The sequence below is a fragment of the Equus caballus genome, chromosome X (assembly GCF_041296265.1).
Source record: "Equus caballus isolate H_3958 breed thoroughbred chromosome X, TB-T2T, whole genome shotgun sequence".
NCBI classification, from domain to species: Eukaryota; Metazoa; Chordata; class Mammalia; order Perissodactyla; family Equidae; genus Equus; species Equus caballus.
Window position 1 is genome coordinate 5198394 of NC_091715.1, and position 72089 is coordinate 5270482.

General features: G+C 38.9%; 1 long non-coding RNA gene across 1 annotated transcript; it reads left to right on the forward strand.

The window, feature by feature from the left end:
• The first annotated feature begins 12018 nt into the window (after nt 1-12018).
• On the forward strand, nt 12019-33402 carry LOC138921951 (uncharacterized). Its single transcript, XR_011434996.1, has 4 exons — nt 12019-12134; nt 20640-20852; nt 22031-22121; nt 32283-33402. It is a non-coding gene; the product is annotated as an uncharacterized lncRNA (long non-coding RNA).
• The last annotated feature ends 38687 nt before the right edge of the window (nt 33403-72089 follow it).

Consider the following 72089-nt stretch of genomic DNA (forward strand, 5'->3'; position numbering starts at 1 on the left):
TCTCCTTGGTGGGTGAGCTCTCTGAGCACAGAGACCTTTCTGTTCTAATGCTGTACCTCTCACAGTCGCTGGGAATAGTCGTCATTCAGCACAACTTGTTTTGTGAAAATCGAGGAGAAGGTGGTCCTGCGGTGCCCCATGGTGAGACCTAATTTACTTTTGTGGACTATAAAACTAGCATGTAGTTTATGATTTTTGGAAAGATGTGCCATTTTTCAAAGACAAGAACCTTTCCACAGGGGGAAAAATATCGTAGTGTGAAACTCTGAGGAATAAATTTGATAGTTATGGAAATGCATTAGGATGTAAGGAGGCAGATTATCTGTCTTTTGAATGCATAAGGATTTAAATAAGGGATATAATTCTTGAAAAACTAGCACAATAATTGAAAATAAAGACATTTAACCAAATTAAAATGAAGGGAGTCTTCAGTGGCAGCAAAACTGTGGCTCCCTCAGGAACTGCGGGGGGTCACTCTCAAACCAAACTTTGGTTTTGCTCGGTAAGATATACAAGCTGAACATGAGAATGAAAATGTGGGTGAATGATGAGGAGTTTTGAGAAGCTATGTTTAAGCAGAAGGCAATCTGGACAAAGGTCACCCCAGGCGTTGAGGTCAACAGGGTGGTCAGTATTGAGATGTCGAAAGAGGGAATTTCCACGTGCTGTAACCCTCTTTGTCTCCCCAGGAAGCCTCTATGCTGTCGGATTTGTCTCAGAGAATCCTGTGAAGGGAAGAGTTTATCTTAAAGGAGCTCTTTGAGGAAATTCTAGCATTTGACTTCCATTTGGGAAAAGACTTTTTAAAATACTTTTTTCTTAAAGGGTGGGCCTTTGTATAGTGCAATGAAAGGGATTTTGGAAATGTTATCCATCGAATTCCAGACAAGAGACCACATCAGTAATTTGAAGAGGGGAAAAGTAAACAAAGAATTATTAATGATTAGTGATGATTAGCAGCTAGAAGAGAACTCTAAAGAATACTGAAGGCAGGAGGGAATAAACTGGGGGGCGGGGGGGGGGGGCTCCTCTCCACAGATGAGATTCAGATCTCATTGGAGAGGATGTGGTTGCAGCCCACGGGATGGTAGATAAGTTTGCTGGGTTGTCCCAGGAGAGAGCTGGTCCAAGTGAGCAGCGGAAGCCAGTGGGCAGAGATCCATGGACTGGGACTGACCAACAGAGATTGATGGAAGGGGACCACCATTGAGTGTCCCATGCAGATCCCCTGGAAACCACATCATAAGAGCAAACAGAGAGGAGACTGACAAGAACTTTCCCCCTGCAGTCTCCCTCCAGCACTGTCTACTAACAAAGCTTGACATTGTGCCTGCTGCCAAAGGAGGAATGTTTAAAGGGTCCACCTCCGAGTTGCACTAGGTAGAGTAAAGAAGGGTGCATTTGGAGCTCACAGGCAATAACTTGATCGTTGACACAGAGAGCAACCTTCTGCACCCAGGCACAGGCCCTGTCAGTACCAGGAAGACCTCATGCCACAGAGGGCTGCCCAAAACAGTCTGTCCTCCTGGCTTAAGATAGTTGGGGGTCATGGCTAAAATATAAATATTATGTTTAGCTTTGTAGTGTAAGTCATAGCTTCCTTACAGTTAGCACTTTGTGTTTTAGTGTGATTGGTGATTCCATACCTCATATTATTATTTTAAAGGATTGCTGAGATGTGACCATTTCCAGATTTCCTGATGATCTCAAAAATGAGTATTGAGACAATGGTGGTTGTATAAATTCTTAGGCATAAGTTATGGGATACACACTGCTATGCAGGTTATGAAATAAAGGCTGTTCCCCATGCTACAGTTACTTTCCCAGCAAGCTCAATTCCAGATTCCCTTTGGTGCTTTTTGTCACAATTAGCCTTTAGGTTGAAACTACTGGCATACTTTTACCCCAGAATCAGGAACTATGGATTATAAAACAGTGTCCATGTATTTATATACATAAGCTCCATAAAATTATTTGCCAGAACTATAAATGTTTTTATGATCCAAATTTTTAAATCTGAGAAGGACTCAATGCTTGAGATGAAATAAACGTAAGTCAAATATTGGCCCATTAAATAAATTTTTTAATGAAATATTTATTCCTGGAAAGGATGAGTGATACATAGTTCTCTGTTGATCTTGTTATATTTATAGCTGTCACAATAGATAGCTAGATAGAACTATTATGTATATATAGCTATAGCTGATAGAGTGTATTTTCATATAGTTTTTGTAGATGCTAAATTAATCTTTAGTTTTTACCCATAAAATCTAATTTGGAAACAGTATGTTCAGGCCAAAACAGCCCCGTTTATTTTAGTTTTAAACATTGCCATAACTTGTGTGTATTTTATTTCAAACCATATAAAGCATCAGATTTGCAGATGAATATTTATTTAGTGCAGCCAAATTAATACTAATGCAAAATAACCATCTGTCTTTCAGGATAGGCTCTAAACTTTTGGACTTCAGACTTAGAAGGGAAAAAACTAATGAAAAGGAAGGAGGGAAGAGGAGAGAAAACCTTTTAAATTCTAGGTGCACAGGAAATGGTATCATTAAAAACACTTCAGAGGTTTTTAATTTATTAGCATGAATAACTTCTTTCTGCTTCTCAAGGGTCAAAAAGCATCCACTTTGGCAAAAATAACAGCTTCACCAGTCTTGTCGGCCCTGTAAGCAGGGAAATGAATACATTTCCTTCCTTCCTCTCCAGTTTCATAAAGGATTTGTTAATAGCTGTTCTTATGATCTCCATTCTCACATGTAACATTTTCTAATTCAAAGATTATGGTAGATTTTTTTCTCTTTAACTGCCTGTTCTAGAAGAAATTCTTTGCTTTCAGAATCAAAACACTGCACCTCTACACCTCACTTTTAAAAACATAATTCTATAGGAAGGAAGGAGGATTTGTTCTTTCTCAGGTCGTCTCTAACATAATCCATACTCAGGGCTGTCTTCTCAGATGAGAATTCTCTTAAATTGGCTCTTTGAGCCATTTCGAAAGGATAGCTAATGAAAACAACCTGGTAATTTTCAGAACGAAAGAAGAAAGCGAATGAATACCCAGTCACTTTCTAATTGAATGGTTCCAACTGTTCCTGTGTCTCTAGGCCTCTTGACCTTCATCAGCTGGACCTATTTCTATTTTTTTTTCCTTAAAGAGCTTTAATTCCCTCCACACACAAGGATCCCTTGCTGTCTGCCGGTGGGTGTGTCCCCACAGTAGTGACCTTTGATGTGGAAAGGACTGGAAAAGCAAACATCTACCAAAGGTGACTTCACCTTGACTGACCTCCCAGTGCTGTAGAATAGGAATGACCACCTTTGGTTATGAATGAAACTCAGAAGGAAAACTGGCTGTTGCCTCCTGTTCTCACAAACTTGGGGGTTTTGTGTGAGAATGGATGTTCCTTTCGGTTGACTCCTAAGCGCAGTGACGCACAGCTCTGAATGTATGCATTATTCGTTGTCCCTCTTTGCATACTCAAAAGAAGATTGACTAGCATAAATAGCATTATTCTCTGTTTCAAGGCCAATTTGGGACTGAGTTTGCAGTTTTATGAATCCCCTGCTATCGGGACCCATAATCCATTTCACCCAATGAGCACCGAACTATGAAAAGCCAAAATTTTTCCTTTTGTGAATTTGCTGGTATGTCAAAGAAACAAATTAATGTAACTGAAGACATCATTAGATATCCAGGCTGGTTGGATTCAGGTCTCAGTTTGTTTGAAGAAAGATTAGACAGATATTAGTGATTGTCATTCTCAGCAAACATTTAAAAATGCCTACCATTTTGTGCTTTTGGTGTTCTTTGGGAATGTAATCATGGTTTAAGTCAAGAGTGAGCAACTAATGAGATTGAGCCTGTAGTTCTTTTTTCTCCAAACTCCAGAATATTTGCAATGAGTTAATCTTCCCAAAAGGAAACCAAGAGTTTAATGATTCCCCACAGATAAATCAGTGTGGGGCAAGAATGAAAAGGTGAGTTGAAATGGTGGATTCCCAAGAAACAAGCCGCAGGTGAGGCATGCCACGCACCCCGAGTTCCCAGGATTGGTAAAGTTAGCCAATTAATTTATTTCTGGATCTATTTTTGTAGCAGGAGCCCGCCATACTCAGTGTGAATTCTACCTCTAAAATATAATTACCAGGATGTGAAAAATGATGGAATTCATTGAAATGATAAAATAGCATCTGTTGAGACAACTTTTGGCAAGGTTCCCAGCTTTTCATTACTTAAGAAAAATAATGATGTGTTAGTCACTGTGAAAAAAGAAAACTCGGAGAAAATGTTAATAATGACTGAAGTGTAAAGCCATCATATACATCTGAGAATATCCCATGACTAATTCCTTTGGCCTTTACAGCTAGCTCTTGTCCCTCTGAGGTACAATTTTTACAGTGAATAAAACTTCTTTAAGTACGAAGTTCACTATTTGCCAGTAAATTCCCTTTATGGCTAATTCTTTATCATGTGAGGATACAACTCAGTGAAGGAGTAAATAGAAAGAAAGAAAACCTGACAAAATTATATGTTTTAAGGTAGCATATACATAACAGACGCAGTGTAGAATGAAAGTGTGGGGCTAAGAACGGGTAGTGTAACTTTCAGGATGGTGTCACTCTGTGGCGGTCTGCCTACACACCAGCTCGCGATACTTTGTTTCCAGTATCCCTGGGAAATGCCATAGCTCTGTCATCCGGTTCTTCTAACGCATTTAGGATTGCCAGATAAAATTCAGAACCCCCAGTTAAATCTCAATTTCAGGTGAACAAGTTTTTAATTTAACGTGGGAGATAGATATTAAGCAATCACGCACTGTTTACTGAATCTTAAATTTTATGTGATGTCCTGTATTTTTATTTGCTAAATCTGGCAACCCTAGAAGCATTGCCTATTTTTACTAGATGAAATTATTTGGTCAATAAAACAAAGGAAGTTGATTTGATACCACACCAATCAACCTCTCAACATGGAGAAACACAGTACAAAATAATGTTTGCGCGGGAAGGTCATATATGTTTGGGAAATAGTGCATACTGGAATTCATCCTGGAAGATGCAGCATTCACATCAGTACATTAATGTCTCTGAGAACTTTAGACTGGGAAAACTTTAAAAAATTATCTCTGGCCCAGAATTGCATAGTCTTATTTTACCAGAGAACCAGGTTTGTTGCCCTCATTTGGGGGAGGGAGTAGGGAGTAATTCCTCTATGTGTGTGTACGTGTGTATGCATGTGTGTACGCATGTGTGCACCCATGCATGTGCACACACACATGCTTGCAAAACATGCTTTAGGAAATAGGAATGAATATGAATTCTAAGATTATAATTTCTGCAGTTTATTCCAACACAACACTGACAAATGTCTGCTGCCTTTAATTTCCATTTCACAGGTGTCTCCTGAGATCTTGGCATTAGGTGTTGTTGAAAGGGGAGAGAATTGCCTCATGGGCATTTTGAGTCATTCTTGGGTTCATCTAAAATAGGACCTCACTTTAGAGAAGCTTTCTGGTAAATATTGAACCTTTCCTCAAGATTATGTACAATATCTGCAGTGGGAATCTCTATTCATGAGAACATGCTGAGGGTTGAAAGTGCTTCAGAATAACAAAAAAGCATCCACTTTGAGAAGACTCAGCTCAGCCTTGTAATTTTACCCAACCTTACACTTCTCTGTGTGATCATCCACACCTGTATATATGGCACGTAATTCCAAGGTGTTGAGAATACCTCTGTTGAAAAAACTTTCTCTCTTTCTTTCCTGGAGTTTGAAATTCAACAATTCTGAGTGCCTTCCATTGCTTTTCATTTTCATTACTGTAGTAGTTATGGAGTTAGACTCAGACCTAAGTTCAAAGTTTGGTTTGGCCACTAATTTGCTTTGTGACCTTGAGCAACACATGAAGCTGCTCTAACCAGTTAGCTCACCTGTGAACTGTGTATAAAACTACTTCCTTCAGAGGCTTCCGTAGGGATGAAATGAACTAATACACAGAAAGCACTCACACTTAATTAAAGCACAGTAGCATTAGTGCTGTGTTGCAAATTGTTGTTTTATCCCTTTTGTGTTGTTGCCTCTATAATTGGAATTGTCAAAATTCAAAACCCTTGTGGAAGTAACGTGTTGGAAACTGAGGCATTTCTTTCCAAGCATGACCCCAAGAATTAAATGAGATGATACAACCCAAGACTGTCCTGTGCTGTGCACATGAAAGGTGGTGTTATGCCCGAGAATGCGTGCGCCCTCTCGCCAGTACAGGTTTTGGTTGACATGGAGGGTTTAAAGGAAGGAGGATGGAGGAGAATGCCACCAAAGATAAGGAAAGAGATGTTTGCACAACAGAGGACAAACATTTCCTATATGACCATTTTGCCAAGGGACAATCTGGTCTCCATAGAAGCTTTCATTTCATGAAGTCTTATGAAGAGGCGGCATCAAGAATTTCAGTCAGGGTTCTTCAGAGAAACAAAACCAGAAACAGAACAGATAAATCCATATCTATATCCATCTGTATCTAGAGCTACGTGCCTGAGGAGGCTGAGTCCCAGGATCTGCCATCAGCATGCTGGAGACCTAGGAGAGCCGGTGGCGTAAGGGCCAGTCCCAGTAAGAAGGACTGAGAACCAGGAGGGCCGACGGTAAGCTCTTTTTCACAATTGGAAGTCATGTTCTTTAAAAGGTTTTCCAAAGAGCTCCCACGAGGCTTGCCTTTCACTGTTTTTCCTCTGGGTGCCTTTTCTTTACTCCTTTCCAAATGTAGGAGTGTTATTAAGAATTCTCCAGAAGTTACTGACTCAAGTAGGTTCTTGGAGAGATGGGAGTGGACAAATAATTAGAAGTCAGTCCTGTTCTCTTCCAAATGAACTAGTTTTTTTTTTCCCCTCTTGTCTAGCACTTTTTGAGTGTTTGTAGTGTAGCTCTTGGTAAATTTGGGAGGTGGTCAGTGTTCACTTTTTTCAGCATACATCATTAGAATTTGAATAGGGTAATTTGGTAATATGACTTCATTCTACTCTCTTTCCCTGGAAGGAAGGGATGGATATTTCAAAGGTGTAAGCAATAGTTTACGGATTTCATGCAATTCTGATTAAACTCAACATGGCCCAAACTGTATCCATTATCTCCCCCATCTTTTATCTACTCTTTTTCTCCTCCTGATCTCAGTTGGGGGACCAACTCTATCCTCGTCATCTAAGACAGAGTCCTGAGAATGAGATGATATTCATAAAGGCACTGGTGTATGGTAAGATTTTTGCACAAAATGATATATTTGGAAAATGGATTGCTTGTGGAAACATAAATTTGTTAAATGGTGGAATTTTTCCTTTTTTTCTGAAATATAGTATTAAAAATCATGATGAAATAACTTCATACTTACAGTAGCAATTGGGCATATTTTTAAATAATCCATGTACATATGTATACATTTGCCAAAAAAAATAAGCTTATACTTATGGTACAATTTAGGTGTATAGTTAAACAATCAATGTATATGTTGGCCAAAGATTGTATTTCAGCAATTTATGGACAATAACCTCCAAACAGGAGAATTTTTTAATTATGTGAGCACTTTACTGTCAACCTGTGGAGAATGAAGTTCACTGTTTTATGGCCTTGCCTTTCACCTGATGTTTGGGTTGTGAAATAGATCAAATAGCCTTGAGAGAGACACAGAATCTAATCAGCAGCCACTTAGATGATCTTAGAATCTGACTGATGGTTCCTCTAACAGAAAGAATCTGTAAAGAACTGAGAATAAAATTTAACACTAAATACGTAAATTGAATTATTCTGGTGAAGCAACCGGAATGGAGTGTTGTAATCTCCGATCAGAGTAAGAGATTAGGTAATCTGTCACTTGGATAAAGGATGCAGATTGTGAGACCATAAAACATGGAGAACATGCACTCTGTCTCCAACCACAAGAGAGATTAAAAAGAACTCTTGGAGAACAACAGCTCTATAATCTGTGCTCCAGGTGTCACCTTAAACATCTGCTTGCTGAGAAGACACCCTAACGTGCTTGGAAAGAGAAGTAAATCGCCTGAGTTAGCATGCTAAGTCCCACTTATCATGAGTGTCCCTTAGCTGGGAAAGCTGAACACCAAGTATGTAGATACATTGTAAGAACCCAGAGTATCCAGACCCATTTTATGCTAATTTTGAGAGTTAATCAGGACAACATTTAAGAAAATAGTGCCCTATAACAAGCTGATCATATTAACTCTGTAATTTCAATGTAAAATATACAGCTGAGCAATGGACTTAAAATGAGAAGTATAAAAGTAAGTTCATAAAAAATATTGGAATGATTGCAAACCTGAGATTTCTTAGCTTTATAATTTTAATTTATTTGATTTACAAAAATTATTTAACTCCTTAGAGATGTTTCTTGTTAGATTATCAAAGTCATTTGAATGATTCAAATATTAATTTTGTAAATGTTGAAAATACTGCTTTGTTTTGTTTTTTTTGTATAGAGAAATCTAACTGCTAAGACATCATATTCACATCAGCAGTCCCCATTCAGACCCTATTTTTTTTCTCCAAGGTTATCAAAGGTCACTATCTAGCTGTACCAAAACCAGAACAGGAAGACCCATTCTTGCTTGATTCTTTCTTCCCCCTCACCAACCCCCACCCCAACATACACCCATCAATTATCCTTCATTGTCCCACAGCGATTTCTCAGGATCTGTTTTTCCTTGTCTCCATCCCCTTTCCCGTTCCCTGGGATATGGTTACAGCCTGATAACTACTGGGGCCCCAGACTTGTTCTCTTCCAACCTGCTGTGCAAGCAGAGCCCAGCAACAGTTTGTGGCATACAGCATACGCCAGGTTATAGCACCTCCAGTCGGAGAGCCCTCGGTGGCTCCTCCTGAAGAACTTCACCCCCCAAATGCCAGCCTGGTGCTTCTGCAGGGGCAGCTTGGGTTTGCAACCTTTGTCTGTCTTTCCCCTCCCTGTAAACTGTATGCCTTTTGAGGGGAGGTGTCTTGTTCACTGTTACATCGTCGGCACTTAGTGCAGTACCTGGAACATGAAATATGCTCAGTAATTGTTGAACAAACTTGTGAATTACTAATTAATTATCTAACGGATAGACTTCCAACTTTGATATTCCTATTGGTTGTTTATTAATGTAGACCAATGGTCCTCAACTGGTTGCAGTTTTGCCCTCCAAGAGACATTTGGCAATGTCTGCAGACATTTTCGCTAGTCACAACTGAAGGAGGGTAGTGATTGTGGCGTTGAGTGAGCAGAGGCCGGGGATGCTGCTAAACATCCTACAATACACAGGGCAGTTCCTCACGACAAAGAATTATTTGATGCATAATATCAATACTGCCGATCCTGAGAAACCCCAATATACACTAATTGTAAAATGAAATCTTATATAGTATTTAGTGGATTATGTTTAATTGTTATCCAACAACAAAATAGTTCCTTTTATTCCTACTTAACTGTGACTTCTCCAAACTTTATAGATGATTATTTAGTAGAACTTTCGATGTGTAATCTATTTTTTATGCCCAGTGGTAAGTGTGGAGAATTAATGTAAGTATTATATCAGTGTCCCAATTAGCTCCCCTTTAAAAACTGAAATGCACCACAACTTGTGTTCTCTATTTATTCTTTAGATTTACAAGCAAAATAGATTCTGATTCTTTTTCATTTGTGAAGTACTTTAAGATTAAACCTATATAGAAATAGTTGTCATCCTACAGTTTTACTCTTTGGGGAACTTTCTGGATGTGTTGAGGGTTGTGAATTAGTTTACAAAAGCTGAGGGGGCTCAGCCATGTGCAACAGCACCCTAGGACAAGTAAGAATGTGGTTGCCATACCCTTGAACTTCAGTGCTCAGTCGAAGTCCCTACACGTTAATTCAGGATAGTTGGTTTGCTTACAGCAGTGGAGTTCCACAGTGCTGGCCTCTTTATTGGGTGTGAGTGATTGAGAATAAGCTGGTGTGGAGCCACACATACCAGAAGCTGAATGGAGAATCAGTTGGTGTCAACAGTGTGTAGATGACTTATCGCCAATTGATCCAAGTTGTGTATCTGTACAAACCAGGGACACCTAACAATTAAACAGCTCTGCTGTAAACAGGAGGTCTTACAAGAGTCACCCATTCAAATACATGGGCCTAAATGAGTTGAGATTTATTTCCTATGAGAGCCAAACAAAACACAACTGCATTACGGTTTGTAGATTCCCAGTACTGATCCAGGCAGGGACCCAGCTTGTGCTGAGAGCAGTGATAGGAGATTGTCAGGAGTACTCAAGTATTGCTTGTGAATAGAGGACTTAATCCATCATTTATTTATTTAGGCCTCCATTGCATTGGTGTAAATTCACCCTCCTGGACTTCTCATGGCTTCTTCTCCTTGATTGCTAAACCTCCACCAAGTTGATACAGCAGTTTCAGCCATTAGCCAATCTTCTGGATAATACAGACACTCAGAACATGGGTAATTAAAAAATGGAAACCTTTTCATGCTGCTGAGTCATGATTGATGAGAAGATAACTAGTTAACTCAGTGAAACACTTTATATGCAGCAATGTGGAATTCTGTAGATATAGGCATGTGTAGGTATGCAGATAAATATTTATAAAAGAGTTGGCTTTACATTTCTTTTCTGTTGCTGGTTGTTGTGAACTGCCCTGAAGTTGATTAATGCTTTCCCCATGTACCATGTATAGAGAGGAGCAGCATTAACGTGATCCACTAACAAAAGAAAATAAAACAGTGCACTGCCCATGTTGTGGCTACTTACTGCAGTCATCGTTCTTCTCGATATATCATACTTTAAAAATAAAAACCTGGGCACCGGTCCTCCTGTTCCTATGTTCACTACTTTGAGCAAAAAAGATAGATGATCACCAATGGACAACATAGATCAATGTGGGGTGACTGTGGGTGGTGTGGTAATTAAAACTCACGAATGCTGCACCATTTGGGAAGTCATTAGACAAAACAGTATGTGGATGAGATTTTCTCATGCCTAATTGCTGCAGCTGCTTTGATTTAAATAAGAAAACTCTCTTCCACCTTTATGGAAAAGGCAAAAAGAATTAAGTCTCTGAAAGTGTCATGGTCTGGTTTATGCTCACCTTATAGAAGGGAGATAAATCCTACTACTTCTCAAATGGAGCAAGAACAGTATAGGCAGACCTGAAAATATGGCAGCAGGTTATCTGAAAAGAGCTGGGTCCACACCAGTTTTTTGATATGACCATACAGTTTGAATTTCTTGTGAGTGTGAGAGAAAGTTTTGGGAGAAAAGCAACTGCTAGCTAAGAATTAAGTAATGAATCCACATGGAAGCCTCCATCCAATTACCACCATCCTGAATGACCCAAAGGGTGTGCATCCTTTAGACACATGGCTTAGATTTCAAACCAGCCACAGTTAGGAGTTGGGAGACTGCTGTGAATAAAGGAAAGAGAAAAGGGGGCAGTCACATAAGTAGCAGTAGGGGGTCAGATAGTTAAAACTCAGCAAACATTTATCCAGTAGGCATTTAAATTAGTATTTGGAACACCAAAGTTTTGAAGCTTCTCGCTCTTAGTTAACAGAAATTTACCTTCACCATGTAATTTCAGGTGCCAAAACAGCTGTTGAAAAAGAACAGAAGCTATTTTTATACCCTGTAGTAGTTTGGAGAAATAAAATTGAGCCAAATATGTTAATGATATTGAAAGGCATTAAACATTTGGTACATAGACAGGACCTAGTAGGTTCATTTCCACATAATTGGTAATGTGCTCTGTACACTTGGGTATCTAGCTAGTTGGTGGAGCTAATTTCCTGGTCTCTATGTCATTCTGTTTCCCTTGGTTGGGCCAGTTAATCCTGTGTGTTAAGTTTAATCTCCTATCTGTAGAACCATTGTGGTACCTAGCATCAAATCCCTATCTACTAGTCTAACCCTGGTTTTATGTGAGTGATATAATAACCAGATTCCATTTTGTCCCTCTCTTGTGACATGCCACCTGCCTTTTCTGGTTCTGGAGACAAGATCCCATGATCTATGACCATGCTAACCTGCCTGGAACCCTAAACTCCCAGAACGTGGAAATCTCCCAGAACTTGCCTTGAGAGTGAGCAACCTAGTAAGCATCTTTCAATGTCTGTATCCGTAGTAGGGCTTGGGAGTGGTTGGAAAGGAAAGAGCAGTGGGCGCCTCTGAAAGGTGCATTTGCATAGCTTGCAGACCTTTGGTTTTGAATTTGTTTCCTTGGAATAATCTTAGAGGGAACCCTTGGTAATGGTGCTGGTGCCTGTGGGGATTCCAAGTCTAATGCTTTGAGGCATTGCTGTCTGCTTACAGAGTTGTGTGATGCCTCTTTCCTGTCCCCTGTCTTGGTACATCTCCTCCTCCTCTGGTTTGCACTGGTATATTGATCCATGAGACTGGGTGCATCTCCATCAAGTAAAATTACTTGATGCAACAATATGAGTCCCTGTGGTACATCAGACACTTATCGCATCTTGTTTCCTTAGCCTCTTCAGCAACTTTATCAGATTTAAAGTATTATTCTCATTTTAAGTAAGAAGAAACTCAGAGTCAAAAGTTTAAAAACCTGGCATAGATTGCATAGCTATTAAGTGGCAGAGTCTAAATGTGTCCTCATGATTGACCCATTCCAAGCCTATGCTTTAACCCTGATGCTGTTCCACTGTCCTTCTACATACCTTCTGTTGACTTTTTTTGTGCACCTGGCTGGCTGTGTCTTATCCATGGATCCATTTTCTCTTTGTTGGATTGAGCTTCTAAGTGTCTGGGGATTTGAGCAGCTCACCTTCTCCAAATGGGCAGGTTTAGTTTCCAGTCATCTGCCGATCTGATATCACCTATCCCACCATCGATAATCACAGCACACCTGGCTGAGTGCTGAGATATAACGTAATCATCTCTATTTCAATACCCAGAGATTCAATACCCGGAAAGGAGCGGGATTTCAAAGTACATTTTGACCTACGCTTTCACTTAAATAGGTCCTTTTGGCCCCTTAAAGATAGTGCATGTCTTTGTCATTTTCCAGTTCTACAATATTCCTGTCACATATGTGGAAGAACCTAGTAAGTGACTTTTCTTATTTCCTGTAAATAACTCCTTAAGATTCAAACACGTTAGGCAAACTTTCCCAGTTTCACAAGGGTTTCATCCAAGAGAATCATACTCCTAATCTTAATACCACATGGCTATGCAAGTTATATTATTACTGAAGGTAAAATTTCATAGGACAATAAAAGGCACCCCAAATATTAGGCAGCATTGTATGTTGTCATGAGAATGTGTTTATTGCGTATGGAAAATTCCAACAGTCCATTTGTAACTCATTGTTTGGAACTCAGTATACATATAAATTACGTTATAAATCCTAGAAAAATTCCCAGGATAGCAAATAAAAAACTACTAAATCCATATGTGACTGTGCTAATGGTATAGGAAGAGTTCATTTCATCCAGTTCCATTAGGCAAACCATGAGTTCTAAATTTGAACATTATTTTGAGCAAATGATGCCTAAGTGAAAATTATTATTATATTTTAAACCACTTCGGATATGATACTCTCCTTGGGAGTTTTTATTGCATTTACTAAATTAATGTCCCTCCCACCCAAAAAGCTTATGTTACTTTTAAGAACATTTAAATTACACTGCCATTAGTCATGTCAAGTTTGTATTCCAACATGGTCAGGCCAGGTGACTATTCAAATGATTTGCATTGCATTTCGTCTCCCATCTTTGCATCAGGCAGTGCCTTGAGGTAGATCTTTTCCACAAAAATCATCTTGCAGTTACCATGAGCACTACTATGGGGTTGGTACTGTGATCAGTAGCCAAGAAGCCTTATTCATTATTTCTACAGCTGTTAGTTTTATTATTATTTTTTTTAATATCAGCATCTTTTTTGCCTGTGCTGAAATAGTAACTATGTAAAAGATTCAGTAGGACAAAAAAATGCTTCAGAAGAGTTCTTGGGCAGGGGATTTGCTGTGGTCAAACTCAGTAATACTATTGTATAAAGAACACTACTTTGTCAAAATGTCTGAATTTCCTCAATGGAAAAATAACACACACACACACACACACACACACAGAGGTTGACTGCATCTGCAGTTATATGAATACAGCCAACTCACCCCTAGTTTTTGAGTGCAGTGAATATATAATGTTAGGTGTATAGATATATACAACAAAATCTTCCAAGTAAACAGGTCAGTGTTAACATTTGTCTGAATATGCAAATTAAATGTTTTAATTTTTCTCTTGAAATACTAGGTATATATAATTGTAGAGTCTTGATTTAATATTTATTTTATTAAACTGTGTATTTTGAATTTTTATTTGAGAAATATTATCTTTAATGTGATTTTTGGATCAAGAAGTTTACCTAATCAAAATGAAGACAGATAACAAACAGAGACAACAGTGACCCTTCTGTGAAGTGTTGATCAAGTCAGATCAGCAACTCTTGATGAGTGAATTTCCCCACCTTAAAAAATGGACTTCACTTGACATATCTTTCACTGCTGGGATGGTAGAAGGATGAAATGATATAGCATATGCAATGCATTTTGAAAATAAAAGCTGAAAAAATAAGTTAAAAATATTTTATAGTTATGTCTATATTTTGTGGGCCTGCTGCAAAATAAAGATCATAATTTTAAGTGCACACGTGGAAAAGTCATAATAAATGATGTCAAAAATTACTCATTGAGTGTGACGTCAGTATCATGGCAGAGTGAGCTCTTCCCTTGGACTCTCCCCCCTAAGATGCAATGGAAGGGACATTCGTATACCAACAGAGGACATTCACACAACACAAAAGATGTCTGAGAGAACCACACAGCCAAATGTCTGGAGGAAGAGGTGCTGAACCCCCTAGAGGAAGTTGAAGGAGGTAAGGGGATCTCCTTTCCTTCCCCCAATGGCAGCAACCCAGGGCACAGGACCACCCATGGCTCTGAGAGGTGAGGGGGAGGGGAGGCCCTCTGAGGGAACAACTTCACTCTCCAAGTTCCCTCACAGCCCGTCGGAAAGCCCCACACAGAGGTGACTAAGCTACTGTGGGAATGTCTTCATCACGCCAGCACACCAGGAGAGCAGATAGCAAGGGCAGAGTGAGAATGCCCCTGGGATCAAGCAGGTGAAAGAAAGCACCCCTTCCCCCACCCAGTGCTCCACCTCAGCAGGTCAGCCACAGCACCCGCACATATGATACAGAAGCAACAGCTGGGAGTGAGCGAGCCAGGGTCACAGCGGGCTCAGAATACACAGCTCTTGACCCCCACCCAGTGGCAGCAGGTGGAATCTGTGACCAGATACTATCACTATGCAGAAGCACAAATCCACGCCATATAACAGTATCAAAAAACCATATTAATACTCCAGACCAGAAGGAAAATGACAAGCACCTAGAAATCAATCATGAAGGCAAAGAAATTTATAATCTAAATGACAGAGAATTGAAAATAGCTATAATTTAAAAAACTCAAGTTCCAAGAAAATACAGATAGACAGTTCAATGAGATGAGAAACTTCTTCACAAAGGAGATTGAAACTATAAACAAAAAGCAATCAGAAATGTTGTAGATGAAAAACACAACAGATGAGATAAAAAAAAAATCTGGATTTCCTGAATAACACACCTAATATTATGTAAGAGAGAATTAGCAGTCTGGAGGACAGAAATATAGAAATATTTCAGATGGAGGAGGACAGAGAACCAAGACTAAAAAGAAATGAAGAAATTCTCCGAGAACTATCTGACTCAATTGGAAAATGCAGCATAAGGATTATAGGTATTCAAGAGGGAGAAAAGAAGGAGAATGGAGCAGAAACCTAGTTCAAAGAAATAATAAAGTGGAGACCTTCCCAAACCTGGGGAAGGAGCTGGAAATACAAGTGAAATAAGCCAATATAACTCCTAATTATATCAATGTAAAAAGACCTTCTCCAAGGCATATAGTAATAAAGCTGGCAAAAGTTGATGACAAAGAAAAATTATTAAGGGCAGCAAGGCAGAAGAAAATAACTTACAAAGGAACCCCTATCAGGCTTTCAGTGGATTTCTCAGCAGAAACCTTACAGACTAGGAGACAGTGGAATGATATATTCAAAATTCTGAAAGACAAAAACTTTCAGCCAAGAATACTCTATCCAGCAAAAGTATCCTTCAGATATGATGGAGAAATTAAAACTTTCCCAGAAAAATAAGAGCTAAGGGAGTTCCTCACCACAAGACCCCCCCCCCCCCCCCACAACAAGTGCTCAAGAAGGCCCTCATACCTGAAAAAAAGAGAAAGCCTTTACAAAACCTTGAGCAAGGAGATAAACAGGTAGAAAAAATCAGAAAATTGCAGCTCTCTATCAGAACAGGTTAGCAAACACTTAATTATAACATTAAAGATAAAGGGAAGGAAAACATCAGAAGTAAATATAATCTCATCATTTTAACTACAATCTCACAATACAAGATGGAATAAGTTGTGACAATAATAACTTTGAAGGAGGAGAGGAAAGGGATGGAATTGGCTTAGTCTAAGGAAATAAGAGGCTATCAGAAAATGGACTATCTCATCTATGAGATTTTTTAATACAAACCTCATGGTAACCACTAAACAAATAATCAGAACAGAGACACAAATGATAAATAAAGAGAAAACTAAGAAAACCGTCATAGAGAACTACCAAACTGAATTGGTAGTCCAAAATACATGGGACGAGAAACAAGGGAAATGCAGAAAAACTGGAAAATGAGTGATAAAATGGCAGCACTAAGCCCTCATGTCTCAATTATGACTCCAACTATAAACATGTGGAATTCTCCAGTCAAAAGACACAGAGTGGCGAGATGGATTAAAGAACAAGACCCAAAAATACACTGCCTCCAGGAAACACAGCTTTAAAGACAAACACAGGCTCAGAGTGAAGGGATGGAAAAAGATACTCCAAGCTAATGGCAAACAAAAGAAAGCAGGAGTTGCCATACTTAGACAGAGTAGACCTAAGATGAAAAAGGCAATAAGAGGGGCCGGCCCCATGGCAGAGTGGTTAAGTTCACATGCTCTGCTGTGGTGGCCCAGGATTTCACCAGTTCGGATCCTGGGCACAGACATGGCACCACTCATCAAGCCACGCTGAGGTGGCATCCCACATGCTACAACTAGAAGGACCCACATCTAAAAAATATACAGCTATGTACCAGGGGGCTTTGGGGAGAAAAAGGAAAAATAAAATCTTTAAAAAAAAAAGGCAATGAGAGACAAAGAGGGGCAGTATGTAATGATAAAAGGGAGACTCCACCAAGAGGACATAACACTTATAAATATATATGCACCTAACACAGGAGCACCCAAGTACATAAAGCAAATTTTAACAAACCTAAAAGGAGATATGAACACCACCACAATAATAGTAGGGGACCTTAACACCACACTTACATCAATGGGTAGATCATCCAGACAGAACCTCAACAAGGAAATAGTGGATTTAAGTGAAAACTAGACCAGATGGACTTAATAGATGTATACAGAACACTCCATCCAAAAACAGCAGAATACACATTCTTCTCAAGTGCACATGAAACATTCTCAGGGATAGACCATATGTTGGAAAATAAGACAAGCCTCAATGAATTTAAGAAGATTGAAATCATATCAAGCATCTTTTCTGACCATAATGCTATGAAAGTAAAAATCAACTAAAAGAAAAAAGCTGGGAAAGAGACTAGTATGTGGAGATTAAACAATATGTTATTGAACAATCAATGGATTATTGAAGAAATTAAAGTAAAAATAAAAAAATATTTGGAGACAAATGAAAATGAAAATGCACCATACCAACTCATGTGTGATGCAGCAAAATTGGTCCTAAGAGGGAAATTCATAACAATACAGGCCCACCTTAACAAACAAGAGAAATCTCAAATAGGCAATCATTTTTTTTAATTTAATTTTTATTGAGTTAATGATAGGTTACATTCATGTGAAATTTCAGTTGTACATTATTGTTTGTCAGTCGTGTTGTAGGTGCACCCCTTCACCCTTTGTGCCCACCCCCCACCCCACCTTTCCCCTGGTAGCCACTAATCTGTTCTCTTTGTCTACATTTTTAAATTCCTCATATGAGTGGAGTCATACAGAGATTATCCTTCTCTATCTGGCTTATTTCACTTAACATAATTCCCTCAAGGTCCATCCATGTTGTTGCAAATGGGACGATTTTCTTCTTTTTTTACGGCTGAGTAGTATTCCATTGTATATATATACCACATCTTCTTTATCCATTCATCTGTTGATGGGCACTTACGTTGCTTCCATGTCTTGGCTATTGTAAATAATGCTGCAATGAACATTGGGATGCACGGGACTTTTGGAATTGCTGACTTCAAGCTCTTTGGATAGATACCCAGTAGTGGGATAGCTGGATTGTATGGTAGTTCTATTTTTAATTTTTTGAGGAATCTCCACACTGTTTTCCATAGTGGCTGCACCAGTTTGCATTCCCACCAGCAGTGTATGAGGGTTCCTTTTTCTCCACAACCTCTCCAACATTTGCTACTGTTAGTTTTAGATGCTTTTGTCATTCTAACGGGTGTAAGGTGATATCTTAGTGTAGTTTTGATTTGCATTTCCCTGATGATCAGCGATAATGAACATCTTTTCATGTACCTATTGACCATCTGTATATCTTCTTTGGAGAAATGTCTGTTCATGTCTCCTGCCCATTTTTTGATTGAGTTGTTTGATTTTTTGTTGCTGAGTTGTGTGAGTTCTTTATATATCATTTATTGAAGAGATTTTCCTTTCTCCATTGTAAGTTCTTAGCACCTTTGTTGAAGATTAGCTGTCCGTAGATGTGTGGTTTTATATCTTGGCTTTCTACTCTGTTCCACTGATCTGTGTGTCTGTTTTTGTACCACTACCAGGCCATTTTGATTACTATAGATTTGTAGTATATTTTTGAAGTCAGGGGTTATGATGCCTCCAACTTTGTTCTGTTTTCTCAGGATTTCTTTGGCTATTCAGGGTCTTTTGTTGCCTCATATGAATTTTAGGATTCTTTGTTCTATTTCCGTGAAGAATGTCATTGGGATTCTGATTGGGATTGCATTGAATCTGGGGATTGCATTGAATCTGTTGATTGCTTTAGGCAGCATGGACATTTTAACTATATTTATTCTTCCAATGCATGTGCGTGGAATCTCTTTCTATTTCCTTATGTCATCACCGATTTCTTCCAATAATGTCTTATACTTTTCATTGTATAGGTCTCTCACATCCTTGTTTAAATTTATTCCTAGATATTTTATTCTTTTTGTTGTGATTGTAAATGGGATTGTATTCTTGAGTTCTCTTTCTATTAGTTCATTATTAGAGTATAGAAATGCAATGGATTTTTGTAGGTTTATTTTGTACCCTGCAACTTTGCTGTAATTTTTCAGTACTTCTAATAGTTTTCCAATGGATTCTTTAGGGTTTTCTATATATAAAATCATGTCACCTGCAAACAGCAAGAATTTCATTTCTTCATTTCCTATTTCAATTTCTTTTATTTCTTTTTCTTGCCTAATTGCTCTGGCCAAAACCTCCAGTACTATGTTGAATAAGAGTGGTGAGAGTGAGCACCCTTGTCTTCTTCCTGCTCTCAGAGGGCTGGCTTTCAGTTTTTGCCCATTGAGTATGATGTTGGCTGTGGGTTTGTCATATATGGCCTTTATCATGTTGAGGTACTTTCCTTCTATACCCATTTTATTGAGAGTTTTATCATAAGTGGCTGTTGGGTCTTGTCAAATGCTTTCTCTGTGTCTATTGAGATGATCATGTGGTTTTTATTCCTCATTTTGTTAATGTGGTGTCCTTGGTATAAATCCCACTTGATCATGGTGTATGATCTTTTTAATGTAGTGCTGTATTCAGTTTGCCAATATTTTGTTCAGGACTTTTGCATCTATGTTCATCAGATATATTGGCCTGTAATTTTCCTTCTTTGTGTTGTTCTTGTCTGCCTTTTGGATCAGGGTGTTGTCGGCCTCGTAGAATGAGTTAGAAACTGTTCCGTCTTTTCAATTTTTTGGAATAGTTTGAGAAGGATAGGTATTAAATCTTCTTTGAATGTTTGGTAGAATTCTCCAGAGAAGCCATCTGGTCCTGGACTTTTATTTTTTGGGAGGTTTTTGATTACTATTTCAAACTCTTTGCTTGTGATTGGTCTATTCATATTCTCTATTTCTTCTTGATTCAGTTTTGGGAGATTGTATGAGTCTAAGAATTTATCCATTTCTCCTAGATTGTCCAATTTGTTGGCATATAGTTTTTCATTGTATTCTCTTATAATCCTTTGTATTCTGTGGTATCTGTTGTAATTTCTCCTCTTGCATTTCTAATTTTATTTATTTGAGCCTTCTCTCATTTGTTCTTAGTGAGTCTGGCTAAAGCTTGTCAATTTTGTTTATCTTTTCAAAGAATGAGCTCTTCGTTTCATTCATCCTTTCTACCATTTTTGTTTGTTTGTTTCAATTTCATTTATTTCTGCTTTAATTTTTATTATTTCCCTCCTTATGCTGACTTGGGCTTTGTTTGTTTGTCTTTTTCTAATTCTGTTAGGTGTAGTTTAAGATTGCTTATTTGAGGAGTGACGTCAGTGACATGATGGAGTGAGCTCACCTGGGACTTTCTCCCCTCCAAATTACAACCAAAAGGAGTAACTGCCTTCCAACCAAAAAAAAAATCCTAATAACAGAAATCGTCAGAGACCCACAGCAGCCAAATGACAGAGGATGGAGAGGCTGGAGCCGTCCTTGGAGGAGCTGGAACATGGTAAGAGAGAACTTCGCTCCCTCCCCTAGAGACTGGGATCACTGCTGTGGGTGAGGGAAGGCACAGGGGAGGGGCCGTGCACCCATGGGATCGTCCAGGACTCCCACAGACCCGTGCAGCACAAATCCTCTAACGGGGGAAAGCTTTCGTGTGGGGGGACCCCATCAAGCTAGGGCCCCAGTAAACCAGAGAGCGAGAGCTGATCGGAATCCAGGTCTGCACGCGAGAGAAAGTGCCCCTTCTCCCCCAACCCATGCTGTGTGCCGCCATCATAGCTGAAAGAAGAGGGCTCAGAACACACTGCTCTTGACTCCCATCTAGTAGCGACAGGCTGTAACTGCAACTGAATAATAGCATTATGCACCAAAACCACTCCTCTACCATCCAGCAATTTATAAAAGCTCCAGACCAAAAGGAAAACAATGAAAACACAGAATTATGTCCTGAAGACTTGGAAGTAGGTAAACTAAGTGACAATGAATTCAGAGTAGCTATCATCAAAAAACTCAATGAGGTAAAGGGAAATATAGAGAAACAAGTCAATGAGTTCTGGAGTTACTTCACAAAAGAGATTGAAACTATAAAGAAGAATCAATCAGAAATACTATTAAAATTCTAAAGAAATACTAAATTTGCCTTGCAAAAAATGCTATCATATCTTTATCCTCCAAGATTGCTTGTTACAGAAAAGAAAATACTCTGAAAGTTTAACTGTTCATTGACACCAAATTATTCTTTGAATTTCTCTTCAACTTGACTTCAACGGAGATGTTGAAAGAAAATTAACTTACATTTTTTTGTATGCTTTCACCATGCAAAATATAGGCATAATCCAAATGAGAAAAATAAGCATATATTTGCATTGTATCGAGTTAATTTTCACACGCTATACTATACGTTAAAACACTTAGGAAAGCGTGTATAATTTCCTTTTAAAGTCTGATGCTTTAAGCTTTGAAGTGACAATGTTTCAACATCTAAACAACTACAGGAGTATCAAAATCATTTTTCACTTTCTTACATTCACATTATCATATTGGGTCCTTCATATATTCCAGGGGTCAGCAAATGGCAGTCGTTTGCCAAATTCAGTCCACTGCTCATTTTTTTAAATAAAGTTTTATTGGAACACCTCCAAGCTCAGTCATTTACATATTGTCTATACCTGCTTTTTGCAGCAATGGCAGAGTTGAATAGCTGCCCATGTGGCCTGCAAAGACAAACATATTTACTATATCACCATTTGCTGAAAATGTTTGCAGATGCCTGGTATGTATCGATTTATATCATTTTTCTAGGAACTTTAACACACACAGGAAATGTATAAGAGAAGTACAGCTGATTTATTAAGGTGAAGACTTTACTAATGGTGGTACTGTAACTTTGTTTTGAGTTCTGCTAAAGAAAGTTCAAAAAGTATATTCATGGTTGGCTGTGAGAAAACTAAACTTAAACCATTTTTACACAATATGTATCAGTGTCCCTTTCACAATGATTTGATTTTAGATGCTAACAGTGCTCTAGTGTATAATGCTAAAGCTGTTTTTAAAAAATCATTTCACTGCAATTAAAATTTTATTATACTTAGTATGAAGATGTGCCAGCCAAAAAACTATTGTATTAAAAATAGAGTTTTAAAGATACAATGGATCTGAGACACAACCTGATCCTTTTTTTCAAGAGAGGAAAACATGCTAGAGAAATTAAATTTTTTTCTCACAATCATACTGTGATTAAATAACAGAACTGAATTTAAATCTTGTGTCAACTACTATTTCCATTTCTTTGCCTCTGAACCCACCTGAACATATTCCTGGAAAAAATATGAAAATAGTTCACTATTGTTCCAACTGTCACTGAAACCAGTTTGAGGGTCTACGGACAAGTTTTTGGTATTTGGCTGATTTTCAGCCATGTTGTTTCTTATTATCTTTTTGTCTTCGTTTTGATGATAGTCTAAAGATTAATGAAGTATGTCCTGCATCCTCAAGATGGGTAATTTTATGTAAGACTCATTATGAAGTCTCAATACCTTTGTCTGTGTTTACAGTTGCCTTGACACCAAGTAGTACCCTTTGCTTATGTCAAGTAATGAGAAAAGAAGAGAGATGGGCTAGGTATATAAATGATGTGTTTATCCCAGTGAATACCAAATGACCTCAACATAGGTTGTGTGGGTGAACTTTGTTCTTCCAAAAAGAGAGAAGCATGCACGTGTGGTGAGTATGGGGGCATTGCAGTTGAGTGTGTCACTCTGCAGTTGGGTATGCCAAATGCAACATACTTGCACATGGCTGCCTGTTCCACCGTTATGTTCTAAGCAACCAATTAGTTTCAGCAATGCAGCAGCTTCTATCACATTAAATTAACAGTAATTTGGATTTTATTGGTTTTGTTGCTTTTGATTTGTAAATTTGGTTTGTTTTATTGTTGTATAATGCTAAAGATGAAGGAGTTTATAATCAGTTTATGTTTGCATATTTTTACATAACATAAAGATGATGTTGATGATATCTTGATGAAGATGATAAATTAAGTCAATGCTGGAAATCAAGGAGAACTTTATTTTTTTTTCATCGTTATTATTTTGTTAAGACTATTTTTTTAGAGCAGTTTTAGGTTCACAGAAAAATTGAGGAGAAGGTACAGAGATTTCCCATATACCCACTGCCTCCACACATACACAGCATCCCCCAATATCAACATCCCTACCAGAGTGAGACATGTTACAATTGATGAACCTACATTGGCATGCCAGAATCACCCAAAGTCAATAGTTTACATTACAGTTCACTCTTGGTGTTGTACATTCTGTGGATTTGAGCAATGTATAATGACATGTTTCTATTATTGTAGAATCATACAAAGTAGTTTCCCTGCCTTAAAATTCCTCTGTGCTTCTCCTATTCCTCCCTCTCCTCCTCCACAATCCCCTGGCAACTACTGGTATTTTTACTGTTTCTATAGTTTTGCCTTTTACAGAATGCTATAGTTGGAATCATACAGTACGTAGCCTTTTCACATTGGCTTCTTGCACTTAGTAATATCCACTTAAGCCTCCTCTGTGTCTTTTCATGGCTTGATGGCTCATTTCTTTTTAGTGCTGAGTAATAGTCCATCGTCTCCTGTACCACAGTTTATTTATCCCTTCACCCACTGAAGACATCTTGGTCATTGTTTTGTTTTGTTTTGCTTTTACTTAGAAAAAATTTTTAACTGAGGTAACATATACCTAGCATAAAATTTGCCATTTTAACCATTTCTAAATGTACTTTCAGTGGCATTAAGTACATTTACATTGTGTGCAACCATCACCTCATCCACCTCCAGAACTTTTTCATCTTGCAAAACTGCAACTCTGTCCCCATTAAACAACAACTCCCCACTCTCTCGTCCCTTGAGCCTCCGGTAACCACCATTCCTCTTTCTGTCTCTGCAAATTTGACCACCCCAGGTATCTCATGTGAGTACAGTCAGACAATATTCAGCCTTTGGTGACTGGCTTATTTCATTTAGCTTCACCTTCCTTTTGGAGGCCGTCTATGCAGTATGCAAGTGTGGGAATGTCTACAGTAGCCTGGAAAGAATTTTCACCTGGCTCTTCTCCCTTGCCTTTTGTCAGACACTCACAGAAAGTTGTGACTGCCTGAGACAGAGGCTTGCTCTTGTGACAGGCGCATGTATTTTATTTGCCCAGTGATTTGTGGGGAGACAGTAGTCAAGGCGTCCCTCCCTTGCTGTTTAATTTAGCATGAGAGGTGTGGCTGCTGAAACTTAGCCACCAGTCAGGGTGGGCTATCAAAAGGTCAGATTTCACATCCATGGGGTAAATTGCCACATGCCTTTGTTGTATCAGCCTTCAGCTGGGCTTGGCAATTGACTATCAGTAGCAGGCAAACTGTCTACTCCAGCTGCCGAAGATGGGTGGGCTCCCTTGTGCTGAGCCTGGGCTTGTTAGAGAAGCCTAATGTGATGTACTGCCAAGGGATGTAGTGCTGACAGAGAGCAGTGAATTCTTCCAGCGGACATCCCTTCCAGGATATTCTGGACACTCATGTCCGCTGACCCTTTATCACAAATGATAATAATGACGGCCATGCTGGCAATGATGATTTCCATTTTCTAGAAGAAAGGATACAATTGGATTTGTCTCCCCCACCGTAGATGCATGCTTTTCTCTGTAGACTACTAGAGTTCACTCAAAGAGCATGTGGTGAGGTCATTCACCAGGATAAACACATCATTCAAGTAACTGGCCCATCCCTCTTCTTTTCTCATCACCTTGAAACAATGCCAAGGTGATTGTACACACTGACAAGGGCCAGGTACTGAATCCTCATGATGGGTCTTGCTTAAGCTGTGTTTACTTCAATAAACCTTAATTAAGATGAAAGAAGAAAAGTCACCTTCATTATGATTTTTTTCCCTGCTATAAGCTGATTTCTTTCTGAATACTATGAAAGTCAACGTTTATTCCCCAATGATTCACATAGAAAATTTTGGAATTATTTCTGACCTTTTTTCTCTTTAAGCTCTCTTAGCCAGTTATTCACCAAGTCCCAAAGAGTCTTCCTGCTCAGTTTATCTTGTTTTGATCACTCTGTTCCTTTTCATTACCCATATCCTAATCTTTTTGTTGGGCTTTGGCAAGAGCATCCTAGTCCATATCCTATTCCATCCCAAACCCCCACCAGTGAGCTACTAATGGGTTGGTTGTACTAGGTATACTCTGCTCAAAACTTCCAGTGGTCCCATATTGTAACAGATAATATTTAAATTCCTTAGCCTTCAAGACTCTATAAAATGGAGCCACAATGAGAATTTCTGTTACCTACCACAAGAATCCACCTATGTGATTTTTATACTTCAGCTTTCCCATATCCAAAGCTATCACCTCAGGAAAATTCATTGCCTCCTGATTCTTTAGTGTTATCTCAACGCTCTGCCTCAAGCCCCTTCCTTCCTTTTCAGTCTCATCTCATGCCAACTTCTCTCTTGTTCTCCACCCACCAACACCACGCTCTTCTTTTGTATCTAAACAAACATAGTCTTTCACTTCTTAACACTCTTTGCAGGTAGCATTTCTGCCACCTGAAAAGGCTTCCCACAACCCCTGCAGATGGCTATATGAATACTGTCCCCTTATCCTTCAGTTCATGTATGAATTGTCCTTTCTTTGGAGAACTTGTGGGCTCTATTTAAATTAACTCATTTTGTTTCTCCTCACGGCATTGCCATTTGTAACTCCTTGGCCTTTCCTGGGACATAATTATTTTGTCTGCTAATATTTTTTTTCTTTTTCCCTCTAGAAGGCAAGCTCTCTGTATGTCCAACTCCCAACACAGTTCCTAGCACATGATTGGTAATTGATAAATAGATGGAAGTGAATTAAGGAATAAATGGATGTCTTTCCTTTCTCCATTTTCCCTATGTGGAAAACCAACAGTCCTCCCATATTATAAAAACTCTTTTTATCCCTCAAAGTTGCTCCTTTTCTGTGTAGCCTTCAGAGTCACTTCAGATTCACAAGATGCTTCCTCTGTCAAACATGCTCTGGCTTGCCTGGCAGGAACTGACAAGTGCCATGACTAGTACACTTCTGATTTTATAAATATATTTGGAGGGCCTGGCACAAGGAATCTTTTCAATACAGTTGTTATTGTTCCAATTGCCTGGCCCAAGAACTTCAATGCAATAAGTATTTAATAAAGATAGTCAAATTGATTAGTTGACTAAAAGTGTTGAGATCCAACTTAGAAAGAAGACAAAACTTCTCTTCCTCAGCTAAAATTTTTGAGGCAGTTGAAGCAAATGTTTATAGAAAGCTCAAGGCTTCATCTTCTTAACTGGCTGTCTCTTAAAATGGGATAGAATCACAGGAACAGAGTGAATTTACTGTTTCTTGAGAGAGATCCATATTTTACTCAGGTTGCAGAAGTCTTATCTCAGTGATACTTTTGAAGTGATGGCAAGAATGGCTGGAGCCATCTGGGGCTCTTTTCACTGATAGTAATGGATAGAGGAGAAAAGAACCAGGGAGAAATTAATAAGATATCTTTGCAAAGGCCAAATTTTCTAGTTTCTGGACTGTTAGCTCTTTTACGATCTTTCCTCACTATTACTATACTGGGGTAAACGCTAAGTAGCTATGACAAAGAGATAGCGTATCACAGTGAATCAAAAAGATAGACATGTGTTTCTCTCTCATGGGTCCGGAGTCTGAAGGCAGATTTGGCTCTAAGTTTCATCCAAGACCCCCAGTAAAGCAGGAGACTCTCAGCTTCATCACATGGCTCCCAGTGCTATTCTGGGTATCACAAATTTTAGCCAGTAAGAAAGAAAAGGGAGAGAGTCCAACGCAAGCACCCATATGGGCCCAGAAGTTTCATGCAATAATTCTGTTCACATCCCAATTCTGAGAACTCGGTACAGAGAACACCTGGACCTAGACACTAGGAATAAAGTGTACAGTGACCTTAACCATAGAACAAAAGAAGGAAAAAATTAGGGAAACATCCAGAAGTCAGCCAAAGTCCAGTCTTCTATGCACCTAAATATATGCTTATTGCTTACTTTCCATAGAAACACCTGGACTCCATTCTCAGGGGAGACAACCCAAAGTCTCATACAGAGAGAGCATCCAGCTCAAAATACAGAGTCTTGAGGGAAGTATAGTTCTTTTCTTCAGATCCATACAAGGCTCCTCATCACACACTTTTTAATTTAAAAATTCAAAGTCAAGTTCCCTGCCCTCTTACATATAAAATGTCAGTGTGGTAGTAACAGGGTACATATGGATGGATATCTTCCATTCTGCAAAGGGAAGAATAAGAAGCAGATATAAGTAACAGATACATAGCAGTCATGAAATCTTACTCGATAGCCATGCTTCTGGCAGTGGCTTGGCTGCGTTGCTCTCTGGGGGGCATATCCCTGTTCATTATTCTCCTTGGCTGTGTATAAAATGGATGTTGGGCATTACACCTTACTTGGGTTACTGTAGATCCTTAAAAACTTTTCTTTCTGATATTCAGATGAGAGTTTTTGTAGGTATATTTTTGTAGGACAGGCTTGTAGTTTCATTAAAAATACAAATTCCTCAAAAACTTAGTACACTTCCAATTTATTTACTACCCAGTAGGTTCATGTGTCATTCCCCAAATTGTTTTCTGGAAAAAGATCTCAAGTCTGCCTCACACTTAGTTTAATCAAGATTTTCTCATCTTAATTCTGTCTACCTTGAGGTCATCTAATATATTAGGTGACATTGTGAATCAGATCATTGCCTCGGGCTTAGTCTCTTTATTTGCCTGAGATGGCTTAATATGGCCTTTGAGAAAGGCTTTGAACACCATTTGTAACTCCTGTTGGTGGAGGACAGAAACAGTTTTCTTTTTCTTAATGACCTCAATTTCTGACCTCCCTATTTTCTTACATCTCTGCTTGCAAATTGGCCAATTATTGCCTAAGTTAATCTCCTTTTTTGTAATGCCTTAGTAAAAGCAGTTAGGGACAGTGAACACAAGAACCTTCGGGCTTTTTCCATTCACATCCTGCAAAAATTACCGACTCCATCTTTCAATTTCTCATGTGACAAATTTACCAAATATTTTCAAGGTTTGTCCAGGGTCATCAACTTTCTATCCTAAACTATGAAATTCCTTGCTGCCTACTATCAAAATAATAAGCCAATGCCACTTTTGTTGTTGTTGCCTAGCACCGTACTTGTTGTATCAATTTCCATATGTGATAGTTTTACTAAATTCTAATAGAGTACCTTGCTATATGCCTAATAAATACTATGAAATCTAAGTATTTTAAAGAAAGTTATTGTATAATACTGGACTAGTTCTTGGAAAAAGTTGGGAAAATCTTGCTGATCCCATCAAATGCTGTTGACCTTTACAGCAAGTAGCTGGATTGTTTATCTTTGAAATATCCTGCCAGGGAAGCTGAAAGTTTGTTGAAACAAGCCAGTACTTTTAGCCAAAGAATCAGAGGCCATTAGTAGAGCAGAGATGGGATGGAAAGTATAAGAGTTAGTTGAAAATCGTCAGCAATAGTGCTACCCAAATTGTAGAAGTTGTAAAATGATGGCCAGAGTGTACAGGTCTTGCTCTGAGGAATGGTTTAGTTGATGTATAAAGGCGTAGGCACAATTTATTTGGTATTGGGGAGCATATCCATAAAATTTCCATGTGGAAATAGCCTGTTACCACTGAACTGTACTCAGATTCTTGGATTACTTTGGGGAAAATGGAGAATTCCTCTACAAATGAGTGCCCTGCATGAGTTTCAGATTTGTTACATCTTTCCTATTGAGGTGCTGCAGAAGATTTTTTACTTCTGGTTATTGAAATAGAAAGTAATCACAAACATATGATTTCCAATGTGAATTTCAAATAATTTTAAAGATGAGTCATAAAAGAAATTTATCATCATCATATTACTTTGTGGTAACTGGCATTATCCAAAAACAGACAAATATTTTCTAAATGAAAAATGCATCTCTTCAGTTTTCCAAAGGGAATAATTTATTTATACTATAAGAAAGAGTCTTGCTTTTCTTCTTTTTAAATTCTAATATTGGGCTGATTTTTTTCTCTTTTCTATGTCTAAAGTTCTTAAGAATTGACCATAATATTTATTTCAAAGGTCATTATGGCAACTGTCCAGCCAGAATGGCTATTATTCTTTCTTATATGTTCCAAATTGACTCTGTGATGTGAATTTATGGGTTATTTAGTTTGTTTTGGACACAATTTTATAATAATGGGAGCATAAGCCTATTTTTAACTGTGCTTTTTGATTTTGGAAATTTTCCATCCTATCTTGACATTTTGAGATGGATGTTAATAACTTACATGTGTAAACAGTAAAAAATATAATCCATTTGTGACTACCTAGAATACTTTCAGGCACAAAGGAGGTGTTGATGGGAGAATGAAGTTTCCTTTCTATTCTCTTTGCATTTTCACAAGGAATAATTAGCACAAAACTCCTGGTCTCTCTGCCCCTCACTCCCTCGTCCTCATATGCCTATGTGACTTTGGGACGAGGAGTTCGCGGTACATAACTCTGCTTCTTCCCTCCTTCACTTGCCTTCTGGGAGGCAGCCCGCTCAGTGAGAGCATGTGTCCCGGTCTGGTCCTCTGTGACCTCAATCCCCATACGTTATGGGAGGGGGATCTGGGATCCTTTAGCACTGTCCTTCATTGAGAGGGGAAATGAAATCTGGGATTCGGCTTTAGCCCATTGTTGATAAACATCAAACACATGTCTTCTAATCTAGCTTTGACCAATGATAAAGGTGATATTTAGCCATCTACCTGCCTTACTACTTTGCAAAAAAAAAAAAAAAAAGTGAAATGAGCTGAGAAAGCTCTAATACTAAACTCTGGTTCTTTATTGGGGAACCCTGAGAAATAGAAATGATGTGGGGAACTCATCAACAGAAGATATTGAAGCTTCAAGTAGGAGTTGGGCTCAAGGCTTCTGGCTTTAGGATTACCAAATGGGTTTCTAGAATTGAAATTTTCCCTTTGGTGTGTCACTCTCGTTTTGGCCATATTGACAAGAGAGAAGAAAATGTTTTCGTAATGATAGGTTATCTTAGGCAAAAGTCAGCCTCCAGGAGGACACCAGCTAAGCACACTTGTGTGGGACTCAGCGAAGATGTGGGCCTTAGGGTGCAGGTAGAGGTGGCTTGACCTTGAATCACACAGGCCCTGGATGTACAAAGACCTTCACAGCTACTGGGCAGCTTGAAGACTTCTAAGACATCATATATGAGGAAAGGTCTTGATTCAAGGAAAATATATTGTTTTAATTTTCGTATTCAGCATTTTCAGATATCAGGGGGCAGGCATTGGCAATCATTTGCCTTTTTAAAAAAATATATGGTGTTTTATAGCCAGGGTTTCATGGTTTCATGCCAGGACTTTAAATTGTACCTAAGTTCCGTGCATGTGGGGGAGCATAAGTATGTGAAGTTTGAGCTTTAAAAACTGTTACTATCAAGCTGATATTGGCCAGAAGGAAAAGAAATGAGGGGAGCAAATTCTATTGCATTTAAAGTTATTCTTAACTGCAGTCCCCTGAGGAAGGTGTGGAGGGCTGATCTCTTGGATTCATGTCTTCAGGCTATTAAGAGTCTCCTAGCAAGATGTGGGCTAAGTTGGCTTTGGACCTGAATATTATTGAAGCTCATAAAATGGCCTAGGTGTCAGAACCCAGTGGGATATGATTTAAATTTCTAGGATTGTGTCAAATTTAGGAAAATGTCTAGCAAGTGTCTTTTGTGTATGTGCTGTAAGATTGAAAGACATTTCCACAGATGAACTTCTGTCCATTTAAAACCTGTTCCTCCTGCACTTTAGACGTACCTTCAGTGCAGGGACCCATAGAATATTTTCCTGTAGAGACAGGGCTGCTGATCTGGCACCTTTGTGTCATGTCCCCAAGAGAATCAGCACAGTAGGTGGCGAGAGATTTCCTGGAAGCCATTCCTATACAAAGATGTTACAGTAGGGAGAATAATGGCCTCCAAAGATGTCCCTGTCCTAATGCCCAGAGCCTGTGAGTATGTTATCCAAATGGCAAAAGGGACTTTGCAGATGTGATTAAGTTAAGGACCTTGAGATGGGGAGATGATCCTGGATTATCCATGTGGGCCCAGTGTCATCACAAGGGTACTTATAAGAGGGACACGGAGGGTCAGAGTCAGAGCAGGAGATGTGAGGCTGGAAGTGGTATTGGAATGATGTGGGGTCACTAGACGAGGAATGTGGGCAGCTTCTAGAAGCTGGAAAAGGCAAGGAGATGGATTCTTCCCTAGAGCCTCCAGAAGGGATGCAGCCCTGCCAAACCATTTTGGACTTCTGACATCCAGAACTGTCAGATAATAAATTTGTGCTGCTTTATGTCACCATTTGTGATAATTTGTTACAGCAGTAATAGGAAACTAATAGTATTGGCTAGCAGTAACTTAACTATAGAAAAATTGCTGATATCATAAAAAATTCCACTAAGCTGAAACTAAATGTTACCCCAACTCATCCATCTCTTAACATGATCCCAAAATGCACTTGGAGAATCCAACCCTATCTGATATCAAGGATAGTATGGGAGAGAAGTTGGGAGTAAAGACACATAGAGATCATAGCTAATTGCAGGAAAAGTATCTTACTTTTGCAAATGTTGCAATAACAAATGGCCGTGTAAACTGAACCAAATTATTAGAGCCTGGGGCCAGGCTTAGGGTAAGCCACTCAAGTCCAAGGTCCAATCCTGTCCTCATTTAAAATTTTTATATTTTGTTCATTGTGGGATTTTTTTGCATTAATTTAGTTTTTTAAAAAAATAATGCATTAAAATATTATTTATCCTGATTATTTACTTTTTTGGCACTCCCTTAAATTTTACGCACAGAGTACCTCATTCCCTCCACTAAGGAAGTGACGGCAGAACCTCAGATTTATCAGCCTCACAGTAAATCCAGCTCTGCACCAGTGAATGATGTGGGAATAAAGAGAAGCACCTCCATCCTAGATAGATTTTTAGGCCTAAGCATTTCTGTAGCAAGAGGCAATGACAGCAGCTACTGGGACAAAAGATTCAACAGGTTGACTCCCCTGAAGGCAGCCTTTGGTTCCAGGAGCATGGGGCTCCGAAGAATTGGAAAGGTGGCGAAATGTTGGCAGGGAAGAGGGTCATGACTGGCTTGGCACTTCCATTAATTTGAAAATTGTACAAGATGGATGTCTCAAATGCTGCACCCTGAGAGAAAGAGCACACCATCAGAGTTTGAGTATGATGACAAGATTCTTGTGTATGTCACTCAGGATACTAAAGACAAGGGAGTGATACTATTTCTTTCACGTGTGGACTCGTCCATCTCATTCAGTGTACCATACACGGCACACATTGTGGCAGACCCTTCGTGCCCCAGTTAAACTCATGTTGGGTATCACTCCCGGTGAAATTTGGGTGCATTGATAGTAGGCTATGTACATCCCAGTGAGACTGAAACCAGACCGATGGTCTACATCTCTCGCCTTCTGTCTGACACCTCAGTGTCTCTGCCCTCGTAGTAGCAGTCATATCCACACCTGATGAACCACCCACCACAGGTTCTCTGCGACACAGAGAAGAGGAGTGATATGCGTACTTGGTGGGTTGGGATAAAGAAGTGGGTCTGGGTAGTGTTCTCCCTTCTTCCATTCCCATCTGTTATTAGAGGCAGCAACCCCCCAGAGAGCACATATTCTGGCATGCCCTCCCCACCATGGTTCCACAGGGCCACACCCCTCCTCGGGAGGCTGGAGGTGGAGGTCTGGTTTGGGAGGTTGACTAGGAGGAAACCCATTTTTCTGCCTTTCAATCTAACTTTTATCAGGCACAAATTGTATATTTTTATTCCCTTTTGCTTGACTTCTCTATCCATCTCTCAATTGTTTCCAAATTCAGGTAAGAAAAAGCTGATGTCAATTTGTAGGTCCTGTCAATCCCCAACAGTGGATGATCAATAAATCTTTGCTGAATAAATAAACAGTCTCATTTTTATGATTGGCCTCAATTTCATGTGTTTGGGTAGTTTCAAGAAAGTATGAATCATTTAGCTAAGTTTACCACGGGGAGAGAAATACTGTATATACATTACTAATCTTGAGTATATCTTATATCCAAATTTGATTAACTATATTTTTTGATGAATACAGTAAAACCACTTATACATCTTATTCCTTTCTTTAAGAAATATAATTGTTTTTCTGCATCCTGTTATAGTTTGTGTGTGTGTATGTGTGTGCTGGTAGGGGGCAGAAGCCAGACTGTGTAATGAAGATCTTTTAGCATGCACTTTATTTGGTTCGATTTGAGTTTGATCTGTTTTAAGTTCAGGGTGAAAAATAAAATCCAAGTTTGACAAAGAAAGAAATCCAAAAGCATTAGGAAAATCACATAGTTTCAAACACATCCTTCATTTGGATACAAACTCACAACTGACAATGATTCAAGCAGACAGATCTCCATTGATTGGTTTGGTTTTAGATTCCACCAGATTTTCCAGACTTGGAGCTCTTTGTCAAGTGGACTATATGCTAATTGGTCAGGATATCAGACATGTCAAAAACCAGAAATCCTTTCACACTGCCTAGTTCAATCAGTGAAACGAATCTGTATTCCACATGTCCAGGTCAATAGTTTTAACCTGGCATCCATGGCTAAAATTGGAACCTAAGACCCAAGTGTTTCTCATTAATGCATTTCTACTTCATATCTTAAAGATTCTGTTTTGAGGCGTTCCACGCCATGCCTCCATCTGTTCAGAGCTGGTCCACAAACCGTTTGTAGGGATCCTATCTGGCATCTGTTTGTGATTCCCAGTTCAACATCCTGTAGGCCTTCAGAGTCCTAAGGAAAAGGCTCTCCCCTTCAAAACATTCAGAAACTTTAAACAGGTTATGTGTTATCTAAATAACATGGTGGTTCCTTTGAAAAAGTACAATATCAAGATATTGAATATTACCAAAAGATTCTTATGTGTTGTTTTACTGAGCCAAAAGAATGCTACTGTTTTAAATATGGTATTGGAAGAAAGCTCTACAGATACCCTGGACTTCAGAAAGATGAAGTCGTGGGTCCTAGAACAAATGAAGCCTATCGCTGGAGGCAAAAATGATAAAACTGAGGCTGTCCTCCTTTGGACACATCATGAGAACGCAGGGTTCTTTGGAAAAGACAGTAACACTGAGAAAAGTAGAATGCAGCAGGAAAAGAGGAAGATCAAGTATGGGACGGATTGACTCCATGAGGGAAACCGTAGGGTATGAGTCTACAGGAGCTGAGGGGGCTGTTAAAGACGGGACATTGTGGACATCACTCGTTCATAGGGTCTCCAGGAGTTGGAGCCGACTTGACAGCAGATAGTAACAACCACCTCTTTCTGCTCCATTGCCCTGGCCAAGATTTTCAGAAGTTTTTATCAGGGAGGGTGTACAGATTGCCAACATGCAGTCCTGTTGTATACAAGCAGAAATCAGACTTCTGACCAGCCAAAATTCCCACCAATCTCCTGCTCCACGCTCTTCCAAAATCACATTGCCACCATCTCTTGAGTGGTATCTAGGCTTCTGGGAAGCAGACAAAGATAGAATGTTCCCCTCCCCACCAAAATGTTAGGGACACCAGATGAAGGCTAACGCAGAAAGCTGCTGCATATTGGCTGACCACAATGACGGTGTTAATAGGTGTTGGTTGGTTTAATGTAACTGATAGAATGCCGAATGAGCATCATGGTTCTCCATTTGTGCAAGACTTCTTTTCACCTGGACCACACCCTACACTGCACCCTATCATCAACGGCAGGTTGACTTCTTTTTTTTTTTTTTTAAAGATTGGCACCTGCACTAACAACTGTTGCCAATCTGCTGCTGCTTTTTTTCTCTTTTCTTCTTTTTCTCCCCAAAGCACCCCAATACATAGTTGTGTATTCTAGTTGTGAGTGCCTCTGGTTGTCAGGTTGACTTCTTAATCTTTGTGGTTTCTTCTCCAGTGCTTCCTTTATGAGGTCTTCCAGAACTTCTTCCTGTATAATGTATACATGATGTATGTATAAGTTGTGATGTATAAGTTGTGCCTCACCTCATATTGTCAAGCACAATCACATCACAGATTCTATTAGAACTATGCCTTTATTCAGACTGAAAGAAAATTTATTACTGCTGCTATTACTGTTGTCATTTTCCTACTGGGAGAATTGAGACGAAGGCGGGTTAAATCATTTCCCGAGGTGCGCCAGACCATCTGTTGTCAGCCTTTCCCTGTTAAGCTTGGAAACGACATCATTTTCTATAATCCCCTCTGAGTGTGGGTTCGGGGTTAGAGTTTACTTAACATCATCAGGGTGGTGGGCTCCTGTCCTCGTTCAGGAGAGGGCAGTAGGAGCTTCCTACTGTTGCTAATGTCTGGGCAACCTTCCCTTCTCCTTTTAGCTTCTTCTGGGCCTCCTACTCCTCTGTAAACAATCCATTTTAAGTAAGTTCCCTCTGTTTGAATGCCTGGAGTGCTAATGTCCTCCCATCAGGCTCTGACAGATATAGTAAACTAAATCTAGCTTTATTCTTATCATGTGGCCTATAATCCCTTGCATGCCCTTCACCTCCTACCCTCCACACGAAGCAAGACAAAGACTAGGAAGGCACAATGGCATCAAATTACTAAGGAAAACTTTGGGTAATTAGGTTAGGTGGTTTGAAGACTATTATGGCTTAAGTAATTCCTAAAATTATTTTCTTATCTTTAAGGAAGTTCCCTGAGCCAAGACTGAATACAAGTAAGAATTAAATTCACCTTAGTGACTATAGTTTCCCTGGGAATTTTTGCATGAAAGCATTTTTGTCTTTTCAAATGCTGAAACATTTTGTAAGCTTTGTTGATCAATCCTTCTAACAGCTCGGTGAATTATATCTATATCTCTGAAGTGGAACATAAGAAATGCCCCAAGGTTCTCGAAGATGTTTTGTAATGATTTAGAGTAAGAACCATGCCTAATGGAAATGACAGGCATAATTTATTTATGAAAGCAGAAATGAAATTCAACCTTGACTACAGAGTGGATATTTTTCCACAATTCTCTAGAACTCTACTGCTTATAATGTACATGAAATTGTGGGATTTGACTTCTTGTTTAAAAACGCTAGTGCAACTTTAATTCATAGAGTCACTCAACATCTGTATGATAAAGATAATTTTAAAAAACCCTCTTATTCCTTTTGTTGTTGTTAGTGCTGACGAGTAGATTCCAACTCCTAGCAGACCTGTGGACAGTAGCACATAACCCTGCCCAGTCTTTCTGCATCATCCTCTCACCTTCCAATGCCGTATCAGACAACATTGCACTGCTGTTCATAGGGTTTTCATGGCCATTTTTTTCAAAAGTGGGTAGCCAGGTCCTTCTTCCTGGTCTGTCTTAGTATGGAAGCTCCACTGACACCTGTCCACCATGAGTGACCCTACTGGTATTGGAAATCCCGGTGGCATAGCATCACAGCAACACACAGTTGCCATAGTATAACAACCGATGAAAGAGTGGTGTGGTTCCCTGACCAAGACGTGGGCCGCAGCCACAGTGGTGAGAGTGCCAAATCTTAACCATTAGACCACCAAATTACTCCTTAGAGTTGCATGAAGCTATGATTGCCTTTTAAGGCAAGCTTGACTTTTGTGCTTATAGAAATGCAAATGCCAAGCTTGTCTTAAAAGACAATGACAGTTTAATATTCTCACATGGGACTTTCAGGAGATCCATGTGTGAATCATTCTGTGTGGACAGTGCAACTCTAGGCATTGTGATATGTGGAAATGTATATACAGAATATTTGGCATAGAAAGATCTGGATAAATAAAGTGAAAGGAAAGATGTTCCCTGAAGTGTTTTTTAAGCAGTATGAGATGTAACAAGCATGTTTTATGTAACCCTATTCAACATTAATTCCTAACTGGCAAGGAGAAAGATTAAAAAGCAATTAATAGGGTTGCTACATCTCAAAAAGTAACACTTAATTTAATTGTGCATCTTGCTTGATGATTTTACCTATGTCTTCTGGTCAATTTTTTATCTGGAAGGCAGAACAGGTATTGTTATCCACCTTTCATGGGTTTACTTTGATTCAATAGCAGCTTTCATATTGTCAAAATGTAAAGGTTGAGAAAAAACATCTATATAATAATCTCAACTAAGTAGGAAAACCTTAATACTTTTTACTGAATATTATGCTTTTCTCCCAAACAATAGAATTTGTCATCTTCTCATTATATTGTCTCAGGATGAATCAATCTATGACAAAATGACTTATCTCCAAAAGTCTGCAGAAAATGTTGATATTGATGGAATTCTAAAAGGTTTACATCTCTCTGTTGAAGGACTGTGAAATGCAAACAGACATACACATGCATGCACAAACCCTGGAAACACAAGACACTGTGATGGTGCCCTTTATTCTTCAGTTGTATAAATTGCGTGCTGTGAGCCTTAAGCATCTCCCCCTTGTCTCCCTAAGAAAGTCTTCCACTCTCAGCCTGTCTTCGAGGATGCCATAACGCCCTATGCACCCTTCTCCAATGACAGTCTTATAGCCACAGGTATCCCCAGCCAGTCAGGTTACATCTTGTTCTGTCTGAATCCCTTGCAGTTTCCCACTTGAGAGTATTGGTGCATGCTGGTTTTTTGGTTGCAATTCCCTCCCCACTGCCTCTGGTTGTCGCACTCCTTCTTCCTGGCCCTGCTCTCATGCCCCCTCCTCCATGAAGCGGTCATTCTTTTACTATACCAGCTGGAAGTGACCTCTCCATCCTAAGGTCATACAGAGAGCACTTTTTGGAGCCCTCTATCCCAGTCGTCCCTCCTGCTCTAGGCTACTCTCATGAGTGCAGTGTTCTAATCTCCCCGGAGAGACAGTCAATTCTTTGCATAGGGGGGCTTTGCCTATGAGTTGGAGCTGCCTTCCATCTTCTTCATTAAGTCATGGCTGTCATAGCCTTCCTGAGAATCAGGGAAAGTGTACCAGTATCTAACAGTATCTACTATTTATTAAGCTCCTACCGCAGGCCGGAATGTTGCTAAGGATTTTAGGTATGCATCTTCTAATTTCCTGATGATCCTGCAAGGCAGGTATTATTATTCACATGAAAGGTCCCCTAACTTATAAAGGGGTGTAAGTGCTGCGCTTAGAATCAGATCTCACCTAACCCTCACCCAACCTATTTCTGATACATTGCCGCCATGTGGTCTTAGTCTCAGTAATCCCACTTTTCAATAATTACCTGTTGAATCATAAATGAATGAGTGAATGCATGAATGCATTTTAGAGCATCAATCTGTTCAATAGTCAGAGAAACTGAAGATTTCACATTGTATGTCTGCAGTGAGGAGGCCTCCTATAAAACCACTTTGCTCAGGGGCCAGCCCCGTGGCCTAGTGGTTAAGTTCACACGCTCCACTTTGGAGGCCCAGGGTTTCACCCATTCAGATCCTGGGTGCGGACCCAGCACCGCTCATCAGGCCATGCTGAGGCAGCATCTCACATAGCTCAACCTCGGGGACCTACAACTAGAATATACAACTATGTACTGGGGGGCTTTGAGGAGAAGAAAACAGAAGAGGAAGATTAGCAACAGATGTTAGCTCAGGACCAATCTTAGGAGAAGAAAAAAAGAAGGAGGCGAGAGGAAAAAGAAAGAAAAAGGAAGTGTTTAAGGAAAAAAAACCGCTTTGCTCACAAGTCAAGACACTCTTCAAGTCAGTGATTTTGCTGTGTGCATTCCAGCTCGGATACCTTGCTTCCCAGTTTGCTGGAGATGGTTCTGATCCCCTTTTGTGGATCAATTAGCACATGTTAATTATTTTTAGCACTCCCTTTCACTCTCAGACGTGTTTGGTTTAAACAGTTAACCACACGGTCATCCAAGTGAAACTGTACAAACTTTGACTAAGATTTAATTCTACACAAGAAGAGGAAGAGGAAGAGGAGGAAGAGAAAGAAGAAGGAGAGGAAGAAGAAGGGGAAGTGGAAGAAGAAGAAGATGGGGAGGAGAAAGAAGAAAGGGAAGGAGAGGAGGAGGAAGAAGAAGAAAAGGAGGAAGAAGAAAAATGAAACAGAAAAACAAATCTCATACGATAAGTGTTTTGAAACTACAAGTGATCCCATTTGTTGTCTCTTTGGCCCCTCTTGATTACCATTTGACTCTCCAGCGTTGCAATATAATCTTTTATTGTAGACTTCAGGGTCTTTTCAGGTCTCTCATAGGATTGCTTTAAAAATTGCTTAAAAAAATCAATTCTAGTTCATTGTAATTTTCTCGCTATAGACTTTAAGCTCATTGACTCATTCAGAAACCCTAGTGCCGTTTGAGATCTTTACCCTTAGATATTAAGAACATGTTTTATTAATTTTGTTTTGTTTTGTTTTTTCCTCCAGTCATTTAGTATGTTCTCTCAAGGTACAGCCCCAGCTGCATAAATACAGAGGGAGCAGAATGGATATAATGATGCCCCTTCTTAGGGCGGGAGTTGAGGAATCTCTTATTAAGCTTGTGGTAGGGTGTCCATCAGTGTACACCAGAACTAGAACCTGCTATAGATTGACAGGGAAAGGTTTTCAAAATTTGAAAGTACCAAGAAAAAAAAATTTGTTTATTCTTTCCCTGTACAGTGTTTCATGAAAGTTAGAGATGATGAGCATTTGGAGAAAAGTGGCCCCCACAGTGATATTTGCGTTCACCTTGGTTGTTAGAGGGGGCCCAAATTTGAAAGATCTTTTTGCATATGTTACTGGTCTCAGATTTTTGACTGTGTGTATTCTTTTGCAAACAGAGCTCAGTGTTAGAAGGGGAGGGTCTGGTAGGCAAAATTCTAAACTGGCTCCCGGGATTCCTGCCTCCGGTGTCCATACTGTGTATAATCCCCACCCCTTGCATGTGAGTATGATGACTGGAGCTCCTGTGATTACAAGGATGTGGTGAAGGTGAAGGGATTGGGCAGATGTAATTAAGGTCCCTAGACAGTGGACTTGAGTTAAAGGAAGGGAGGTAATGCTGAGTGAGCCTGATCTAATCGAGGGGGTCCTTTAAAGAGGGTCCAGGACTTTCCTGAAGGGAAATATTGCAAGCAAGAAACTCTCCTGCTGGCCTTGAAGAAGTAAAGCGCCATGTTATGAACCCACAAAGGGGACCAGGTGGCAAGGACCTGAGGATGGCTGTTAGGAGCCAACAGCCAGCAAGGAAATGGGGGCTTCAGGCGACAGTTGCAAGCAGCTGAATTCCGTCATAACCTGAATGAATTTGGAAATGGATTATTTCCTAGTCAAGCTTCAGGTGAGAATGCAGCCTGTCGACACCTTGATTTCGGCCTGGGGAGACCGTGATTTCAGCCAGAGGACCCAGTGAACCTGTGTCAACAGAGAGAATTAGCGATCTGGTAAACAGGGGTGGTTTTAATACACTCAAATTGTGGTGATTTGTTATGCAGCATAGAAAACTAATGCAGTGGGGAAACCATTTTATGAGATTGTATTCTACGTGCATCCCACACAACAACATGGAACTACTATGTAAGAAACACTGTGAGAAATGCCCTGTTGTTTCTTACAGGCGATAGACTCTGAATTGATTACCATGCTTACACGGGACGCACGGTGCTGAGAGCTCAAGGTCAGGCTCGCAGTCCATATTTGAGCCACCCACGTCTGTTCTGCTCCGTTTATACCTAATAACTTCTGATGCTGCCTGCCCTTTACTTCACTCCTCAGAGATCTCTTTCTATTATCAGTATTTATGTGCTCGTTTCACCTTTCCTGCCCTACTGCAAGCCTCTACTGGACACACAGACCTCTTTTTCATTTGCTCATGGTTTCCTCCAAGTTCCTAGAATGCAAAAAAATGTTTCTTGAAAGAATTGTGGTTTGAAGATGGAAGGATGATGGGCTCATCTCCATCCTCTTCAAATTATCCTCACTGTTGAAAAATAGAGCAAACAAAACAAAACTACAGCACATATCATAGTGATGGGGCTTTTCAAAGGTGCCCCATTATCTTGATCCATTCCAAAACTTGCGTTAAACAATGTCTACAAGCATTGTTCCAGACAGGGCCACCTGGCTCAAACCTGAACACAATTCTAGAACAAGGGAAAAAAGAAATTGCTTGACTCTGTATTGTAGTGCCTAAAATTTCAAGGACTGCCTTGACATCTTTAAGCCTCACAGGACCCCAAAGTTCTAACTATGAGTTCCCCTGCTCTCACCACTTTGTCCCCCATGCTGTAGGAAAGGTTCCCCACCCAGCTAGTTCTAACAGATGGACCAGCTTCTTCTCACTGGTACTCAACCTAATAGATTTCACCTCCCTGCCAGTTTGCAAAGTTAATCAAACAAGCCAATCACACCCTCCTGTGTGAATGAGCAGGCACCTCACCCTCTTGTTGCTACAAAGCCTGCCTCCCACAGCCCCTGCTGGTTCACTCTGCTCCCAGGTGCACCCCCATGTGGCCCTGCACACCAGGTGGTGTCCTTCTCCCTGAGAATGTGTGTATACCTGACTAATAAACTGCTGTCCATCTCATGTGTCCAGTGTTGGGTGTCATGGGGTCAGCCATCCTGTACCATTTAGGCTGAAGGATCCCTCTGTCTCCAACAGGGTGACTAGGAGGTGATCAGAACAGCCTCCAATCAAGGTGAACCAGCTGTAATATGCAACATTGCTGGGCCCTTTTCTTGGACCTCTGCTTCCAGGGATACCTACTGGCTTCCCACCAGCACTTCTGGCACTCTGCTCTTGTGGATTCTGGTTCTACAAGAATGAGACCCATAACCAGATAATGATTTCTGTCCTCAGAGCTCACAGCTGAGTTGAGGCACCTACCAGTGACATACAATAGAGTTAGAATCTGCGAGCTATAATAGAAGGGAATTTATAATTCTTTGAAACACAGAGGCAGAGCTAATCAATTCTGACTGTGGGGAGGGATTTGAGGAAGGCTTATAAAAGAGATAATGTTTGAGCTAAGCCTTGAACGAGAAGTAGATGCTGGCGGAGGAGACTGAAGGGCACATGAGGGAGAGAGAACATTGTGATTAAAGCTACAGGCATGGTGAGCAGGAAGGGTCGTTAGAAGGAAGGAGGCTAGTGTGCAACACGGGGGTGAGTTAGGAGACTGAAACAATGATTAAAGTCTGACTTGGTACAACTTTGAGTGCAGTGGTAAGAAATCAGCTTTTAATCTTTATAAAGTAGGAAAGCATGGGGCATTTTAGATTGGGAAACTGACATGCTCAGAAATTTGTTTTGAGCAGATATATGTACTAATAGCATGGGGGGATGTATCTGAGCGTACTGTGTAAGTGATGCACATATGTAGAATGTGCATTAAAAACAGTACTTTTCTACTTAGAAGTCTCCACATGTCCCCATTTGTACATCCATAATGAACAAGTTTGAGGGAAAATGTTTATAGTGTAGAACATCTTTCCAAACTCATCTCAGAGCAAAATTGCTCTGAGCCATTCTATTTATTTTTTCTGGGTACATTTTAGTTTCTTCAAAAATAAACCTTCTATCATTAAAGTATTGGGATTGATTTAGAAAAAAAAATTTCATCTCACATCGTTTCTGAAAATTACAACTTAATATAAAGTTGTGAACAGAAAAGCTTTTCCATTAACCTATTGCTTTCCTGCCTGAATCCTTTGACAGTCTTTTGCTTGCTTGTCTGTTGCACAAATATGTCATGGTTTAATGTGATAAAGATCAAGGAAGTCGTGATGGGGGCCATGAGGAACACTTTCCAACTACCATAAGGAACAGCCATAATTTTATGATAATGCCTTGTGCATTTTAACAATTCGAGAGCAAACTTAACTTGTATGTAAACAAGATGCCACTTCCAGAGTTTTGTCCCACCCATCAATCCTCTGTCTCTTATAGATGTTCTGGCTTTTAGGAATAAATCTGATCTGTGAACACCTTATGCATCATTGGAAAAAAAGTCTCGTGTTAGAGTGTACATTGCTATAAATTGTATCTTGACCAAATTCACCTGTGTTATCCCTGTAAGAACTCTTTATAGTAAAAGAATTATTAAAAATCTAGAGAGATGGATGCAAAACCCCCAATTTTTCATTCTTCCCCCAAACTGATAAATGTTAAATTATATATAGCTAAAGTTTAGTGATTAAGGAAATGATAATTTTTTTTTAAAAAGTAATGAATAGGGACATAAAGGTTGTTCTTCTTGGCACAGTTATGTTTAAAATAAAATAGGTCAGAGTCCTTTTGGTTTTAGGTCCCTTTGCGCTTGCTGGCATTGCTACTTGACACTCATAGTGTCAGATCACTGGAGAACCATTCACTGTTGCAGGATCTACATAATTAATGTGCTTCTCTAAACACTTAACTTCTAGGCTGGAGCAGATCTCACCATTTACATGGGAAGGGTGAACTTGACATGAGTAGACTATGCTGGGGAAAACATCAACAAAACTCGAATCCGAAAGCTTTTGAAACCATTTTTCTCTCTTTTGAATTATTAGGAGGGTGAGACATTGAAAACATCAAGGATCGTGCATAAGGCAATTCAGAAAACATTTCTCCAACGACTTTGGGGGGAATATGAAATATCTGTCAGTGAACTAGCGGGCAGGCAAGATGCTGTTTGTGAGAATGCTGCAGAAAGTGTAACGCACACTGCTATGCCAAGTAAGCTTGTTATTATTCAAATCATAAAACAGCAGTCTCATTTCCTATCTCAATAGAATCCCTCTATTATGATGGTTATACATTTTACAGATACAGAAAGACTTTAACATGATCTTTAATAGTCCAATTGGGTGGGTCTGGAAGATACTTTTGCTCCATTTCAGAATCTGAGAAGCATGTTTGTTTATATTCGTTAGCTTCATTTAGCTCCTTTTCTCTGAGAATCCAAGGTGCTCTTGAGAGATGCTGCATGTAATGAGCACGCAGTGCCTCTTAAACCAGAAGAAAGAGGCAATCAAGGAGAAAGACAAGTAAATGAGAAATGAAAGACCTTGAGCATGAAAGTGAGTTGGGTCAGATGATGCTACAAACTTGGCATTACTTGTACAGTTTTTAGTAAACTAAAAAAACTTTTGAGATGGGCACTGGCCAGTCAATAAGCCCAAGAGGTGATGTGTAGAGAACACCAGGGATTTGATTCTTTGGCCTTCAGGAAACCACTAGCTCCTGGTGTCAATAATATCATTGACGATACAAATTGTGTTTGTAACACACAACTAACACCTTTCATTCCACTTTTCCGTTCAGTCCCCTTCCCTTCCCACCAGTCTGACACCCGGTTCTTGACCACCCACTCTCTGACTTGCTTCTCTGTTGCCTTCCTCTCCTTAACCATTCAGTTTTCCAACCTGCATTTTCAGAACGGCATCCTTCTGATTTCTTGCCTCTGTGTCCATGCCCTTTTTCGTTCCTCCTATTTCGTTTCCTTTTATCATGCTTGTTCTCCAGAATTCCTATTTTTGTTTCCATGAGTTTCATTCTGATTTACCTTTCCTGCTGAATGGTTGTCTCTCTGTCAACTCACCCGGAGCCCCTTTCTTCTCCATTCTTTACTTTATGTCAGAAAGTGTGTTATTGCCCCGGGAAGGTTTTCTTTCTTTACGCTTTCCCCATCCTCCAAGTCTCGATGCCCATTCTGCACTCTTGATTCCAACTCTTCTCCGTTGTAGGATCCTCTCTCCTAATAGCAGCAGCTTTGTTTCCCCACCCCTGTGGCCAAGAGTCTTCTATCCAAGATGAAGGTCCACGGCTACTGAGGTTTCTTATCCAGAATCCTCAGAGACTCTATAAACAAGCATTGGCATCCTTTTCTCATTCATGAGATCCTGATTTCCACTTGGGAACTGGGGAAGCTAAGGTGCTGCCATGGACTGAGTTGTATCCACCCCCCTCCCCCCAACTCATATGTTGAAGCCCCAACTCACAATGGGATGTATTTGGAGGTGGGGCCTTTGGGAGGTGATGATGATTAGATATAGTCATGAGAGCGGGACCCTTGTGCTAGGATTAGTGGCTTTATAAGAAGAGGAAGCGAGAGTCTGCTATATGAAGACGCAGCAAGAAATTGGCCATCTGCAAGCTGGAAGAAGGCTCGCACCAGGAACCAAATCTGCCAGCATCTTGACCTGGGACTTCCCAGCCTCCAGAACTGTGAGAAATGAATGTGTGTTGTTTAAGCCGCCCAGTCTGTGATGATTTTGTTATTGCAGCTCAAGAGCACTAATACAGGTACCTCAAAACCTCTGACCCCCACCTACTACCCTGGCAACACAAGGCCACAATTTCATAACTCAGGGTCCATCCCAGAAAAATGTTTAATATTTCCAATCCCCTTGTCTGAGTCTGTAAACTGGGTCTTCTCTCTTTTCAGAATATTCTAAAGACCAAGTGGATATATTTTCAAATTATTTAGGGTCAAAAGGGAAAAAAGTAGGTGGTGGTTTACATTGTAAGGGACAGAAAGGCCACACTGGAAGTTTACGAAGTTGTGTTTAGTGTTGGAAAGTTTTTTGTGTATTTCACAGATTTTTGTAAAGTTGTAAGCCAAGTAAACATGAGAAAAAGAACATGGTCACTGATAAATGCTACTGCCATAGGCTATAACAAAACAGCTTAGGTTAGAACATTTTCCACATTCCCCAATTCTGTTTTGCAGTTGGTGTAAACACGTAGAATTCTCTAACTGGCTGTTTGGGCGCATGGGTAAACAAGGATCGCTGCGGCTGGCGCTGCTGGGAGGTGGAACCTTTCAGTGGTAATAACTTGTTAAAAAACGAAATTTGCATTGCCTTTAAAAAAAATAGAAACTCTAATTGTTTGGTTTTCTGGTTGATTGAAAGTTGCAAAAGGGGATTGTGGCGTTTTTGCCCAATATTTTTTTAAATTAATTTTAATATTAGTTGAAAGTGTGATCAAAGCAGACCTAGCTTTTCCCAAGCAGAACGGTACTTTATTCCTAATCCACGTCAATCTATTCCAACCAGTTAAACCTGGCAGAGGACTGAGGCCAGGCCATTAGTTACTGATTAAACAGGAAAGCCTACAGAAGGTAGAGTTTAATGAATCCTACCTCTGTTATAGACTACCAAGCTATAATCACATTTTTATTTATAAATACTTACAATTTCATAGAAAGTTTGGCATTCGCAAATGTTTGTCCTTGAAAATGACTGACAGAATTTCAAATGTCAGTCAAAATATAAATTCATAAGTTTCCATGTTGTACTTAGAACAGTAAGACTGAATCCCAAAGTCCATTAAATTTCAATAATTATAATTGTCTTCAAAAATACAGAACAATTTCCTTGACGTTTATTTCTGTTAAATGAGAGTGAACTATAACTTAGTGTAATGTTTTGTTATTGTTATTTAAGTTTGGCTCAACTATGGCTATGTTAAGAAAATTATTTCTTAAAATTTAAGGAGGGGATTCTTAATAGAAAGCTGAATGAGATGTATTCAAAAGTCATTTTTAAAAGTTCAGCAAAAATTCTGAAGGGTTTCGTAAGGAGAGTTGTTGCAGAAACTTTCCTTGAGTGGAAGGGATTCAGAAGTATTCCAGCAGACTTCTTTAGGTGCCGTGACTCATGCTGTGTGAATGCAAAAGATTTCTGACTCAAGTCAACCGATTTTGAAGTGCGTTTGAAGTCTAAAGTGCTTCACTGGTGAGTACAAAACATCAAATAGAATCTACTGGGCAAAGCAAATCATAGGTTGAAACCAAATGCTTAGGAGAGCTCTCTGAGGTATTAGCATCTTAGATGTTAAAAAAGAGAACACCCATCATTTCTTCTTATGCGTCTCCTATTTGCAAATAGCTATTGCCGATCCTTTTCAAAGGTGTTACTCTGTCCTTTCTGAAAACCTGATTGGGGAGGAGACAGAAAATATGTTTTAAACAATATTCAGCTCAATTCTACAAATAAATTTTGCTCCTGCTCTGGGTGAAAATATGTGAGGCAACAGATTAGGACTTACTTAATTGGTCTATCTTTTAAGATTTTTCCAGATGTCTTTGGGCAACTTTGCCCACTTATCAGAGAGTCATAACAATGATTGTAATTCACTTCATTTGGCATGATAGCATTATCTGTGGCAACACTGTCTCCCCGAAAGAAATTGGGAATAGAGATCTCATGCCTTTGAACAATAGTTGTTCATAGCTGTAATTGTTGCAAGTTGAAGCACCTGAAGAAAACGCCTGGGAGCTGGCTCCATTCATCCTTCTGCTCACACTGGGGCCATAGCTCTCCAGACCAGTCTTTGTGTGGGGGGGTGGGGCACAGGGGCAGCAAAGCAGTGGAGGCAGGAAAGAGCCGTAAGCAGAGGCAGGGAGGCAAAGAGGAAATAGTGACCACTAAGATTTCTGGCAGACAGAAAGCCCGCCATTGCAGGGAGCATGACGAGTCAGTGGGCAAAATCCAGGGCAGAAGGAGAATATGGGAGGAGCATGGGAGGAAAGAAGAAATGGAGAAGGCATGTGCTCTTCCTCGAGATTACCATCTAGAGGAGGAAAAACACCTGTGCAAAGACAGTAACTAGAAAGGGTGAGAGGGCAGAGTCGTGGAGACGGGGCCATGGGCTCTGTAGTTAAACAGAACCTGAATCCTGAGGCTGCCATTTCCTCCTCGGGGGAGCTGGGCCAACTGGCTTAACCACACTGGATTTCAGAGCCCTCACTGTGAAACAGAGATAATAATAACCGCCTCATAAAACTAACTGCATTCATTCATTCATGCACGAGGTTGGAGGCATTCTATAGAGTGTTGGTGAAGAGTAAGGGGTCTGGAGGCGGGCTGTCTGGGTGGGAATACTCAGCCCCCCAACCCCCAGGCTCTGTATCTTAACTTCTCTGCCCTGGAGGACAAGTGTAAAATGGGATAGGAATTGTCGTTACCCTGTGGGCCTTAATAAATCATGCATATAAAATATTTAGCATGGTGACACTCTTTCTAAATTTATAATATATTTGAGTTGTTATTCAAATAAAAATGATTTCTGAAGGGCCATAAGAAAAATATAAAGAGTGACGAAATTTACAGGGACTCTCATTTTATGTATCAATATCTTATAAGGGATTTATAAGTGAGGGACTCAGAGAAAGGTGCCACCATTCCTAACCAAGAGAAAAGTGGAGATGGCAGTAACAGAAAACTATGTAGATACTATATGTTCAACTGTAAAAAATACCACTAGTATTTATTCTGGTAGTTGGTGTTAGGAATGGAAACACTTTCCATTAATTTAGGACATGTTGGGTAAGTGTCTACTTTGTGCTGAGATCTGTGCTAGAAACTAGGGGTACAAGAATAATGTGTGCTGCCTAAGGGAGCACCCTCAAAATTGTCAGGAGTGTCAAAACAGAATAGCATAACGAGAGTCAAAACAGAGCTATATGCTGGCCTCTCCAGGGACAACCCAATGCATATACTCGTCGAATCTCTTTGCCAACTCGCTCACTCCTCCCCCGAGATGGAGCTGCTGCTAAGAATGGATTACAGGCAAGGATACGGCAATGTCTCGCGGAACGTTCTCTCCTTTGAGAGTCTACTCCCTCCTCTAACGCGGGATTTCTTAACCTTGGCACTAACGACATTAGGGGCCAGATGATTCTTTGCTGTAAGGGGCTGTCCTGGGTGCTGTAGGGTGTTTAGCAGCATTCCTGGTCTGGATATCCCACTGTATACTAGTAGCACCCTTCCACCTGTGACAACCGAAAACACATCTGGATAATGCCGTGTGTCTCTGGGGGACAAAATCATCCCCACTTGAGAGCCACTGGTCTAACGGTATGGTATGGAAATGGGGACCTATGGATCACTGCCATCCTAGAAAGGTTTGGCCAGGGAAGGGAGATGGTGGGGGAGAGGGAGGGATGGTGGGGGACAGAAAGGCCACTGTACTCTCAGTCTTTCCTCCTCTCTTCCTGCTCTTGGCTTGGGCTTTTCTTGTCTTTCCTCCCAAATGAATGAAGTGAGTGAGGCCCTGTAGGGCAGGATGAGAGTCTTCGTAGGTGTCTGTTTTAGCCAAATGACATCCCTTCTATGTTCCAGCCTAATAGATAAAACAATGGATAATATAAGTCCAAAATCCTCTTCTGTACCCAGACACCTGTGTCCTTTTTCCCCTGATACAACAAAGCCAGAAAATTGCTTTTGCAATGTATATTAATTCGGGTAGTAAACGTAACTCTCTAAGTTTTCTTGGCTGCCTTAATGAAGTGCCATCAACGAGGGTGGCTTAAACAAGAGATTTATTGTCTCACAGTTCTCAAGGCTAGAAGTCCAAGATCGAGCTGTTGGCAGGGATGCTTCCTTCTGAGGGCCGTGGGAGAGAACCTGCTCCGTGGGTCTCACCCAGCTTCTGGTGGTTTGCTGCAATCTTTGGCATTCCTTGGCTCGCAGAAACATTACTATCTCTGTTTTCATCTCCACGTGGCGTTGGCCCTGTGTCCCTTCACAACGTCTTCCTTTATACATGTCTGTCTTACATCCAAATTTCCTCTTTTTTTTAAGGACAGCAGTCATATTAAATTAGGGCCCACCTTAAGGACCTCATTTTAACTTGATTACTTCTGTAAAACCCAGTCTCCAAATAAAGTTACTTTCTCAGGTAATGGGGGTTAGGAATCCGCCATGTGAATTTTGGGGGTACACAATTCAACCCATAACAGTAGCCAATAGAGAAAGTCTATATAGTGATATAATTATAAAAAATAATGGGATAAGAGCGAGATATTGTAATGTAGGTAGATTTCATGTATCATAACAGGAGATCATTATATAGAAGTGACAAATCGAGAAATAGCAGTAGAAAGGTATCATTTGGTGGTAAAAGGTAATTACTCAAAGAAATAAAAGCAGAGAGATGGTTATAAGTTTTCACACTTGAAGACTGGAACTGGAGTTGGAGAAGTCAGGTTCAAAAACTTGTGGATCTGATTATGAAATCTATATTATAGTGTTTACATTAATGGAACTCATATATCTCTTCTCCAATTGTGCCTACCATCTCATTCAGCGAAATTTAAATTTAAAGCATAATTAATTACATTAACTAATTGAAATCACAAAGGACTTTCTTTGAAATGCCACATGCTCAGCTCTATTGCTGTGCAATATAGGATGCCCATATATAAGTTTTCTAGTGCTGTTGTAACAAATTACTACAAACTTCATGACTCAGAAGAACACTCATTTATTATCTTATGGTTCTGCAGGTCAGCAGCCCTAAAAGATCTTATAGGGCTAAAATCAAAGGGCTGGCAGGGCCACGTTCCTTCTGGAGGCTCCAGGGGAGAATCTGTTTCTTTGTCTTTTCCAGCATCTAGAGGCCACCTGCTTTCCTTGTCTTCTGCCTACCACACCCAGTAAAGGACAAAAGGCTATTTTAGGATGTATTTTAGGATGTAGGGACTAAGACAATGGAGTACAGCAAATATTCTGGTTGAGAAAAGCCACTGGTTGTAGCTCCCACATTCTACTAGCAATGCCAGTAAACTCCTTTCCCAGTGGGTATCGTTTATCGAGTGTCCTGGTGAATGGAATGTGCCAGATCTAACTACTGATCTGTTTGACCTTGAAATCCTGGAAGGTTTTCTGAGGTCCTTGTTCAGCAGCATTATATCACAGTGGTTATGGGATCATTGTTCCTCTAAGCTAGAGGATGGATGAGAATTGATGAAACTCTAAATAGAAACTATGAGCATGTATAGTTTGATTGGTATATATAACTTTGCAAAATTTTACAAAGAAAAGCTTTGATTTTCAGAGCCAGCCCTGATAGCCTAGTGGTTAAAGTTTGGCACACTCTGCTTTGGCAGCCCGGGTTTGGTTCCTGGGCATGGAACCACACCACTTGTCTGTCAGTAGCCATGCTTTGGTGGTGGCTCATGCAGAAGAACTAGAAGGGCCTGCAACTAGAATATACAACTGTGCACTGGGGCTTGGGGGAGGAAAAAAAAAGTGTTGGTTTTCAGTTCACAACCCTGTTAAAAATGGAACAGTTAAAAATGCAGACTCTGACAGAATAATTAAAATGAAAGAAAAATAAAGTGATATAGAATATATCTAATAAATATGTTGGGGGAGGAGAAGAGAAAGAAAAATATTAATGCTGAGAGTATCAAATAAGGAAACACTATAGGCACAGAGTGAACTGGCTTATCAATACTGCAGGATGAGGCCAGGCAGCTCTGACCCTGTGCTGCCTGAGGAGCATTTCTTTAGATGGAAACAACCAAGTCAGTGAACTTTCCTGCTACTTTCGATGCTATCCCAGGGCTATAGATTCAAACTTAGTGATAAATTCAATTAAAAAGGAAATATCTGGAGGCTGGCCTGGTGATGTAGTGGTTAAGTTCACACGCTCTGCTTTGGCGGCCCAGGGTTCGCAGGTTCAGATCCTAGGCGCAAACCTAACACCGTTCATCAAGCCACGCTGTGGCGGCATCCCACATAAAATAGAGGAAGATTGGCACAGATTTTAGCTCGGGGCCAATCTTCCTCACATGCAAAACAAGAAATATCTAGCAATTACTAAATGCAGTTGTCTGTATGAGTCCCATGCAGACACTTGCGGGAAGAATTACATGTAATTTGATGTCAAAATAAGGCAAGCCAAGGAGTTAGCAGAAGCCTGTGTTTCTTCATGTTTCTAAAATACTATACCAGGGTACTTTTTGTAATTAAGATTTAAACAGAAAGATTATATATGTTGACTTGTTACTTTCATGTTTATTTCTAGAAGAGGCAAAAACCTTAAGAGTTGTAATTAAAATCATTATTGAGTTTTATATCAGCAGGTATCAATGCTATCAGTTTCCTGGTCTTAATCAACGTGAAATTCATGCAAAACACTCCCATCGTTTCTGTTCTAATTACACCACTCTAGGAAGAAAAAGATTTCTTAGTTTCTCCCCAAGGTCTGTTTTTGTACATAATATAAAAGGAAGCCATGCTCTCTAGAAGAAGTTAAATTTGGTACATTAGCTGTATTCTGATCAGGAAACCTCTGTTTTCAGGTGTGTTAAACCCAACTCCAGTCACCTGCAGAAGGAAAGAGACACCTTTGATTCCATAATTGGGAGAGGTGAAGGTAGGTGCAGAAACTCCATGGGTGCCCTAAGGAAGTTTTTCTCTCCATTCCTTAAATCAGCTCATGTTGACTTCACATGTCAGTGCCCTTGTGTACAAAGTGTGGAGTCTGATGATTCCCGATGCTTCTCCTTGCATTTATCCCTTGAGAAGTCATCAGCACTTCCTAGCAAACTATCACCAGTTCCTTGGTCTCTCCACTCATCATTTTAGTGCCTTGTTAACCAGAATTATTACATGTAATCCATCAGTCTTGAACACTCAAATGGCATTTACTTGGCTAGCTATTTTATTGGAACTTCATTATTAGAAAAAAAAATTTTAAATTAAAATGGTGCAGATCTATAGCAATGAAATGCTTAACATTCTGTCAGTGCCAGAGCAGATCTTAAAACTAAACCGAATCTGTCAGTGTGGCACTTATGTAGTGAGAGGCACAGATTGCATTTAAATATTTTGCCCTACGTGCGTAAAGGAAACATGACTTTGATGTTTGTTGAATAAAAATTAATTTTTCCTATATAACAAACAAAGCCCTCCCTATTTCTTTTCACAGAGAATAAATCAAGTTGTTTATTTCTAATTAGGCTAAAAATAAAGTGAAACTTTTTCAAGATATCCCAAACATTGTTTCAATAAATTCAGCAAATTATCAAGATCTATATATTCATTTCAGACTCTTTCGGAATTTAAGACTGTTCTAACTTGTATTATAGAATTTATTTTAGTTTTGGAATTAAGAAGTTAATTGTGGATATTGAAATGGTTATTCTTAATTGCATTTTATCCTTAAGTCAGAAAATTATGGGTGCATTTTCCTATATATTTTCCCCGTTTATCATTTAGATGGGTAAATGATAAAACACACTGATTGAATTTATGTATTTTAACTGTAATCTCTATGAGAAAATATTCCAAAATGCTCAGAGAATGCAGAATTATTGATAATGCATATTCTTGTTCATGGAGACATATTATATATTCTTATTTAGTGTAACAGGCTCAGGAATAACTACATCTTATCAATGGAAAATTTTGTAAGGCTCTCTCAACAGTAGATTCTTGAATCATTTTGGCATATCTTGAAAGGATTGCTTTTGCTCAGTATATTATAAAGGATTGACATGGTTAGGTGAAAATGTGCAACCTTAAGCATGGTGTAAGGGTAAGATCTATTAATTTTCTGTGTTTCTAGTTGGTGTCTGGCCCCACATTAGGTCCACTCATTACTTATTCTCCATTTCACCCTCTTTTCATTTTCTTTATGTTGGAGAGTTTAGGAATATTACTACAGTCCTACTTGATTGGTGCACATGAAGCAAATTAGGACTGGTCAACAGAAGCCAGGTCAGCTCAGGTGTAGTCTTAGTCTCGTGGGGGATGGGAAAGGTGCCCCCTTCCCCTTTTGGCTCTTATGCCTGGACGAATAACTAGGATGACGTAAGGCAGGTTAACTGGAGAAAATCAAACAAAGTTTAATACGTATGCATGGGGAATTTGCATAAGCATGAAAAATTCTGAGGACTGTCAGGCAAAATGAGGTATGTTTGTCATTCTGGACTACGGAGAAGTGGGCAGGGGTCTGGGCCTTCAAAGGGAAAGGAGGCAATTTATAGGAAGATGAAAAGAGTTAATGTTTGGTAAACAAATGTTTTTTTGGTTTTTTGAGCCATCTAGAGCCAGTGGACTTTGTCTCAAAGAGAGGACTTTGACCAAATGGGCCTTGCTGGGTTGCTCCCTGTCTACCACACCTAGTTCATATTATACTGTAGTTATTTATGGTGATATCTCCTTCCTAGAACAGGCCTTCTATCTTAAGGATTGGCACCTGGGCTAACAACTGTTGCCAATCTTTTTTTTTTTTTCTGCTTTATCTCCCCAAACTCCCCCTGTACACAGTTGTATATCTTAGTTGCATGTCCTTCTAGTTGTGGGATGTGGGACGCTGCCTCAACATGGCCTGACAAGCGGTGCCATGTCTGCGCCCAGGATCCAAACCCTGCGCCGCCGCAGCGGAGCACACGAACTTAACCACTCGGCCACGGAGCCAGCCCCCAGGCCTTCTATCTTAAATTCTTTTAGGCAGTTAGGGGGAAGGTCAAAGTTTGTTCCTGAGTCTTTTGCTCTTAAAAATAATCAGCCACAAATAGTCAAGCCAGAGAGACGGATTTTGGAGTGGTAAATTCAGCTCCCCTACAGTCTCTCAGTCAAAACCAAGACCTTTGTATGAAGGAGGGCCCTGCAACCTAGACTGGGTATCTGAGATGATGCCACATGTGTGAATCGCAAATTCTCCTTCTGGCCTTCCCCCAAAGGGCTGGTGGTCATTTCCCTGGGTGACTGAAAACTGTAAAAGGAGAATACACTGTGTCTTAGTTTTTAGAAACACTGCCTCTGAGCTGATTCTAATCTCTGGATCACAGAATGCAGGTCATCCCACCAATCAGAGTGGGAGAGTCTGGGAGTCAGGTAAATAGAATTTGGTGGCAGTGAGCCCAGCATATCTGAAAACCCACCCCACCATCATTTTCCCAAGACCCAAGGGCACAATTGGAACAGGAACAGTTGGCAACTAGGAGAAACCCCACATTTGGCTTCATGATCCATGGATTGAAGATTTTTATGATAGGAAGAATCAAGTGGAAGCCTGTAGAACTGGCTTCCCTACTAAAATCTGAAACAAAATTAGTCTTTCATACCTGGGGAGAACAGCAGAGATGAGAGCCACCATCAAAACTTGAAAATTTCAGGTCCACTTTCTTCTGTCACAGCCTCCTTTGACTCACTTGTTTGAGATGTGTAGTGGATGGGTGGGACTTGGATAATGATGTAGATTTGTAAACTCAACAAGATGCTAATTCACTTTGCTTTGGTCCAGATGTCATCTTCTTATTTGAACAAATAACAAAGAGCCTGTCACCAGATATTCAGTTAAAGATCTACCCATTTTCTACCAGTGTTTATTCTCCCAGTATCCATTCTCTTCTAGATACTTTATTCATAGAAATCTAACCAAGTTTTAGCAATCACATGGGCTTTCAGTTAGACCCTATATTGTCCCCACTGCTTTGTAGCTTGGTACATGGTCGTGCTACTAAGATCAGGTCTGTGGAATATGAATGATAGTGACATGAACAATTTCTGCCTCTCATCCTTGAGAAAGAAAAACAGGTGCCTTCTATTCTTTTTTCCTTCCTATTGGCTTAGCGTTGACAAACGGAGCAGTTCACTTTAACCTAGAGATGTTGAGCCATGTGTTGAGGACGGCAAAGCTATCCTTTTAGCCCTTGGCCATCCACCCATCTCTGGGCTCTTGTAAGAGAGAAGCAAAGGTTTATCCTATTTGAACTCTTGTATTTAGAGTCTTTGTGTTACAGTAATTAAACTTGCTTCCCAAGTGATACAGAATATAACCCTCTCTGTCCATTTGAATTCACCATTCCAAATTCAGCCTAGGATATTTGTTCAATCTCACATGCTTGTATTCTCTTGGCCTTAAAGTCCCCATTCTTTGGAGTGCTTGGGTTTCTCTGCGTCTCACCCTGTCACTGTGCCACCCCATCCCTATACAAACTCAAGGTGCACTTCCACAAAGGGCAATTCACACACATACTTGTAGGTGTAACAAAATTCACTGGTTATTTAGATACTCTAAAACTAAATATTTGGATCTCTTACTGTTAAAAATGTTCCTCAGAAGTAAAAGAAGTTGGGTAATTTTACAGTGGAGAAGCCTGACAAACTCTCCATCAGCCCACTGATCAAGGTCAACATCAACTGGGATATATCATGTTGACAACATGTAACCTTGATATGATGTAATGAGACAGGTGCTTTACCTCTGTGGTCTTCCTCCCGAATACCCATAACCCCAATCTAATCATGAGAAAAACATTGGAAAAACCAAAATTGAAAGACATTCCAGAAAGTATCTGACTAGTATCCCTCAAAGCTGTCAAGGTCATTAAAAGCAGGGAGAGTCTGAGGAACTGTCACAGTCTGAAGGAGACCAAGAAGACATGACCACTAAACGTAATGTGATACCCTGCTTGGGACGCTGGAGCAGTAAATGGACATTAGGGAAAAACTAAGGAAATCCACGTAAAATATAGACTTTAATTTAAAAATAGTGATGTATCAATATCAGTTCATCAGTTGTAACAAATATTCCAGACTAATGTAAGATGTTAACAATAGGGGGAACTGGGTGTGGGTATACAAGAACTCTAATACTCTTGCAACTTTTCTGTAAATATAAAACTATCGTATAATAAAAGGTTTACTTAATGTTTGAAAAATGTCCTTTAGCATTTTCTTTCTCTTGCTTAGAGTGATTTCTTTCGATTTAAAGGTGAAGTTCAATGGGAGGTGAGAAATGAAGAATGCAAATGTAGAGAACCCTAGCTATGGAGACAAAAAGTTTGGGAAGTAGCTGGAAGTTGAAGGAGAGGTTTTGTTTTGTTTATTTTTAAAATGAGTGTATTTAAGTGTGGACGGAAAGGAAGCATTAGATCTAGTGACTATCCTGAGAAGTCAATAGTCAGTGGGTCCAGAACACAGATAGACAATAGGAAGAACATCTTTGCAATTGCAATAGGACATAAGGAAGAAAAGATTGCCCCTCTCACAGGTAAAAATGTCAGTTTCACCTAAGAAGTTCCAGTCTGAGGACATCTATTTTCTCTCTTTACAGAATAATACATAATTTGGCTGAGAATGAGAGTAATAGTCATGAGATCTAAGGTTTAGGCATTAAAAAAACAGCATCTATCCAAAGACTCAGAAAAATGCAAGAAATGTAAGGATGTAGTAAGTCTCCAAGAAACTAGAACCAAAGACTCAAATACCACAAGGATTTACTCTCTCCATATTTTATTTCTCCATATTTTGTATCTTTCTCTCTGATTGATGGTTTAATTTGATATATTGGCCACTTACACTGCTTGAAAAACATGGCTAGCAGGGCTGCTAAACCCCCATTGACAGAGTCACCAGAAGAGAGGTGTTCATGCTCTTTATTGAGGCAGAGAAATGGAACCCCCAATGAAGAAGTAAAGGCTCTGAGGCCAGGCTGCCCAATTTGAGCCTTTGATATAATTTTAGGTGGGCACTTTGTTTCTCAGTTTTCTCATCTGTAAAATAAAAATAGTACATATCCCCAAGAGCTACTGTAATTAAACAAGTAACAATTACAGAACACATAAGCCAATATTTGGCACATGGATCAACTCAGGACTGGACTTTTGTTGGGAGGATGTCTATAAAACATTGGACCACAGGAGTTTAAGACATTGGCTGAGTACCTGAAGAAACAGAAGACAGCTGGATGGTATAAGCGAGAAGATAAAGAGGTTAAGGGGCTAGAGATGAAAGCTGTTGCATGAGGGCATAAGGTGGAAGAATAGGAGTGCTAGTGGCCAGAGAGAGGAATACTTGATATTAAGATGTCTGATTCGAAGGCATCTCAAATGATGACAAGCGTTGAAGGAAAGACAGGGGATATTCGGGACAGTCAGTGTTTGGGATGGAAAGTCAAAACAACAAAGTCATAGTGCTTTACTGATTCTGTAAAAGAAAAGTTTAAAAAAAGCAGGAAGATGGAAAAAGGAACAATGCTCTGAGTATCACAAGAGGGCCACAAACTGTTGAACAAATGGGAGATTAGGAAAGGAGAAGAGGTCAGTGGCTGATGGCCATAGAGGAGAAATAATACCACTGAGACATTGGAACTCTAATCAATACAGCATTCACAGATTTTAACAGAGCTAAAAAGAAATGAAATTTACTTAACATAGCGCCATATCAAAGTAAATTACTTTTTTAAACCAGTTTGATTCCAGCTTGCCATCAAAGTAAAATATAAATCTACATACTCTTATTAAGGTATAATGTATGATTTTGTACATGGTATTGGATTTATTTTAGCTGACAAGTAATGTGAACAATAATTGTGGATTTCTGAAAATTGGTGTATTGCATTTGAAGGTCAGTGTGTTCATTATCTCTTGGACTCTTGATTATGCCTTTGAACACCATCGAAATTCAAAGGGTCTTCATGTTCTTTCTCATCTGCACTGAATTTTCCATTGTGGAAGATGCCAACCATCAGGAAAACGGCATGTTTTATAGGGACAAGATGTAGTTGTTAAAGCAAAATGATTATAATTGAATAGTGGTTCTTTCTCTTGTAACTTTCTTTGGACCATTTTGCATGTAGAATGTGATAAAATCTGAATCCTTCGTTAAGTGATGGCTTCAACATTCACATGTCATGTGACATTTTTAATCCTTCATTACATTTGCAATAATTTATTTTAGGTAACTGTGAACCTGACCTCAGAAGTACTATTTTTTCCTTTTCTTCTTTTTAAAGATACCAAGCAAATGTGCTTTTCTTTTAAGTGACATTTTTGTCAAGGGTTTTGAAAGGATCCTAAAGTAGCTAATTTGGATGGCTCTAGAATGCGCATTGAGCATGTATTTTGACTTGGTAGCGACATTCAAGAAAATGCCTTCTATATTGTCACAGTTTGCAAAGCTATTATAATTGATTCAAGATCATTTGTTTAAAAACTTAACTCCTTACTACTAATATAATAGATAATCTTGATAACATTGGCATTGAAAATCCTTTTCCAGATAATGGAATATAATCACAGAAAACAGAATCACCACTTTACTGCTGGAGTTAGTTTATTTTTCAAGGTCATTTTACCCGTATTGAATTCTCTTGAAATTGTAAGCAAATGGCGCCTAGATTTTGCAGAGAGTTTGAAGTTTGAAAGTGCGTGGAAATTGCTTTCTTCTGATTCTCTGTAGTCAGAGAACGGAATGGAAGACGTTAGAGAAGCTGGGAAATTCTGCATCTGCTGAGGGCTTAGAGACAAGGCAACTGACAAGCTGACCTCTGGTTCTTTTTCCGTCCTATGATTCTAGAATTTCTATAGCAACACCATGTGACCTGGAGACCACAGTAATTGCTGAAGAAACTGGGCTTTCAGTCATCTGCTGCTATTGACTGTGGGTCTATTTCAGGAGAAGCCATTTGGCCTCTGTTATGACATACACTCCTCATTGGTCAAGTGAGAGAGGTGGGTAAGGATTACCCACACTTCAGAGCTATTGATAAGAATGATTTGCAATGGATAATGCTTAGATTACAGGTGCAATGGAAGTTACCAATGCAGCAGCATATATTTAGCCATTTTATGGTATCATTATTTAAGCAGAGGAAATGGATATAGCTAAGGCGGATAATGTTTTTGTCTTCACTAGGGGTTCTAAGTGTGGTCTTCCGACCAGTCAGCAAGTAATTGCTGACTCCCTACTCTAAAACCTCTCTTACTCGTTTTAGATCAACTGGACTTGTTTTCTGTGAGTTGATTTGAAAACATTTATCCACATAGGATGTTAAAAGAAAAAGATTCTCTTTAATTCAAAATATATCTGCTCCCGAGTGCAAATTGAAACCATGATTTTTCATTATTTGAATTTGTAAGATTTTATGTGTAAACAGAAAAGGAGATGCTTATGATAAAATTAAGGAAGATATATATTCACTTTAAAATATTAATATTGCATTTCGATTCATTACTAATACATAATAAGCAAAATCTTACCTCAGATCTTATTACTTATTTTAGAACATTTATTGCATGTCATAATCCTTGCATTCCAATGATTGAATTTTAACGTCTTCTCTAAGCATAGGAGAGCTTCATATACATCATTGCCGTTGCCATACAGCTAATAAATGAACGCCCTTGATCGTTTGAGAAATCAAGCATTTGAAGCTGTGTCAACACAAACCCTTCACTATTATAGATGTTCCTGACCATGTAGATGCTTGGTATCCAGCAATGTGAACTTAGAGAATGTATCAGTCAAAGATTTAATTGGTTATACAACTTCACATGACTCATTTTACAATATTTTCCTGTTGCAGCCCTCTGTTTTAATGCATGTCATTTGTGATTTACGGTTAAGAATGTTCTGGTAAATCATTTCTCTCAGCTGTTTATTTAGCACAATGTTTTGAATTAGTGCCATAGTTGGTTTCTTTTTCAGTCTAGATAAACGGGCTTATTTCTAAGCCTCATCAGCTGCCACAAAGGTCCAGGAAGCAAAATCTAAGTGACTCAGAGTGGTTTCAAGTTATTCGTTGAGAAGCTTTGGGAATGGAGTTCGAAGGACTCTCCTGCTTTCCCAGCCACGGGAACCTAGCCCAGTCGTCTGTCCCTGCTCATTCCCCTTTGGGCAGTAATACAGTTTAGCCAAACATGGCAACATATGTAGACAGCTCACATTCATGGTTTCCAGAAATTTTTTAGTGCATGAAAGTGTTCTCAATATATATAATTCCCTTTTTTTCTAAATCCATAAGCATGAATTAATAATATGCCATGTGTAAATTTTAATAATATATTGTAAATGTGTGCATATGTATATATGCAAAATATGGTAAATGAAAACTATTTTCTATTCTTTTCCATTTCTTAAAATTAAAGCTAATAGGAAAGATTTGAAGTGCAGTTAAATAATTTATTAACAAAAGAAAATTGTTTCCTACTCTACTGTAGAGTAGAGCCCAGGATTATTATCGAATAGATTTTGGATATCTTACGGCACTAGCATTGTCTTTTACTAAAAAGAAAACCACTATAAATATTTGTGAGATATTGAGTGAATGAATGGATTAATAAATAAATCAATCAATGAGGCAGTGGCTGAATTTAAGAGAAATTGTCTTTTCAGGAACATTAATTAAAATATGCTTTAGCAAAACAGCTCCATGTAACTGCTCCAAAATGGTAGATAATTGCCCATGACCATATGTGAAAACATGTATCTATAAATTTATTAATTTATACTAAATATACATATTTTTCCCCCTCGGTTAGTGTATCCACTTTACGTTGTATGTTTTTACTTTTTTTTTTTTTTTTACAAAATTGCTATAAAAGCCTGTTTGGTTATAAAGAAGTTTCTACCGGCACTAAAACCAAAGAAAGAAATTAGTACCATTCCTACTGCATCCAAAATTTGAAAATTGTTTTTTGGGTCATTTTTAACTATGTGCTTGTCATTTTTTTCTGATTCGATGTTATACTTATTTTTAATATGTATTCTTTATTTCTTGCTTGCCAGGTTTTTGGCATTTTGAAATTGATTTAGAAATTATATAACCCATAGAGACCTCAGTTATTCTTTAACCATTCATGTATCAAACACTCAGATAGCCTCCTCCGGCTTAGGCATGGTATAAAGTACAGGTGAGAGAAAGCAAATAAGACAGAACTCGTCTTCTGGAACTGGCGAAAATGAGGAAATCCCGCAATGACAATGCAATGGGAGCAGTGCCATGAGAAACACACATCCTGGACTCCACGGGGGCACCTGTGCTGCCTCCTAGCCAGGCAAGGAGACAATAGTGGGGAAGGGATTCCTTTGACAGGTAGCACTTAAATCAATTGCTAGAGGACAACGTGTGGTTATATGACATGTGACTTCCAGCCGGAGGAAGTCTAGGAGAGGCACTGAGTTACTAAAATATTGCAAATAACTCTTGCACGTTCCTGATGCAAGTATAAATCAGTACAACCCCAGAGGAGAAATACTTGGAAATATCTATCAATATTAAGAATATATTGATTTTTGATAGCCATACGGGGCCCAGCTATTCCATTTATGAGAATTTCTCCTACAGATATACTTGCACATGTTTGATATGGCATATGTGCAATTTTATTTATATCTGACATATTAATAGCAAAGGATTCCAAACAACCCAAATCTCCCTCAGTAAAGGAAGGATTAAATAAAATACGGTATGCCCAAATGATGGGAATGCCTCGACAATGTAATAATACGGAAAATTTTCCAAGATAGAATGTTAAGTGAAAAAAAATAAGTTGTGATTCGGTGTGTATGCTATGCTATATGTTATGTAGAGGAAATACCAGTATGCATTTGTTTTTTCTTATAAGTTCATAAAGTAATTTCAAAGGATTTAGAAGAAGCTGACCAAAGTGTTTATCGCAGTGTATGGAGTTGGTATATGGGATTGGGTATTGGATTCATGGAGGCGAAGGACTCGAGGGAGACAATGATAAATTAAGCTCCCAGGTTCCAATTCCATGCTTCTACTGTAATCAGTTCATGGCCAATTTGATTTCGTCACAACTTCTAGCCATTTCCCCCTACCCCAGAGAAGATTATTTTGAAGCAAATCTTAGACATCATATAATTTTACATATAAATTTTGGGTTGTAAGTACAATATCATTATTGCATTTAAAAATAAAAATAATTCCTTAAATGGTCAAATATTCAGACAGCCTTTAAATTACTATATACATAGGGAGAGAGAGCAATTTGTGTATTTATTTATTTGCTTGACTTAAAGTCCAAATAAGATTAATGGTACAAATTTCCTTTTAAATATGTATTTAGTCAAACAAAGTAAGATAAGTAATATTTTTATTATTAAGTTCTTTTAGATATCATTTTATTTTCATTACGACTTTTTTTGATTCATGGGGGAGCTTAGAACTATGTGTCTTTTTAAATTTTTAAATATACAGGGCATTTTAAAGTTTTCTTTAGATTATTAAAGAAATTTTTTGTATTAAAATTAGAAAATGTCAGATTCTTTGAAATTTGGCAAGACATAGTTTATGTCAAGTGTGTGACCAAGTTTTAGAAATTTTTCCGGAACTACTCAAAAGAATGTGTTCATCAATTATTTGATGTTGTGTTCTATGTATGTCTATTACATTGAGCTCATTGATTAAACTTTTAAAATCTTTTATATTCATATTATTTTTGGTCTTTATGCCAGTCATAGAGCATTCTCACAGATTGTGTAAAGTGTGTTGAATTCTCCCAGTTTGCTGGTGGATTTATTCATTTCTACTTTTGTTATCTTTTTTTTTATATCTATTGAGGCCATTTGATTAGATGCCTACAGATTTTGAATTGTTATATCTACCTGAGAACGTAACGTATTTTCCAACATGGATGACTATTTTATTCGTAGGAATAACTTTTGCTTTAATCTTTAATTTTTTTGATGCCTTTACAACTAAGCATCTTTTGCTTGAGTTACATATACTTGGTGTTTAGTTTTCCATCTTTTTCCTTTTAAACCTTTTGTGTCTTTGTCTTTTAACTATAGAGTTTAATCTCTTTATTTTGATTGTATTTACTGATTCGTTTCTATCACCTTATGTTGGACTTTCTTTTTGTATCATTCCTTTGTATCTTGTTTTGTTCTTCCAATATTTTGTTTGTTTGTTTGTTTGTTTGTTTAGTTTGATTGTTCATATTCCATTTTCTCCTTTATTGGGTTAGAATTTACAAAGTCTGATTTTATTCTTTGAGTGGATATCCTAAAAATGTTAACATAAATACTTTTTGAAATATATACACATTTAAAGTGAATAAATAACTGACGCTTCTCTAGAAAAACATAAAGACCCACAAAATGGGCACAGAACTGCCAAGGGGCTGAAACTCCGGGGGCTAGGTTTGACGATTGTTCAACTGATGATGCATCTCTGGGTAGAGGATGCCTAGGCATATTCTAAAATAATTGTGTGTGTGTGTGTGTGTGCGTGTGTGCAGGCATATATGTACATGTGAGTACCTATGTGTCTTACTATTATTTATTAAAATAGTGCATAGTTTTCATTTTCAAAGGAATTTATGACCCAAAGAATATGACACATTTCCTTGATATAGTAAATTTTTTGGTACATTTGGATAAAATTTTTAAGGTAGCATCTTATCTTCCTTACACATTTAGTAGCTTCCTACATCCTAAAAAGCTAGATTCAACTTTAAAACTCCTCCAGCCTCACACAGTGTAGTGTAGACAGATCAATCACCATAAAAACAGGATTAAACAGGCGTGTTCTGAGCATGTGATTGGAATATGAGACCTCTTTAAGTAGCAGAATGTAAATAGCAGAATCGTGAAATACCTAAAAACCAATAGCTAAGAGAAATTTCCCATAGAGAGACACTGAGAAATCTCTGAAATAATAACAGTCTTAAATTATGGGACAGAGACAGTGTGACAGAGATTTCTGTAGAACACAAAAAGTGAATCTGTTGACCACCCAAGCAGTCGTGGACATAACCAACTGACCTTGTCATTAGACCATCCAAAGACCAAAGACAGTATGGACTGGGAAGGCTATAGTCAACAAGGGAGAGGAAAGGGTGAGACTGAAAACATGATCAAACTTAATTATGGTTAATGCAAGGAAATAGAGGCCTTCTTGTGTAAAATAATAATGTCATTTTATAAGTGTAAACAAATATAATGTCCTCATAAACTTTTTTTCACTTATTACAAAGGGACTGATACTCGATTAGGAAAAAATAGCTAAAATATTTATTGTGATGAAAACAAAAAATATCATTAAATGAACTGTGAAACAAATTAATTTATAAAATAAATTATATAAATATATTTGTGTAATTTATATATGTATAATTATGTATTTATATATCATATAAATTATGAAATAAAAAATCACAAAAACGAATTTTGCACTGTAAGGGAAAAACACTATTCCTTCTGTTTCTCTCTACTCTTACTATTCACAAGATACTCTATACTCTAAATGTGTGTGTTTCCCCACACCAGGCAATTCTGCATCACCAGCTGAGTGTCCCACAATTTAACTCAATTCTGACACTATCTACCTGGAAAACAGTTTACTTACTAGATTACCCATTTATTATAAAAGCACATAACTCAGGAACAGCAGATGGAATAGATGCATAGGGCAAGGTATGTGGGAAGGGCCTCGGAGCTTCCATGCCCTCCTAGCACTAACTAGTGTTCACCATTCAGAAGCTTCCAAACTCATAATTCAAGGATTTTTACGGAGGCTTTACTACATAGGCATGATTGACTAAATCATTGGCCATTAGTGTTCAAGTCCACCTCTAGCCCCTCTCTCTCCTCTAGAAGTCAGCAGGTTGGACTGAAAGTTCCAATCCTCTGATTACATGATTGGTTGCTCTGGCAACTAACCCCCATCCTTCCGGAGCTTTCCAAAAGTCACCTCATCAACAACGTAAACTCAGATGTGGTTGAAAGGGACTTGTTATCAATGACAAAAGACGCCTATTTCACCCTTATGGCTCTTGAGCTATTTCAGGAACTGGGAACAAGACTACAGATAGTCTGACTTACGATGGTTCAACTTAACAATTTTTTGACTTTGCGATGATGTGAAAATGATGCCCATCCAGTAGAAACCATACTTTGAATTTTCAACTGTGATCTTTTCCCAGGCTACTGATATATGGTACAATCCTCTCTCATGATGCTGGGCAGTGGCAGCAAGCCGCAGCTCACAATGAGCCTCACAATCACAAGGATAAACAACCAATACACTTATAACCTTTCTGTACCCATACAACCATTCTGTTTTTCACTTTCAGTATGTTACCAAGCAAGGGCTTGCCACCCAACGTGCACAGAAGTCAACACTGGGGCACACCCGTCTTTGAAAGAAGAAAGGCTTTGTTGCGCAATTGATTGGCAAGGAGACAGGAGGACAGGATCTCAAATCTGTCTCCCAGATCCAGGGTATGGAGTAAGGTTTAAGGGATCAGGGAGGGCTGGCTGGTATGTGGAAGCACTAGCAGGATGAGTTTCGGTTGGCAGATTAAAATCTTCTATTCTGCACAGCTCCTGGCTGGCTTGCTGCCCCTGAGAAATAGCTTTAACATCCTGTTGTTAAGATGAGGTCAGTTATGGGAGGTTAGGAGGGAAAGCACAGTAAACAAGGATAAAGTTGTTATGCAGATTTAAGCCATTGCCTTCTCCATTGATAAGAGTTTCTAGAGACTTGTAGAGTCCTCCTCCCTTTCTTGGCACAGAGAGGGAGGCATCCTTACAGGTGGAGATTTCTCTCATAAATGTACATTTCTCTTACAAAAGGATAACTTCTACTATGTTCTGGGAGCTTTTCCTATGTCTGCTGTTTTTTAATAATCATCAGCTCAAAATAGCCCTTATGCCAAAGAGATGTATTTTGAGGTAGCAAATTCTGTTCCTGGTCCCGTGGTTGCAAGTACAGTATTCAATCAATTACATGAGATATTCAACCCTTTATATAAATAGGCTTTATATTAGATGATTTTGCCCAACTGTAGGCTAATGTAAGTGTTCTGAGCACGTTTAAGGTAGGCTAGGGTAAACTATGATGTTTGATAGGTTAGGTGTATTAAATGCATTTTCGACTTACAATATTTTCAACTTACAATGAGTTTATTGGGACATAATCCCATCATAAGTTGAGAAAGATCTGTAAATATAGTAAAAACAAACTGTTCCTGTGGTTCTTATATAGGAAGTTATGAGGGTTTTAGGAGCTAAGTGCCGGGAACTATTGATGAAGACCAAATATATATTTCTTATTATAAATCACAACATCACAGCCACAAACCAGCTGTTTTTAGGGCTGTTCGTGAAGAATCATGATACGATGTAGAGTCCCTTCTTGATTGATCTGTCCTTGGCTAATTAATTAACTATTCTCTTACTTCATCTCTCTCTCTCAAAGTACCTAATGCTTATTTCTCCCAAATGGATATTGAAAGCACATGGTATATGAAAAAGCAGTTGACATTTCAGAACACTAACTCCCTACTTAGTTCTATTTAAATGTGGCAAAGTACAATAAACAGAAACTTAAAAGTGGAAGTTATTTCCATTTCTTAGGGAAGACTTACATTACTGAACTCCACGTGTGCTTCAGGAGTCCCTAAAGCAACTTCTGGTTGAGAGGAGCCTTCAATGTGGTGTTACAGGTGACTTCTACTCAAGGGGCGTTCCACGTAGATCAGCTCTTCTATATGGAATGTAGGAGGGTCATCAGCTGCCACCATTCTTGAAATCCATTTGGTCTGATTTCTTTGGGCATCGTTGAGGGTTTGGCTTCACTTGCAATTTATATGGCCATTCTGTTTGGCATACCCTCCAAGGAGAGACGGAGTTCAGTCGTGAAAATTTGGAGTATCTCCATCTTCAATGCCATGAACATCTCATCATGTAAAGCAGTAACAAAACAGTGCAGGAAGAAAACACAGGACAATTGGACAGTGAACTGCATTGCCCATTCAATTCTCAAAGGAGAAACCGAAGAAGAGAATTGATGGATCTCAAAATAAAAACTGTTCTAGAACAAAATAATTTATATTTGCCTAATGGTCTCCTGGATCATAACAAATCTCTGAGAAGAATTCTGAAACTGAAGTTGACAAGGTCATGAAAGGCAGTTTTTCAGGCCTAGAAGACCACCTGACATCTTTCAGGGAATTGTTCATCCTCAGAATTAACATGCTTGGGTCAGTTAAAGAGTGAGGTCAATAAACATATTTGAATACACTTTCTCAAGATACCAAGAGAGCCTGCATTTCAGTTACATCTCCTTTGGAAAACAATACTGAAATTGAAAGAGAAGAAATAAAGGCAAAATACATCAGGGAAATGATTCTTCCAAAGTTCCTGTAATTTTATTCAATAGGCAGAGATTCTATCCAATGGATAGAAATTAACTTTTGAATAGTAATAGTAACTACAAGTATTCAATAAAAACCAAACTGCAAACTCATAACTGGGGATATAGGTATGTATCCACATATTAGGTAATCTTTGCAACAGAGGAGAGACATAGGAATTATTTTTCCCATATTTCAAAAAAAAAAAATAAAGTATAATCTCATATTTCAAATAAAAACACTAAAGTTTCGGAGACTTAAGGAACTTGCTCAAAGTTACAAATCGATTACATGAGAAGGTTGGAATCTGACGGAACTTTTTCTTAACTACTACTGTATACCTTCCCTGGTTTACAACAGTAATTAAATCAAGGAGGAAAAATACTAATAAGTGATATTGACCAAGGAAAGAGGAACAACAAACATAGGAATAAATTTACCCATCATAAGGCCCCCTTTTTATCACATGATGCTCTGCTTAATATACAAATAAGGCCTACCTCTGTTGTTGGTTTACGAAGTGAAATAATTCATTTCACTTTTCTCTGAGGATTTTTTCAAAAGAAGAAAACAGTGGGCCAGCCCAGAATGTTCTAATCACGAATGGAGATTAGGAGGTTATTTGTAAACGAGTATATGTATTTAAGAGGTTTATTCACATAGTTATGTTGATGCAGTACCATATATCGATACACAAACTATAACAATGTTAGCATCTGCGATTTTTCAAATTAAAAGGATAATTTTGATGTGTGCATGTGAAAATACAAAATCATTCATGAATGCATCACTTATTTCCATTTTACACATTTAATTCAATAAATAGATAGATACATAAATAAAATTTAAGACTGTGTTAAAGAGTAGAGGACACAGAGGAATTTGTGCAGCATTGAAAGTCTTTGACCACTGGGTGTCATGGTTTTCCCCTGTCATGGTTTTCCCCTGTAATATTTGGAGGGTTCCTATATTTGTGGAACAGAAATATTCAGTGTTACATAGGTTAGCACCATAAATGGAAAGTTTTATTAAACTATGCCACAATCTTTTTTTCAGATTACTATGCTCTTTCAAAGCACATTATTAGGATCATTTTCTACCTAAAACTGGCTGATAACAGTTGAACCTCCAAATATCTAAATGTCAAGGAATTTGTATAATTGTGTTGGTCATACTCAAGTTTTATCGCATCAAACTCAAATGTGAAGAATTTGTACAGTGCATTTATGCATGTGCTTGGGTGCATTTTTAAAAAAAAACTCTTTGCTATAAAGAATTTCCATAGTACAAAGATGTACTAATTATTAGATGGAATGATTGTATTTTAGCACTAATTTCTCCTACCCCTGCCTTGTGTATACATGTGTGATGGCAGATGTGTTATAAAACTGTACCATTAATTAGAAGCAGACAGCCATATTTCTTCCTGGTGGATATGGTCAACTCTGCCAAGTTTGTTGGAAGTGAGTCGTTGTGACAGTTAAAAACAGTTGTGCATGTTCTAGAACAGAAGTGCTACTGAACTTGTAGAAAAAACCTGTAAGCATAAAATGTGCCTGATGAGAAGACTTAGCCAAATTCTCCAAGGACACCATGGAAAAATTCCTTATATTTTTCCGTTTTGAAAACTGATTATCGTGAAAATTGTAAAGGTGAACATGATGAAGTGGTTAATTGTTTAGAAGTCAATATTTAAGCCCTGTCATGGGGTATGTGTAGGGAAAGTGTTAGAAAAGATGCCAATGGGCTCCTGGGGCTATTTTATTCAATTTTTGTTTTTGCTGATTAAAACAGTCTAGAAAATAGCCAAGTTATGCTTGAGTGCGTAATGCTAAACCTTTGACTGAATCTTCAAAAGACAGTTTTCACATATTCTAATTGTTGTGGACATTTAATAAATTGCTTTTTGCTATTCATGCTGACATCTTTGCTTTATAAATAAAGGAGGTGACAGTGGTGTCACGATTTTCTCTTAAGAATTACTGAAAAAGGTACAGCTATAGGAGTTACCAAAATGTGTGGGTTAATAGAAGGCCTGCTTTCATTAGGAGGGAAAAACATGGCAAATGCCCAATTCTCTGAAATCCATGTTCAATTTTGTTTGTGAAGATGGTGACAGAGGAGGAATCAAAATCCAATGACAGAATGGAAAGGTTACAATTGGTTACAATTGTAAAATTGGTTACAATTTTCAATAAGAAAAAAATTTAATATGAGATAAAAACCAAGAAAAATTAAAAAGTACTCCTTAAACAAATATTTTTAGGGTACTTACTATTTGAATGAAACTGAAGTTCCACCTCAACAAAACCCCTCTCCTCAGGGAACATGCAAGCTAATGGGGAGTCAGATACTAAACAAATAATTGCAAAGATATGTCATTAAAGCTGTGACACGTTCTGTTGGTAGACCTGTCCAGTGTCGGGGAACAGAAAAGATTTCCCTGGTGAATTGGTGTTTGTTCATCAGGTCAGTGGGAGCAGGTTTGGGGCAAGGTTGGCATGAGTTGTCCAGGGGACACTCCAAAAATGTAAGATGCATGGATGGTTGAGGAACAGAGAGGCTGTTACTGCAGTTAGAATTTAGAGGATGGGATGGGCATTTGGGCATTTTGAGGTGGAGACATAGCACAAGATGAAGCTGGAGAGAAAAAGAGGAGGTATCTTGCAGGGCTTTTTAGGAAATACTGAGAATCTTAGCCATGCCTTAAGAACAAGAGAGAGAAGAGAATGACAAAAGCAGTTAGAAGACTGTCACAGTAATTTAGGTTAGAGATGATGGTAGCTTGCATGAGGGTGGTGTTTGGTGAAGATGGAACAAATTAGATGCAGTTGAGAGATGGTTTAGAGTTAAAATTGAGAAGACTGTAATGATTTGTAATTTGGTGGTGGGCAGAGGTTAGTGAGGGGAATACTCAAGAATATATCTCAGGTTTCTGGTTTGCATAACTAGGTGGACAATGAATGAATACTAGAAGGGTCTGGTCTAAAGAAAATGATTATGAATTCTATCTGGAAATCATGAACTTGAGATGTCTTTGAAATCCTTAGCGGAGATAAATATTGAGTATACCTTTGGTTATTGGTCTGAATCTCAAAAGAGAAATATGAGCTAAGCATGGTGTAATGGTTAAGTTTAGGTGTCAACTTGGTGAGGCCATGGTGCTCAGATATGTGGTCAAACATTATTCTGGATGTTTCTGTGAGGGTGTTTTGGGATGAGATTATCATTTAAATCAGTGGACTTTGAGTAAAGTCAATTGCCCTCCATAATTTGCGTCAGCCTCCTCCAATCAAATGAATGCCTGAATAGAACAAGACTTACCTCTCCTGACCAAGAGAAAATTCTGCCAGCAGATGACCTTCAGACTTGAACTACAATATCTGCTCTTCCTGGGTATCCAGCCTGCTGGCCCACCATGCAGATTTTGGACTTGCCAGCATCCATAATCTCGTGAGCCAATTCCTTAATATAAATCTCTTTCTAGATGTAGGCACATCCTATTGGTTCTGTTTCTCTGGAGAAACCTGACTAATACAGATGGTGATTATGATGTCATTGTTGTAATTAAGTTGCTTAGGTGAAAAGTAGAGAGTGAGAAGACAGGAGGTCAAGGATGGACCCTTGAGAAATTCCAATGCTTGAAAGCTCATATACCAAAGGTCTAGGGTGTGGTTACTCAGCACTGCTACACCTCTCCCTTCATTACAGAAAATTACTCCTATGTACACATTTCTTCTTGAAAATGGACTTGCCCATGTGGTTTTCTTGTAGTCTTCTGTACTCCATCATTCTGACAATAGTTAATTGGTTCAGTGGTCCAATATGATCCAAGAAGACAATTAAATGTTCTTTCTGGAAAGTTTCAAACTGGAGCTCAGAGAAGACTTCCACTTTTGTTCCTATGTATAGATATGAGGCATGGGAACTTGAAGGTAAGAGGCATCTGAGCAACCACGTTTCCAACTAGAGCCATTCATCAGAGAGAACAAAGCCAATGTGTGGAGAGAAGCACAGACTCCTGTACT